Source organism: Nicotiana sylvestris, chromosome 9, assembly GCF_000393655.2.
Source record: "Nicotiana sylvestris chromosome 9, ASM39365v2, whole genome shotgun sequence".
NCBI lineage: Eukaryota > Viridiplantae > Streptophyta > Magnoliopsida > Solanales > Solanaceae > Nicotiana > Nicotiana sylvestris.
In genome coordinates, this window is record NC_091065.1 from 190422299 (window position 1) to 190494387 (window position 72089).

General features: G+C 39.2%; 1 protein-coding gene and 1 long non-coding RNA gene across 4 annotated transcripts; one reads left to right on the forward strand and one right to left on the reverse strand.

The window, feature by feature from the left end:
- Window positions 1-15768: 15768 nt before the first annotated feature.
- Window positions 15769-16464, reverse strand: LOC104245513 (uncharacterized). The gene is made up of 2 exons (XR_011402522.1): window positions 16183-16464; window positions 15769-16094 (listed from the first exon to the last, which is right to left on the reverse strand). It is a non-coding gene; the product is annotated as an uncharacterized lncRNA (long non-coding RNA).
- A 3959-nt stretch (window positions 16465-20423) lies between these two features.
- Window positions 20424-33293, forward strand: LOC104245495 (TNF receptor-associated factor homolog 1a-like). Of its 3 annotated transcripts, none has more exons than XM_009801113.2 (13): window positions 20424-20508; window positions 21327-21544; window positions 22705-22816; window positions 26010-26098; window positions 26191-26259; window positions 26346-26475; window positions 27494-27652; window positions 27921-28269; window positions 29065-29177; window positions 30221-30365; window positions 30479-30951; window positions 31060-31240; window positions 31656-33293. In XM_009801113.2, exons 2-13 carry the CDS (start codon window positions 21367-21369, stop codon window positions 33084-33086), a joined length of 3429 nt encoding a protein of 1142 aa, XP_009799415.1. In that variant the 5' UTR covers window positions 20424-20508; window positions 21327-21366; the 3' UTR covers window positions 33087-33293. The 3 variants fall into 3 exon arrangements, with proteins under 3 accessions (XP_009799415.1, XP_009799419.1, XP_009799424.1); XM_009801117.2 differs by having other exon boundaries at window positions 31060-31231; XM_009801122.2 differs by lacking the exons at window positions 20424-20508; window positions 21327-21544; window positions 22705-22816; window positions 26010-26098 and having other exon boundaries at window positions 26191-26272.
- Window positions 33294-72089: the final 38796 nt, after the last annotated feature.

Here is a 72089-nt window from a genome sequence, read left to right on the forward strand (position 1 = left end):
CATAGTTAAAACAAATTTGAAGGTTTATTAGAAGAAAAAAAGAACACCAAGAAAGAAAGTTGTTGCTAAGTGTTATCTTGGACCAGGTGGGATATATCTAGGTTTTGAAGAAATAGATAAAGGGGAGAAAAATATTTCTGGTAAGCTAGTTGGTGATGGGCCTTTTTATGACAGTTCAGATGCTGGTAGTTTTAAGAGTGACAGTGACAATGAGAGTGGTAGTGAATCAAGAAACAAAAGTGGTAACATGAAAGCAAGAAAGGAGAACAAGAGGGTAATGTATGATCCAAAATGGGAAAGGTGGTTTGACAACTTAACATGGTCTTTGAAAATGCATATAAGTTTAGGGAAACTGTCACCAAGTATGCAATAGAGAGAGGTTGTGAGCACGAAAAGATTACAAATGACAAAAACAGAGTTAGGGTAAAATGCAAAACAAGTAGATGCCCTTGGTTATTGTTTGCAAGCAGAGAGCCCAAATCTGTTGATTTCATTATCAGAACTTATAATCCTAGGCATAACTACAACAAGACCAACACAAATTTAATGTGCAATACCAAGTATCTTGCAAAGTACTATAGAAGTAGGATAATTTCATAGTCGTGCATAAAGGGTTGGGAGATGCAAGATTTGGCAAGGGAGGATTTGGGTTTATACATTAGGAAAAAAATCTATTTGAAGGCTAGAAAAACTGTGATGACCATAAATTCTGTGTTCTGAGGCCTTAAAAACCTCTTTCAACATTACCTCAATTTTCGTGCGCAGTCCGGGCACGTACCGAAAAGTCATTATGTGAAAATCTGTGAAAAATGCATGAATTTTGACTTTAAAATGAATTAAGTTGACTTCGGTCAACATTTTGGGTAAACGGATCCGGACCAGTGATTTGATGGTCCCGAAGGGTCCGTAGGAAAATATGGGACTTGAGCATATGCCCGGAATCGAATTCCGAGGTCCTAAGCCCGAGAAATGAATTTTTTAAAGAAAATTACTTTTTGGAATATTTATGAGTTTTTGAAAGTGAAATATGTTTAAAGTTTTATGGTATCGAGTCCATATTTTGGTTTCGGAGTCCGGTACAGGTCTTATATATGCTTTGAGTTGAACCTGTGAAATTTGGTAAGAAACGGACTTGAAATGATATGAATCAGACCGTATTTGAGAGAAATTGGAAAATTTGAAATTCTTAAAAAATTTCATGATTTTGATGTTAAATTCATAGTTGTTGATGTTATTTTGGTGATTTGAATGCACGAGCGAGTTCGTATGATATTTTTAGGTTGGTGTGCATATTTGGCTTGGAGCTCCGAGGGCTCGGGTGAGTTTTAGATAGGCCACGGGGTGGATTTTGAACTTGGGAAATTGCAGGTTTCAGTTGCTCTATTGCAAGCCTGCAATGCGAAGCCTGGCTCGCAAATGCGAAGGCTATGTCACAAATGCAAAAATAGCCCAGGCTAGCCTACCTCGCAAATGCGAGGAATTTATCGCAAATGCGATGTTTCCCCTTTTGGTCAATCATCGCAAATGCGACATATTGTTCACAAAAGCGATTTCACAAATGCAAAGGTCACTTCGCAAATGCGAGCTTAGCAAAAGTCTGGGTTCGCAATTGCGAGCCCTGGTCGCAATTGCGACATTTGCAACCTGCAATATTATAACTTAGCCGAAAATCTTTCATTTTTCACACTCTTTCAAAACCAAAACACTCTTGGGCGATTTTTCAAAGACAACTTCTATTCCAAATCGATTGTAAGTCGTTTCTAACTAGTTTTTTTCAATCTTGAACATCTTTTCACATGATTTCAACTCAAAATCAATGATTTTTATGGGGAAAATTGGGTGTTTTGGGTAGAACCTAGATTTTTCAAAAATTAGGGATTTGGACCTCGATTTGAAGTTCGATTTCAAAACAAATTATATATTTGGCTTCGTGGGGGAATAGGTAATCAGGTTTTGGTTCGAACCTTGAGTTTTGACCATGTGGGCCCGGGGGGATTTTTGACTTTTTTGGTAAAACTTTGGAAAACTTATTTTCATGCATTAGAATTGATTAATTTAGCGTTTATTGATGTAATTAAGTAACTTGTGGCTAGATACGAGCGAATTGGTGGTGAAATCAAGAGGTAAAGCGATAATAGAGACTTGAATTGTGTTCGTAGCATCGAGGTAAGTGTTTGGTCTAGCCTTAGCTTGAGGGATTAGGAGTCGTGTCTTATTTGCTACGTGGTAACTATGGAGTACGACGTATAGCCATGGTGACGAGTATCTATACGTCGGTGTCAAGCATGCCCGTGAGTCTTGTATTGTAATTGTTATGACACGTGGTTTATTGTGTTTCATATGAGGATTATCATTATTGTTCCCTTGCCGAGATGTTATTATCATTACTGTTCCCTTACAGGATGTTATTGTTATATTATTGTTCCCTTGCCGGGATGTTTGTTTTGATATTATTGTTCCCTTGCTGGGATGTTATTGAAATATTATTGTTCCCTTGTCGGAATGTTGTTATATTACTCTTGTTCCCTTGCCGGGATTCTTTTGTGATTGTTGTTGATTTGTAAATGGGAACGGGTGGCACGCCACCACGAAAATATATGAAATGGGAGCGGGTTGCACGCCTACAACAAGATATATGAAATGAGAGCGGGTTGCACGCCTGCAATGTGATATATAAAATGGGAGCGGGTTGCACGCCTGCAACGAGATATATGAAATGGGAGCGGGTTGCACGCATGCAACGAGATATATGAAATGAGAGCGGGTTGCATGCCTCCAATGAGATATATGAAATGGGAGTGGGTTGCACGCCTGCAACGAGATACATGAAATGGGATCGGGTTGCACGCCTGCAACAAGATGTGAAATGAAAGTGAATTCTGCATTTGTTTTCCTTATCCTTATTAGTAATTGGATTTTGGTTTCTTTATATTCCTCTTGATATTCTGTTGTTATCTGTTATTTCCCGAAGCATGTTTTCCCCCTCCCATCTTTAACTGTAATTATCTGCTTTTATTTTTCCGCTTATATGATTTAATTGCACAGGTTTATTTGGTAGTCTGGTCCTAGCCTCGTCACTACATCACCGGGGTTAGGCTAGGTACTTACTAGCACATGGGATCGGTTGTGCTGATACTATACTCTGCACTATGTGCAGATACTGGTACCAAAGCGTTTAGACCGCAGTGAGGTTGCTGTCTTCAGTACAATAGGCGACCCGAAGTAGTCCTGCAAGCGTCCGTGGGCCTTGGCATCTCCTTCTATCATTTCCTTTCTGTTTCTACTTATTTAGAGACAGATTCGTGTACTTTTATTCGGACTTTATTTGTAGTAATCTTAGACAGTCTATGAACTTGTGACACCAAATTCTGGGTAGAGTTGTATTTAGACTTCCGAGGTTTGTATTAAGATAAATTATTAGATTTTGTCTTCCGCTTAATTATTTCCGCTATTTGTATGATATCTACTCATCACTGATAATGGTTTAAAACTGGAAAAGGTTAAGTAATTAGAATAATTTGGCTTGCCTAGCTTTCACTAGTAGGCGCCATCATGATTCTTGAGGGTAGGAAATCCGGGTCGTGACAAGTTGGTATCAGAGCTCTAGGTTACATAGGTCTCACAATTCACAGACAAGCTTAGAAGAGTCTGAGGGATCGGTACAGAGATGTTTGTATTTATCCCCTAGAGGCTACATAATAAGGAAAAACTTCACATCTATTCCTTCCTGTCGTGCGATTTTGTTCTCTTAAAGCTAAATTGAACTCTCTACTCTTGTCCTTTCACAGAGGGTGAGGTCACTTATTGCTTTTTCAACCGAACAGCAGCATAAATCGGTGATAGATCTACTACATCTTCGGAGGCTTTGTAGAGGTTGGACAGGTTTTACCAAGTTCTTCACTACCACTTTCAGCGGTGCATCTTCTGAGAATCCCCAAGATTATTTGGACAGTTTTCATGAGGTTTTCAGGAATATGGGGATAGTGGAGACCAATAGGGTCGACTTTGCTACTTTTCGCTTATCTGGATCCGCCAAGACTTGGTGGAGGGATTAGTGTTTGGCTAGACCAGTTGGGTCACCAGCTTTGACTTGGGATCAATTTTCTCAGCTATTTTTGGAGAAGTTTCTTCCTGTCACTCAGAGAGAGATCTATCGGAGGCAGTTTGAGCGTCTTCAGCAGGGTTCTATGACTGTTACTTAGTATGAGACCAGATTCATCGACTTGGCCCGTCATGCTCTTATCATACTTCCTACCGAGAGAGAGAAGGTGATGAGGTTCATTGAGGGACTTATTCAGCCTATTCGACTTCAGATGGCTAAGGAGACAAGGAGTGAGATTTCTTTCCAGGAGGCGGCCAATGTGGCCAGGAGAGTTGAGATGGTTCTGTCGCAGGGAGGTGGTCAAGGATCTGACAAGAGGCCTCGTTATTCCGGAAAATTGAGTGGTGCCTCGTCTGGAGGCAGATATTCTTTTGGTAGAGGCCATCCTCCTAGGCCTTTTCAGTCAGCGCTTCAGGATTCTCACGGTGCTTCAGATGACCGTGGTTCCCATATGCAGTATTCTGATCAGCAGTCCTACAGTGCACTACCAGCTTCTATCAGTGCACCGCCGCTTCAGAGTTTTCAGGGTGGTCATTCAGTTCGTCAGGGTCAGCAGTCTCAGTAGCCGAGGGCTTGTTACACTTGTAGTAATATGGGTCACATTGCTAGGTTTTGCCCTGGAGCATTGAGAAGTTCTCAGCATCAGGGTTCTTGTGCCATGGTTCAATCACCGAGTGTTCCATAGCCCGCCCAGCTAGCTAGATGTGGGGGTAAAGGTGCTAGAGGTGGAGATGGAGGTATTAGAGGTAGAGCTCAGGCCGCTAGGGGTGGAGGCCAGCCAGTAACAGGCCATCCCAGAGATGTAGTTCAGGGTGATGGGGCCCAACCCCGATGTTATGCTCTTTCAGCCAGGCCCAAGACTGAGGCTTCCAATGTAGTTATCACAAGTACTGTTTTGGTTTATAGCAGAGATGCTTCGGTTTTATTTGATCCAGTATCTACGTACTCCTATGTGTCATCTTATTTTGTACCGTATCTAGTCATGCCTGGTGATTATTTGAGTGCTCATGTTTATGTGTCTACACTAGTGGGTGATTCTATCGTGGTAGATCGAGTCCATCGTTCGTGTATAGTTGTGATTGGGGGTCTTGAGACTCGTGTAGATTTACTTCTTCTGGACATGGTCGATTTTGATGTTATATTGGGGATGGACTGGTTATCACCTTATCATGCTATCTTGGACTGTCATGCCAAGACTGTGACCTTAGCCTTGCCGGGTCTACCTCGTCTTGAGTGGAGAGGGACTCCTGGTCATTCTACCCATAGTGTTGTCTCATATATGAAGGCTCGGCGTATGGTCGAGAAGGGGTGTTTGGCCTATTTGGCATATGTTCGTGATTCTAGTGCCAAGGTTCCTTCTATTTATTCTGTGCCTGTTGTTCATGTGTTCCCCGAGGTATTTCCTTCAGACCTACTGGGTATACCACCCGACAGGGATATTGACTTCTGCATTGATTTGGCTTTGAGCACTCAACCCATTTCTATTCCGCCGTATCGTATGGCCCTGCCTGAGTTGAAATAGTTGAAGGAGCAGTTGCAAGATTTTCTCGAAAAAGGTTTCATTAAACCTAGTGTCTCGCCTTGGGATACGTCGGTATTGTTTGTTAAGAAGAAGGACAGATCGATGAGAATGTGTATTGATTACCGGCAGTTGAACAAGGTTACAATCAAGAATAAGTATCCATCGCCGAAGACCGATGATTTGTTTGATCAGCTTCAGGGTGCCAAGGTATTTTCGAAGATTGACTTGAGATTTGGCTACCATCAGTTGAGTATTAGGGCATCTGATGTTCCTAAGACCGCTTTCCGCACTCGGTACGGGTATTATGAGTTCTTGGTAATGTCATTCGGGTTGACAAATGCCCCAACAACTTTTATGGATTTGATGAACCGAGTGTTCAGGCCTTACTTGGATTCGTTTGTGATAGTCTTTATTGATGATATTTTGATCTACTCCCGCAGCCGGGAGGAGCATGAGCAGCATCTTAGAGTGGTTCTTCAGACTTTAAAGGACAACAGTTGTATGCCAAATTTTCAAAGTGTGAGTTCTGGTTGAGTTCACTTGCATTCCTAGGTCATGTTGTATCCGCATGGGGTATTCAGGTTGATCTGAAGAAGATTGAGGCGGTCAAGAACTGGCCTAAACCAGCATCAGCTACAGATATCTGGAGTTTCTTGGGATTAATAGGCTACTATCGTAGGTTTGTGGAGGGGTTCTCGTCTATAGCAGCCCCGATGACCAGGTTGACCCAGAAGGGTGCCCAGTTTAGATGGTCATATGAGTGTGAGGCAAGCTTTCAGAAGATCAATACAGCTCTGACTACGACACCGGTGTTGGTTTTGCCCACAGGTTCAAGGCCTTATACAGTTTATTGTGATGCATCTCGTATTGGACTTGGTGCGATGTTGATATAGGATGGAAAGGTCATTACCTATGCTTCGCGGTAGTTGAAAATTCATGAGAAAATTATCCGGTTCATGATTTGGAGTTGGCAGCCATTGTTCACGCGTTGAAGATTTGGAGGCATTATCTGTATGGCGTGGCATGTGAGGTGTTCACGGATCACAAGAGTCTGCAGTATTTGTTCAAGTAGAAGGAGCTAAATTTGAGGCAGAAAAGGTGGTTGGAGCTATTAAAGGACTATGATATCACCATCTTATATCATTCGGGAAAGGCCAATATGGTGGCCGATGCTTTGAGTAGGAAGTCAGCCAGTATGGGCAGTCTTGCTTATATTCCTGTCGGTGAGAGACCGCTTCAGGCTTTGTCCAGTCAGTTTGTGAGGTTGGATGTTTTTGAGCCCAGCCGTGTGTTAGCTTGCACAGTCGCTCGTTCTTCTTTACTAGAGTGTATCCGAGATCGACAGTACGATGATCCTCATTTTTGTGTCCTTAGAGACACGGTGCATCACGGAGGTGCCAAGCAGGTTACCTTATGAGATGATGGAGTTTTGAGATTGCAGGGTCGCGTTTGTGTGCCTAATGTGGATGGTCTTCGAGCGTTGATTTTAGAGGAGGCCCATATCTCCCGGTACTCTATTCATCCGGGCGCCGCTAAGATGTATTAGGATTTATGGCAGTATTATTTGTGGAGGAGAATGAAGAAGGATATCGTTGCATATGTAGCTCGGTGTTTGAATTGTCAGTAGGTTAAGTACGAGCATCAGAGGCCTGGTGGTTTGTTCCAGAAGATTGAGCTTCCCGAGTAGAAGTGGTAGCGGATCACTATGGATTTCGTTGTTGGACTCCCACAGACTCGGAGGAAGTTTGACGCAGTGTGGGTCATTGTTGATAGGCTAACCAAGTTAGCGCATTTCATTCTTGTGGCAGTCTACTATCCATCTGAAAGGTTAGCTGAGATCTATATCCGGGAGATTGTTCATCTTCATGGTGTGCCCATGTCTATCATTTCAGTCCGAGGTATGCAATTTACCTCATGTTTCTGGAGGGCAGTTCAGCGATAGTTGGGTACACAGGTTGAGTTGAGAATAACGTTTCATCCTTAGACAGACGGGAAGTCCGACTGGACTATTTAGATTTTGGAGGATATGCTCCGAGCTTGTGTCATTGAATTTGGAGGCTCGTGGGATCAATTTTTGCCTTTAGCAGAGTTTGCCTACAACAACAGCTACCAGTCGAGTATCTAGATGGCTCCTTATGAGGCTTTGTATGGTAGGCGGTGTCGGTCGCCGGTTGGATGGCTTGAGCTGGGAGAGGCTCGGTTGTTGGGTACGGATCTAGTGCAGGATGCCTTGGACAAGGTCAGGATCATTCAGGATATGCTTCGTACAACTCAGTCCAGGCAAAAGAGTTATACCGACTGCAAGGTTCGTGATTTAGCATTCATGGTCGGTGAGTGGGTATTGCTTCGAGTGTCGCCTATGAAGGGCGTGATGAGATTTGGAAAGAAGGGCAACCTTAGCCCTATGTTCATTGTCCATTTGAGATTCTTGATCGAGCAGGAGAGGTGGCTTATAGACTTGCATTGCCGTCGAGCTTATCAGTCGTACATCCAGTGTTTCATGTGTCCATGCTTCAGAAGTATCACGGCAATCCATCCCACGTGTTAGATTTCAGCACTGTCCAGTTGGATAAGGACTTGTCTTATGAGGAGGAGCCGGTAGCTATTCTAGACCTGTAGGTTCGTCAGTTGAGATCGAAGAGTTTTCCTTTTGTTCATGTTCAGTGGAGAGGTCAGCCTGCTGAGGCATCGACCTGGGAGTCCGAGTCCGATATGCGGAGCCGTTATCCCTAGGGCTGAGCATATATCGAGTATAACCGATAGCCCAAACCGACAAAAGCTTATTGGGATATCGATATCGGGTAATCGAGTTAATGGTTCGGTAATGGTTTTGTATTTTTTCACTATTGGGTTATCGGTTCAGGCCACGGGTTGCCCAATTTCTTAACGGGTTAACCGATAACCCAATAAGATTTAATAAAATTAGTATTTTACCCAATTTCTAGGGCTTCATTCTCTCTTTTTCTCCTAATTTTCCCAGCCACATTCAAGATTGAAGTTTCCATATTCACTCTTCAGACTTTGATTCAATTTTTGAACAGTTCTTCTTCAAATTTCAATGTACAACCACATTCTTAAAATCTTAGCATAAATTTGTATTCCAAAATTACTTCTTTGTTAAGAACAAATTTCGTTCCTTTCTTTTGAATTTTACAGTAGAGTTCGATAATAACAATATAGGATTTTTGATTGTTTTCGATTCTTTATTTTGTGCTCATGTTTTAGTACTATGTTTGTACTTTTTAATTTTAAGGTGAAATTGCTACTACTTTGTATTGTTATTAATGTATTTGGATTGTTGAAAAATTAACACTATTTCAGTTGTGTTTGGACAACTTTTGAATTACTAGTACTCTTATTGCTCTTGATACCATTGGACTCTGGAAAATGATTGATCTCCTGATTATAGTTTGGTAGGAACCCAAAAAATTATAATTTATGTTCCCATTAACTAATATTTCCAATGAAATAGAGATGGAATGCTTGTGGAGTTGTAGTATCAATTTTTGAGATTGCACATGTCATGAATTTGTCAAAATGAAACATTCTTCAAATATTAGTTGTGGCTAGAACGTAGAATTGAGTAGTATACTATATGTGAATTCTTCTCTTTTTTGCTTAACTCGAGTGAATTGTCTTCTCTTTTTTGCTTAACTCTTGATTGAGTTATCTTATCGGGTAAACTGATAACCGAACAGATAATGATCGATAACGGATTAACCGATAACCGATAAGTAATATCTTATTGGTTTGGTTATCGATTTATCATATTTGTAAACCAATAACCGACATGTTAAACTGATAATATTCATAACCGAACCGACCAATGCCCACCCCTAGTTATCCCCATCTTTTCCCCGACACAGGTACATTCTTCTTACGTCCGTTCGAGGACGAACGATTGTTTTAGAGGTGGAGAATGTGATGACCCAAAAGGTCATCACTTATTTTAGAAATAAATTCTGCATTCTGAGGCCTTAAAAACCTCTTTCAGCATCAGCTCGATTTGCGTGCGCAGTCCGGATACGTAGCCGGAAAGCCATTATATGAAAATCTATGAAAATGATGAATTTTGACTTTAAAATGAATTAAGTTGACTTCAGTCAACATTTTGGGTAACGGACCCGGACCCATGATTTGATGGTCCCCGAGGGTCCGTAGAAAAATATGGGACTTGGGCGTATGCCCGGAATCGAATTCCGAGGTCCCAAGCCTGAGAAATAAATTTTTTAAAGAAAAATATTTTCTGGAATAATTATGAATTTGTGAAAGTGAAATGTGTTTAAAGTTTGATGGTATCGGGCCTGTATTTTGGTTCTTGAGCCCGGTACAAGTCTTATATATGATTTGAGTCGAACCTGTGAAATTTGGCAAGAAACGGACTTGAAATGATATGAATCGGACCGTATTTGAGAGAAATTGGAAAATTAGAAGTTCTTAAGAAATTTCATGATTTTGATGCTAGATTCATAGTTGTTGATGTTATTTTGGTAATTTGAATATACAAGTGAGTCTGTATAATATTTTTAGGTTGGTGTTCATGTTTGGTTTGGAGCCCCGAGGGCTCGAGTGAGTTTTGGATAGGCCACGGTGTGGATTTTGGACTTGGGAAATTGCAGGCCTGCAGGCTTCGCATTTGCGAAGCCTAGCTCGCAAATGCGAAGGCTATGTCGCAAATGCGAAAATAGCCCAGGCCAGCCTACCTCGCAAATGCGAGGAATTTATCGCAAAAGCGATGTTTCCCCTTTTGGTCAGTCGTCGCAAATGCGACATATTGTTCGCAAATGCGAAGGTCACTTCGCAAATGCGAAGGTCGCTTCGCAAATGCGAGCTTAGCAGAAGTCTAGGTTCGCAATTGGGAACCCTGGTCGCAATTGCGACATCTGCGACCTGCAATTTTATAACTTAGCCGAAAATCTTTCATTTTTCACACTCTTTTAGAACCAAAACACTCTTGGGCGATTTTTCAAAGACAACTTCTCTTCCAAATCGATTGTAAGTCATTTCTAACTAGTTTTCTTCAATCTCTAACATCTTTTCACATGATTCCAAATCAAAATCAATGATTTTAATGGGGGAAATTGGGTGTTTTGGGTAGAACTTAGGTTTTTCAAAAATTAGGGATTTGGACCTCGATTTGAGGATCAGTTTCAAAACAAATTATATATTTGGGTTCGTGTGGGAATGGGTAATCGGGTTTTGGTTCGAACTTCGGTTTTTGACCATGTGGGGGGGGGGGATTTTTGACTTTTTGGGTAAAAATTTGGAAAACTTATTTTCATGCATTAGAATTGATTCATTTAGCATTTATTGATGTAATTAAGTAACTTGTGGCTAGATACGAGCGAATTGGTAGTAGAATCAAGAGGTAAAGCGATAGTAGAGACTTGAATTGTGTTCGTGGCATTGAGGTAAGTGTTTCGTCTAACCTTAACTTGAGGGATTAAGAGTCGTGTCTTATTTGCTACGTGGTAACTGTGGAGTACGACGTATAGGCATGATGACGAGTATCTTTATGGCGGTGTCAAGCATGCCTGTGAGTCTTGTATTGTAATTGTTATGACACGTGGTTTATTGCTCTTCATATGAGGATTATCATTATTGTTTGCTTGCCGGGATGTTATTATCATTACTGTTCCCTTGTAGGATGTTATTGTCATATTATTGTTCCCTTGCTGAGATGTTGTTGAAATATTATTGTTCCCTTACCAGGATGTTGTTATATTGCTCTTGTTCTCTTGTCGGGATTCTTTTGTGATTGTTGTTGATTTATAAATGGGATCGGGTGGCATGCCGCCACAGAAACATATGAAATGGGAGCGGGTTGCACGCCTGCAATAAGATATATGAAATGAGAGCGAGTTGCACACATGCAACGTAATATATGAAATGGGAGCGGGTTGCACACCTGCAACGAGATATATGAAATAGGAGCGGGTTATACGCCTGAAACAAGATATATGAAATGAGAGCGGGTTGCACACCTGCAACAAGATATATGAAATGGGAGTGGGTTGCACGCCTGCAACGAGATATATAAAATGGGATCGGGTTGCACGCCTGCAATGAGATACATGAAATGGGATCGGGTTACACGCCTGCAATAAGATGTGAAATGAAAGTGAATTCTGCATTTGTTTTCCTTATCCTTGTTAGTGATTGAATTTTGGTTTCTTTATATTCCTCTTGATATTCTGTTGTTATCTGTTATTTCCTGAAGCATGTTTTCCCCCTCCCATCTTTAACTGTAATTATCTGCTTTTATTTTTCCGCTTATATGATTTAACTGCACATGTTTATTTGGTAATCTGGTCCTAGCCTCGTCACCACTTCGCCGAGGTTAGGCTAGGCACTTACCAGCACATGAGGTCGGTTGTGCTGATACTACACTCTGCACTGTGTGCAGATACCGGTACTAGAGTGTTTGGACCGCAGTAAGGTTGCTGACTTCAGTCCAATAGGCGATCCGAGGTAGTCCTGCAGGCGTCCGCGGGCCTTGGCGTCTCCTTCTATAATTTCTTTTCTGTTTCTACTTATTTAGAGACAGATTCGTGTACTTTTATTCGGACTTTATTTGTAGTAATCTTAGACAGTCTGTGAACTTGTGACACCAAATTCTAGGTAGAATTGTATTTAGACTTCCGCGATTTGTATTATGATAAATTATTAGATTTTGTCTTCCGCTTAATTATTTCTACTATTTGTATGATATCTACTCATCACTGATAATGGTTTAAAACTGGAAAAGATTAAGTAATTAGAATAATTTGGCTTGCCTAGCTTTCACCATTAGGCGCCATCACGACTCTCGAGGGTGAAAAATCCGGGTCGTGACAGAAACAAGTATTGAAAGAAGTGATAAGTGATCATGTGAAGGAGTTTGGCAGGATTTATGATTAAAGAGATGTGCTCCTTCAATCAAATCCAGAGAGTACATGTGTGGTAAAAGTGACAGATTCTGAAGATGGGAAAAAATTATTTCACTCCTTCTACATTTGTTTTGCAGCAATGGAAATGAGATATATTGAAGGGTGCAGGAAATGTATTGGGTTAGATGGTTATTTTTTAAGGGAATATCTAAGGAACATCTACTTGTTGTTATTGCAAATGATGGGAACAATTAAAAGTTTCCAATAACATGGGTTGTAGTTGGGATTGAAAGTAAAGATACAAGGTGTTGGTTTATAAGGATATTGAAGTCTGATTTGGAGATCAATGATGAAGGAGCAGAATTGACAATCATTAATGATATGCAAAAGGTACTATCTTATTTAAACTAACAAGATATTTGTTTTTAAGCTAACAATATCTTTTTTTAGACTAACCTTGTCTTATTTTGTAGGGTTTATATTCAACAGTTCAAAAATATCTTCCTGAATGCGAGCATAGAATGTGTGCAAGACCTATTCTAGCTAACTGCAACAAAAATGGAAGGGTATTGAGAGAAGAAATGGGTTTTAGAGTTGTGCAAGGTCAACTTATGAAGCTGAACTTAAAGCAAAGTTGGACAAGTTCAGTAAGCTAGGTCACAAGATCTGTGAAGACTTGGTAAACTACAATTCCGAGAAGGGAAAGCAAGCAATCACAACTAGACAACTTCAACATAGAAGTGCTTTACTACAGTATTTAAGGTCAAAATCACCAAAAGCTAATGAAAAACTGGAGGTGTTTGAGCTTCAACACTACTCTATTGTGAACTGTTGTATGTCGATACTATGATTGTGTTTTGGATAATATTTTTATGGTGCAAGTTATGATGTAAACTATTAAAACTTATTTTACTTCAATAAACCTTATGGGATGTAATGTAAAACTAGTCAATTGTAGTTCTTTTGGGCTCTAATACAATGTGTTATTTCTAGCTTTCCTTGTATTTTTAGTTTTGTGAAAAGATCAAACATATAGCAATGACAGTACACTTTCTAGCATTTGAAACAAAAGCAGCAATCAAGTCTCAGATTATACTTCCCAGCATTTGAAACAAAAGCAACAACCAAGTTTTAGATTACACAACACTTCCTAGCATTTGAACAACCAAAAATACACATTGAAACATATACTAATAATAAGCAGCATCTTCAAATTTTTGGAAAAATACATAAGTACTCCCCTGACCTATACTCGGATTCCTAACTACATACTCTACCTTTGTGGAGTTTTTATTACCCCCCTAAACTATTTTAAAGTAGAATTATTTGCACTTTTAAAACTGACGTGGCAGAGTGTGTGTATTTTACTCCCCTCTAGGAGAGTGAGAAGCATGAAAAAACGAGAACCAATTTGGGTTTATTCTGGTGCGTTCGACTACAGAAGCCATCCACCTTGTTAGGATATTGATGGATCAGTATAGGGAGAGAAAGAATGACTTGCATATGGTGTTCATCGACTTAGAAAAGGCGTACGATAAAGTTCCGAGGGAGGTTTTGTGGAGATGTTTGGAGGTTAGAGGTATTCATGTTGCCTATACTAGATTAATTAAGGATATGTATGATGGAGTAAAGACTCAGTGAGGACGGTTGGGGGGGAGGGGGAGCTCGGACCATTTTCCGATTATGATGGGGTTGCATTAGGGATCAGCACTAAGCCCATTTTTGTTTGCTCTGGTGATGGACGTACTGACGCGCCATATCTAGGGGGTGCCATGGAGCATGATATTTGCAGATGATATTGTATTGACTGACGAGACGTGAGACGGTGTGAACGCGCAATTAGAGGTATGGAGGCAGACCCTGGAATCTAAGGGTTTCAAGTTGAGTAGAGCCAAGACAAAATACTTGGAGTGCAAGTTTAGCAGTGAGACTTTAGGAGGGGAAGGGGAGCTGAGACTGGACTCGCAGGTCATCCCTAGGAGAGGGAGTTTTAAGGACCTCGGGTCTATTATTCAGGGGGATAAGGAGATTGATGAAGATGTCGCACATCGTATTGGGGTGGGATGGATGAAATGGAGACTCGCTTTCGGTATTTTGTATGACAAGAAGGTGCCACCAAAACTTAAGGGTAAGTTCTATAAAGTGGTAGTCAGACCAACGATGTTGTATGGGGTTGAGTGTTGGCCAGTCAAGATTGCTCATGTCCAAAAGATGAAGGTAGCAGAGATGAGGATGCTGAGATGGATGTGCGGGCACACCACGTTAGATTAGATCAGAAATAAGGTTATTCGCGATAAGGTGCGGGAAACACGACTTAGGTGGTTTGGTCATGTGATAAGGAGGAGCACAGATGCTCCGGTAAGGAGGTGTGAGAGGTTGACATTGGAGGACCTACGGAGAGGTAAATGTAGGCCAAAGAAGAGGTGGAGAGAAGTGATTAGGCAAGACATGGTGCAACTTCAGCTGACCGAGGACATGACCCTTGATAGAACGGTATGGAGGTCGAGAATTAAAGTAGTAGAGTAGGTAGTGTAGAGTTTTCATAGCTTTAGTATTGGCAAGCAGTCTCGTTTTCTGTTGGTAGTAGGTTTTTATGACTAACCGTTATTTTCTTTCATTGTTGATCACTTTACTGTCTTGTTGTGTTATTCTGCTTTTATATGGCTTTTTGATACTGTCTCTTCTTGCCTATATTTTTATTAATGTAGTACTTATACTATTTTGAGTTGAGGATCTATTGGAAACAACCTCTCTATCCTCACAAGGTAGGGGTAAGGTCTGCGTACACACTACCCTCCCCAGACCCCATGGTATGGGATAATACTTGTATGTTGTTGTTGTTGTTGTTTTGTTGCTTTTTTACCATTTATTTTTACTTTTTTCCCTTTTCCTTTTCTTTGTCTTTTTCTTTTACTTCTTTTTTCGTTTCTTCTCTAATTCCGGCGGATACTCATTCACCGGCGACTTTATCTTACCATTTTTCTTATATTTATTCTGTTTTTATTTTTTCTCTTTCTATCCTTTTCACACACAAATGAAACTCTCAAAAAGATCTATTTATAAGCAAAGCAAAATATACTCATATCGGAATAAAAATCTGTCACCGGGAAAAAAAATTCGCCGGAAAAAATGGTGTTCTTGAAATTCCGATGACCACCATTTTATGCCGTTGGTGACCAAAATAAAAAGAAAGAGAATGAAATAACCAAAAAAATGAGAATAATGAGAAATAAGAAAAAAAAGATAAGAAAAAGAAGAAAGAATTAAAAAAATACTAAAAATAAATGTGGCAGCGCGTGTACTTCACTACTTGCCAAGAATTTGGTTGTCTAGTTTTAGGGTGGTATTTATTCCACTTAAAAATAGTTTGGGGGGGGGGTAATAGGATTCCCGCAAAGATAAAGTGTGTAGTTGGGAATCCGGGTATAAGTCAAGGGGGTACTTATGTATTTTTCCTTTACTTCTTCTTCTTCTTCTTCTTCTTCAATTCAACCTCAAGTTCCATTTTATCCTTCTGTAAGCCAAGAATTATCTCTTTCGATTGGTCAGGAAATTCCGGATCATACCACTGGAAAAATCCACAAGCCACACGATCCTTATCCTGAAAATTTTAACCAACCCATTATAAATAAAAGCAAAATTTAGCTATATTATATCACATAAAATATGATGATTTGAAAGATGATTACCCCATAGTACTTGCATCCAAAAAAACGTCTTCCTGGGTTAGCATTTGTCGTTGATGTTCTCAAAGAAGCAGACTGCCCACAACCACATAACATATTAAACCTCATGACTCGTCTACAATGGATGTCCTTCTTTCAAATTAATTTGGGTAACAATGAAGGATGGATACAATGGGAAGGATAAAAAATAAACTCAATAAACAAAGAGAGAATTTCAAATGGATTAAGATGAAGAAAGAGATAAAAAGGGTGAAGAAAGGCGAAGAAATGGAGAAGAAAGGTGAAATAATGGAGAAGATGGTGTAATATAAAGAAAAAAGGGATAAAATATAAGTTTTTTTAAATAAATGGGCTAATTAGCCGTTATTCAAGCTGTTAGGTGGACCCCTTTTCATGTTGATTTTCACCGTTCACGTGCTCTTGCGCAACTGATTTACACAATATGCCACATAAGAGACTGGGGGGGGGAGGAGGTTTATTATGAAGGGGGATATAGTTCAGGGGGTTTTCGGGGATACTCGATAGTTTAGGTAGGAAACTGACAAAAATCGTACATTTTAGGCGGGTTTGAGGGTATTAACTCTATTTTTTTTATTGTGCTGCAGAGTGAGCGTAAATAAGAAATTATTCAATTGGAGTCTAGTATAAAGCATAATCACAGTTAAGCCTAAATTAACCATTGCATAAGATACTATTTTGGTCAGAACTCCTAAAATTAATCTGTCATCCGAAAGTAATACAGCATGTGTAAACTACATAAAAAATTTAGTACAAACTATAAGTTAAAATAGTTAGACAACCGCACCTTTAAAAAAATTCAACATGGGGTCTTAATATACATGAGAATATAGTTCGGGATGGAGGGGGAGGGATTGGAGGACACTAGATAGTTTAAGTAGGTAACTGACAAAACAATTATAATTTATAAGGGTTTTAGGCTGGGTTAAATAGCCACGTATAGTGCCATAAGGCACATCTTTTAGATAATTAGAAGTGTGTACTAGACGTACCTCTAAGAATGCAACGAGAGAGTTTTAGTACGAAGAAAAATATAGTTCGGGGGGGGGGGGGGTGGAGACACCGAATAGTTTAAATAGGTACCCAGCAAAAAATGTAGAAATTTAGGAGAATTTAGGTATTAACTCTTAAACAAAAGGACCAAAAGTTTCTCAACACACATGGAATAATTTTTTAGTTTATGACTATAAGAACAAATAGTCTCGGCACACACACTTATTATGAACACTTTTTCCAAAAATAACATAATAAAAAGTGCATTAGAGTTGTCATATAAATTTAAGGAAGAAAGTGTACGTTTCAAAAAATGAGAAATGTTGATTCTATTTAGAGAACTTAATAAAGAAGAAAATGTGCCTCGCATAAGTCTTCGTATAACTTTGCCCATGTGAGCCATGGCCTGTCCTAAGCCTGGAATCTAAATAAAGGAAGAGAATTATAGTAGGCTGACAGTTAGTGTAAAACTTGCCAATTCATGATGAATCTTTATGATAAATAGATGATTTCAAATATTTGCTTTAGAAACTTAGATTGATAGCGATACTTGACTTGCATTCAATAGAATTTTGAATCATTCTATTACATCTTCACTTCTCTGAGGAAACAATTTGAAACTATGAGATTGAATGTCGTAAATCTACACAGTTCTAAAGGGAAACAATGCATAAGTACACCTGCCCTATACCCGGATTTTTAACTACACACTTTTTCTTTACGGGAATCCTATTACCCCCTAAACTTATTTTAAATGGAATTATTTGCACCCTTAACGCTGACAACCAAACTCTTGGCAAGTGGTGAGCTACACGCGCCCCCACATGTATTTTTAGTACTTTTTTTATTCTTTCTTCTTTTTCTTATTTCTTATTATTCTCATTTTTTGGGTTATTTCATTCTCTTTCTTTTTGTTTTGGTCACCGGCGGCATAAAATGGTGGTCGTCGGAATTTCATAAACACCATTTTTTCCAGCGAATTTTTTTTCCAGCGATAGATTTTTATCTCGATCTAAGTGTCTTTAGTTCTCTATATATATATATATATAAATTTTTCTTGAAAGTGTAATTTATGTGTGGGAGGAAGAGCAAAAGAAATAAAAATGAATATAAGCTGAGAAAACGTTTTGCAATTAAAATTTCAATATATCATTTTTTTTCGGCGTGGGAAGGTTTTTCGATGATGAATTCCCCCTCCCCCCCCAAATATGAGTGTATTTTGCTTTGTTTATGAATAGATCTTTTTGATAGTTTAATTTTTATGTGAAAAGAAAAAAAAAGAAGAAAAACGGTTAGACAAAGTCGCTGGTGAATGAATATCCGCAGGAATTAGAGAAAAAACAAAAAAAAGTAAAAGAAAAAAGACAAAAAAAGTAAAAGTAAAAAAAGTAAAAGAGAAAATGGTAAAAAAGAATAAAAAATAATATGAAAATTATTTTTTATTGCTTCTCACTCTCCTAAAGGAGAGTGAAATACACACACTCTGCCACGTTAGCGTAAGGTGCAAATAATTTCATTTAAATAAGTTTAGGGGGTAATAGAATTTCCGCAAAGAAAAAATGTGTAGTTGAGAATACAAGTATAGGTCAGGGGATACTTATCTATTTTCCCTAATGTTTTTACATGAAGAATATTACAATAATGGCAACATAGACCTTTAAGCTAGAGAGATGTCTAGGATTTGAAGAAGATTTACGTACTTTTATGAAGAGGTAGATCTAGAATTTATATTTGATGAGTTTAACCTTTAGGTACTTATGATACACTCATCACACTTTTGAGGTTATAGGTTCAAAATTAGTTTTACGTCACAATTTTAATATACTCCGTACCAAAAATATGTTGGTCATCTGAATCCATTAATTATATACTACGTCCTCTATTTCAGCTAATTCAAAAATAAATATTCAGTTTTATTATTCAAAATTTAACGAAGATGGCAAAGGAGAATAAAGATTTCAAGATGTTTTTTTTTTGGTAATAAAGATAGATATTCTACTAAACAAACATATGCGTACAGAGGTTTTCGTGCTCAGGTTGCACTACATAAAGTTAACCATTACTACTACTAGCTATATTATTTATAGTTTTAGCAAGCAAGTTACTAGTACAACATCTCAAAATATTGTGACTACTGACATAACTTCTAGTTTCACACATGCAGGTTGTACTTGCAAGTCATATGTACAATGTGGTAGCAAGCAGGTAGTAGATACACCAAGCTTGTCCTCATCCCATATCTTACTAAGAAAAAAGTGGTGGTTCAGCAAAAGTCTGCATAGTAGAGTCTCCATTCAAAAAGCTTCCTCCATTTGCTAGTCGATCTGCTAATCTATTTTGCTCTCTGTACGCATGACTTACTGACGGATCATGCAGCTGTCTCAGTAGGTGCCTACAATCATTTAGTAGATTAACATGTAGTATATTACATTTGGGGATTTTAAAAGAAATAAACAATCAAACAAAAATACCTTAATAAAGGTAAGAGGGGACACAACACATGCCCATCCTCCATTTGTAGATCCAATTCTAGAAAAATAAAATAACAACAATAAAGACATGAGATTTGAACCTCCGAGCTTAATTACAAAAAAGAAGAAGAAAAAGACAACAAAATAGATGTGATATTTGAAACCTCGATTTTACTTGTAAAGATGCACTCAATAATTATTATACCATATGACTCATTAAGCTTAGGTATACACATATATCTAAATAATTTTAAGGAAATATAATATTGTTATACATGATTTAGGAAGAGAAGCATGTGTTCACGTAAATCCACACCTCTCTCCTTAAATATGCCCCTACTTTAAGATTCTTTACCATGAAAACGTTAATGTTAACTTCTAAGACGCTCGATCAAATCCGAACTCCAATTATAATCGAGTCAAACTAAAATATAATCAAATTGGTCGAGTCAGAATTAGAGCCGACTACTCTAACTTAGAATTCCCCGTCTTATTTCTTACTAAATAATAAATTCAAATCCAATGATACAAGTAAATTTTTTTTAACGTTATAAGTGTGAATTCAATATTCACATAATCTCAATAAGTGTGAATTTAATTCTCAATATCTTCTTTCTCCTTCTATCCCAAATGTAATAAAAATTAAAAAATATGGCAATTATAGGGCCTCACACGTGCCTTATTACTCACACGGTCACAAGATAAAAATAAAGTAAAAATTTCGTAGCATACTATATATAGTCATATTAATTTCCTCCTTTCGGCTTTCTTCTTCGACCTCTAAAATCTTTTTTTCTCTACAGCTTCCATTCGCCATTGACAAAAAAACTCTAATTCTCTGCTTCAGGTACTGCTTCCTTTTACATCGATCTTCTTTTTTATTAAAATTGTCACTGTTTTCCGATATTCGCTTCTGCTCTCTTAAATCCTTGCTTTGTGTTTTAATTTGCCTTTTTAGGGTTTCTCATGGGTATTTCGGGAAGTTCGTTTTTTCGATCCTTTTCTGAAATTGGTTGTTTTGATTTTTTTTACACTTACTTTATCGATCTTATTTCGATTGGGTTTAATTAATTAATTCTTTACTGGGTTTTTGATAATTAGCTGATATGTTTTCTGTTTTTTTTTTTAAAATTTATTTTTTGATAGACTTTAGACTTCAATTCTTTTTGCTAAATTGTTATTGGAAAGTTTCGTGGAATTAGGGTTTATTGGGAGGCCCAAACACTACAGTCATTAATAAAAAGAATTTACTGATGAGATTTCATTTCCAGACAAGATAATAATTATGCCTCAATAGGAATTTAGTTGAGTTGGTTCTATGATAGTCACTATCTGATTCGCTCCATTTTGCTTGTTATTGATTCTCAATTTCTATTGGAATCTCCCAGTTGGGAATGTGTAAAATTTCGCCAATGTGCTATGCATCGGTCTGAAGTGTTGTCAGTTAGCCACCCCTTGTCGGATAATTATACTGAATATATTGGTAAAATATTACTTTTTTATACATATATATTTAAATCTTGAACACCCTTATCAAAATTCCTGGCTTTGCTATTGGGTCTGAGGATTTTTAAGATACATTAAACGCAGAGTTGGCTGTGTTGCATTGCTTTTAACTTTTTGAATTAAGTCTGTAAAGAAGTGTAATCTGCTTGTACTGGACAGGTGAAGTTGCAGGAGCTTGGTGGGAGTTGTGGAGTGAGAAATGGCGGCTTCAAGTGCACATGAGGAGGCAGGGACAGGAAGGTCTTATGAGGGATTGTCGAGCGGGCAGCAGCAATGCAGTGAAGCGTTGGCGGAATGGAGGTCATCCGAGCAGGTAGAAAATGGAACTCCATCAACTTCGCCTCCTTACTGGGATTGTGATGATGACGACGATGGTGGTATGGTGCTTTCACTGCTTTGGGTCTCCAATTCTTTTTACCAATTCATTCAAATTTATGTTTGATAGTCTATGACTTTGTGATATTTTATTTCTTAGTATTTCCTTCAGTCTTTTAAGGTATTGTGGTTTCTTTATGATGAATACTTGGTACACGATGTTTTCGCTTTCTTTAGGATTTTCTTTCTATGCTAAGAGTGATATGCTGTGTAGGAGTCTCACTGTTGATTATGGAGGGCTGGACTTATCTGCGTATATTTATGTAAAGTTATCTAGATTGCCAGAATTCCTTCTTTTTGGATGAATATTTCTTTCCTCTCTTTGGTGTAGGAGGCTAGTATACCATTTTCTTTGAGAGTTTCTTTTAGAAAGTGTTTTAATTAGTTCTTTGTATTTTCCTTGTCTTTAGTTTCCTTGTAAAATTTCCTTCTCCCTCCCCCCTCCCCCCCAAGTTAATCAGTCAAAGTAGCTTCTAATATTCTCAAATCTTCTTTTACTGTCCCTTTTCTAGTCCCTAATGCAAAAAGTGGACATCATTACTGTATTTCATATACAAGGTCTATGTGATTTTGTAATCATGGACACTATTTCTGCTATCTTACATATAAGCAGTGATGTTAGGTGGATTGTACAATATACATTGATGGGTGATTTCGTCCATGGTAGATCCAGTATACTCTGGTTTTAAAGCTACTTTCTTTCACAATTCTCTGCCTCCGCTCCGTTGTTTTACCCTTTCCTAATTTTTCTAGTTCTTCACTTTTCAGCTCTAGTGAAATTGAGACAACTCTTTTGTCCTAATTACATAGTTGTTGAAAAAAGCTATTGCAGTCTAGTTGTATCTTTTACTTAGAAGATATCATAGTGGCTATTACCTTTTAAATCAATATAACTTAAAGGATATCACAGATTCATAGTGTCTGCTTACTTGCTTAGCACTATCCCAGCTTCCTGATTTTGATAATAAATAAGGATATAAAGTTAGAAGATTTAGTTTAAGTGATAGATCGAAATTGCAAAATAATGCGCCTTTTGCCTATTGGGTTGAGATATGATGCTTGAGTTATAATTGAGAATTTTCTTTTTGCATGGAACTCTGTGTCATTCTTATTCAGTTATACCTTTGGTTTTTATTCAGTTATCCTCTTTTATTGTCTTCAGGCCCTAAACCTTCTGAGCTATATGGGAAATATACATGGAAGATTGATAAGTTTTCGCAAATTAACAAGAGAGAACTTCGCAGTAATGCATTTGATGTTGGCGGCTACAAATGGTATGATGTTCTTGTGAAGAATTGTTTTGTTTAACTTTAAGCTCATTTTAAAACTGCTTTTAGAATCTTAATAGTAAGCCTCCATGTGCAACCCTATATTATTAGTTAGTTCTTGAGATTAGATTAAGAAAGGCGGCTTGTATCTTTATATTGATAGAAGAGTGGTTATTTTATATTAACTAGAATAACAATGCATCCATTTATTTACAATGATAATGACACTAGCTCAGAGGCGGATTTAGGATATGGAGATGGTGGGTGTCATAATTTTCTTTAATATACACCTTGTAATGACTAATATAGAGTTTGTTAGGAACATATATTCGGTTGGGTTCCGTCTCTTTTGAGTTTGTTCGAGTCAACTTAGTAGGTGTTTTTTATTTGCATATATGAAGATTACATCTCAAATGTCTAAGACAAACGTAATTAGAATTTTATGCCGGAATCATACCTTTAATTAACATCACAAGTAAAGTCAACACTTCCACTAATGGAATTTTTTTTTGTATATTTAAAAAATAATTTGCACAAGTAGAATAACATCGTCAATAAGAAAATTACACCAATTAAACAAGAAAAATAAAAGAACATTTTCAATTGGTAAACTACGCCCCCATAAGTAAATGTAGAATTAGATGATATATAAATTTCGTAAAATCAAAATCATAATTTTCATGTTTTTTCTAAGCAATATTTACAAAATTTCATCACAATTTGATAGTAAAGAGATTTAAATTGAACTTAACATCCATAGAATAGCACAATTTTTTATGATATACTCCCTCCGTTTCAATTTATGTGAACCTGTTTGACTGGCACGGAGTTAAGAAAAAAATGAAGACTTTTGGAATTTGTGGTCCTAAACAAGTCCAAATGGGGCCCAAAGTATTTGTATGGTTATAAAAGCTTCTCATTAAGGGTAGAGTTGTAACTTTAAGCTAAATTGTTACCAAATTTAGAAAGGGTTCATTCTTTTTGGAACGGACCAAAAAGGAAATAGGTTCACATAAACTGGAACGGAGGGAGTAATAAATAGAAGAAATTATGAAAAATTAAAACGGATCATAATCTAAAATTTCCATTGAGACCCAAGTCTTTCGATTTTGAAAGAAGAAACTTCGCAAAATTGAGACTAAAATATATGCTTATATTTATGGGATTTTAAAATTTTGGAGTTTCTTTTTGAGTGTTTTCGCTAGAAGTCACAGAAAAACTAATACTAGAATAAAGGAAAGAGAAATATAAAAAAGAATAAAAAGGCAAGCAGGAAATTGGGAGATAACTGAAAAGGGAAACGACTATGACAAAAGGAAATGAAAAGCACAAAAAAGGGAGCCAAATAAAGTTTAACATAAATTCGAACTTGGGTCACACAAGAAAAGCGTTCAAAAAGGTCTCCCAACTATGGCATCTTTGTTTAGTTTGCAACAACGGGTGGCAGAATCATATATTTAACCTAGTTTAAGAAAATTTCAATATAGGTACATAATAATTTTATCAACCTAGCGGGTGCCATACCATCCCCATCCTAAGGGGTGGATCCGCTCCTGCACTACCTGTATCGTATTCTTCCTATTTCTAATGCTATATTAACTTATATTACCATTTGTTAGGCTATGTTGAGTCTTCTTATTTCCAATGCCACATGAATTGCCAATATGCTTTCCACCACCATTCTTCGGATTGGAGCATATAATACAAGCGTTTACTTTTATGCACCAAGCTTGTTATAAATAAATACCGACTTCTAGGATGTCTCATAAGGATGTTTTGCTGTTTGTTCATTTGAACAAACGGACTAAGTGCTAATATGGCACAACCATAAGAGGAGTAGGGGAGACAAGGTTAGGCACTGGGTAGCGCAGTGCATCTGTCTCAGGTACAGAGGTGACGAGGGGTGTTAACCTGGCCACCCAATCCTAACAATATAATAGAGAAGTAAAGATTGTAAATACGGGTTCCGTACTTCAAGTAGGCAATAAAGAATGTCCAATGCATATTTAGCAGACTATAACAGCTGCCTCTCAGCTGCCTCATTGTTTCCGGGAAGTAAACTAGGAATGGTTACCAGTAATATGATTATAAGTACTAGAACCAATTATCCAAAGATTTCTATTACTTTTGTGAGATAAAAATGTAGAGTCACCAATACGTACTGTAGTGGAGGTGAAAGGACTGAGCTTGCTTGGATGCGTTTTGTTTGAAGGTACTCTTGGTAATTTTTGATTAGTCTTTGAGACATTTTGAAGACTGTTAAGATTGTTTAGTTTCTACTAGACTGAGAGGAAACGGGACGTGTTGATAAGGTCAGGATTCTGTTAGACTGGATGACAGACCTGTGATACTCTGATTGACTTGATAATAGACTAAGAGAAAGACTTGAAACAAGAGAATTGGCTAAGAAAATGACTCGTGACTTACTCGAGTGGTTTGTCACCCGGTAACTATAATTTACTTATGTAAAAAGTTATTACAAATTGTATTAACAGGAACAACAATTAATCCTCTTATATCAAATGCTATACTACCTATTTTCATTTTGTGTTATATTTACTTTTCTAACTTATAATGCTACATTAACTCTTCTTATTTTGTAGTTCTTCATTAAGTGCTAGTATCATTTTAACACAAGCTATGTTAGTAGGATGAACATAAGTAAAAGAGGAGAATTGAGAGTTATTTTCGTGGTTTGGTTGGAAAAATAGTTGAGGTGCATGATAACTCCCTACGTCACCTTTCTCCAATTCTTGGGAAACTTAAATGGTAATCACAAAATCGTTTTTACTACGTACTGAACAAAAAGTAAACTCTCTTACTTTCCTCTAGAAATGAATGGTTAATGGGTGACGTAAGGAAAGTAATGATTAAGTCCTATTCCTGTTCCCTTCCTCTTGTCCATTGCTGAACCAAATAAACTTGTAGCTTAGTTCGAGGCAGATGCATGGCTGACTAGCTGGCACAACAGTTATATTCTTGTTGTTTTGATGTAGAGGTTGGTGATAGTAATTGTTAATTTGGAGTTTGGGTTATCAAGGTTGCTACTCTTGTTATCATAGTGGAAGTTCCATGGGGGCATGCATTTGCAGCAACATCTGCTGTATCATCATATGCTCGTTACCTATTGTTGAATGGAAATTACCAGTTGATGAATTAGGAATTGACTGACAAATGTTTGCTCCAACTGTTGCGACAGGTACATTCTGATTTATCCTCAGGGGTGTGATGTTTGCAACCATCTCTCTTTGTTTCTTTGTGTGGCTAATCATGACAAGCTCCTTCCAGGTGTGGTAATGTTGATAGTTCATCACAAGCTATCTAGAAATTGATGTGTTAGCTATGATTATGATGTTTTGTTCCTATTTTGGTAAGAACAGGTTGGGGTCATTTTGCTCAATTCACTATTGCTGTGGTGAACAAAGACCCGAAGAAGTCCAAGTATTCGGGTTGGTTTGTTGGGTCTGTTCTTTTTGCAATGAATTTATTGGTTCCGTTCGTGCTCACATTAATAGACAGTTGCAAATTTTTGCAGATACATTACATCGTTTCTGGAAGAAAGAGCATGATTGGGGGTGGAAAAAATTTATGGAGTTGTCGAAAGTTTTAGATGGTTTTGTTGATGCTGATACGCTCATAATAAAAGCTCAAGTTCAAGTAATCAGGTCTTTTGCAAGCCATTCCTATTTGAGACTTTTTAGATGAACGCTTGCAGAAATGCGTATACCCTTTGTTCAAATGCATATACCCTTTGTTTTACCTTAAAGAGGTTTAGCAGATGCACTAATAGCATGCTTCTTCCGCCTTTTTTGTGGTAAATGTCAAAGTGATATCTGATGTATGCTTGTGTATGGGGTGTAAAAGGGGCAGCTAGTTGACCTTTTCTTTTAACTTTTGCCTAATAAAAGAGCAGCAAATCGGTTAGAGATGTGGACATGCCGAGCATGGCATATGACCTGAGATGGACATACTGACATGAAAACTAAACATCATTGAATTGAGTTTTGCAAAATTTCTATTTTTTATAGCTTATATGGGGATTAATCTAATAAAAAGTTATACATGCACACTATATATATGATACAAATATTAACCAGGCAATTCAGCGATCTTTTTAACTCGACATATCATCCTTGTGTTCTTTTATCCTTGTAATATTTTACTATTATTTATTGACTTGCATATCATAGGGAGAAAATATAGAACAGAAAATTGTAGGAGGAAGTGTCTTCAAATATTGTTGAGGACATTTTGTATGGTGGTCAAACAGTTAATGAAGAATTTTGGAGTATGACAGGAATTTGATGCATTTCTTGAGTGTTTTTAAAAGTGCCTTTCAACATGAACATGAGTGCAGTGCCCTTGTTACATATTGTGAAGTTTGAACCAGTTAGCAACTTAGACCATAATAGACCAAGGCAACAAGATGTCACAATTGGAAGGCTCTATTTACTTTACATAAATCTTCAATCGAACTTTTAGTTTAGCTTGAGGATTGTAGCAGTTCTTTTTTGAATTATTCTTTCTGAGAATAGAAAGTACTGTCCTTTATAGTATTTTCCAGTAAGTTGCTCTTAAGCAGCCCCCTTCATGCTTGAATGGGTCTCAAACAGTGATTGTTGGTTTATACTGCTATGATCCTTGCAATGCTAAACTGCTATGATCTCTGTTTAATGTCTGTAGGGAGAAACCAGAACATCCCTTTCGTTGCCTTGACCGTCAATATCGAAGGGAGCTTGTTAGGGTATATTTGACTAATGTGGAACAAATCTGCCGCCGTTTCGTGGAAGAGCGACGAGTAAAGCTTGGGAAGTTGATAGAGGATAGAGCTCGATGGTCAAGGTAGGGATGACGATATTCTTACTTTTGGCCATGTTTTAGGGGCTTTCAGTTTCCATAGGGCACTATCGTCTACTTTGGTTTGTGCTCTCTTTTGTGTCTAGTCTAGTTGGGTTGTTTGTGGCTTGTGACTCATGGTTAATGGTTTTATGTTGAATAAACTGTGTTCCTCATCTCCTTAGGAGAAATGCTTAAGATTTTGATGTCAGTATTTCATTTGTCAAATTTCTCAGCATTTTCACCTAAAGGACTACTTGTGATGAAATTTCAGCTTCTGTGCTTTTTGGCTGGGAATGGACCAAAATTCTAGGTGCGACATGTCCAAGGAGAGATCAGATTCAATTTTAAAAGTGGTTGTCAAGAACTTTTTCATAGAGAAGGAGGTTACTTCTACTCTTGTTATGGACTCCTTGTACAGCGGGCTTAAGTCTCTTGAAGGCCAGATAATGGGCAAGAAAGGTAAAGCAAAATATTCGGATGCAGATGAACAACTGGTTCCTATTGTTCGTATGGAGAAAAACATGTTTGTGTTGGTGGATGATGTCTTGCTATTGCTTGAGAGTGCTGCATTGGAGCCATTGCCTCCAAAGGATGAGAAAGGCCCTCAAAACAGAACAAAGGTGAGTGACATAATGCCATTGTTGAAGCTATATGCCAGATATATTCTCATGGTTATAGCTTGAGTTGTGCAGGGCTACTGCAAAAACAGACCCCCCCCCCCGCGCGCGCGCGATATTGGCATTCACAATTGATAAGAATGTTACCCAACAATTGACTGGAGGTCAACATTTAAATTTAAGATGTCTCTTTCTGGCAATGTTCAATGCTATCAGACTGCTCGTATTAATCACGCGTGATAGTAGATTAAGATTCTCTTATTTATTGTGTGTTCTTGGATTTGTTTGTTGCTTATTTATGTATTTAGTTTGGCCCTGTTATTTAGGAGTCTATCAAATTCCAATAAGTAACAGTATCATTGTGTGATCGTTGACAAGCAGTTACATGTAGTCCTTGATCTGTTTGGACACATGTTAAGCTCGTTTCCTCGATAAACTTCTGCGTTTCAGCAAGAATAAAAATACACCTTTTGCCAGTGGTAACTGTCAACTGGAGTGCTTTTCTATTTAGGAATTTATATTTGAGAGAATTTTATGGCATTGGGCCAGTGAAGAATTTTATGGTGTCTAAAAGGAGAATTTTAGAATCCTCCTTTTTTTACCTATTATAACACCATCCCCACACCCCCCCCCCAAAAAAAAAAAAAAAAAAAAAAACAACAACACACATTTTGCAAGCTATGTGTGAACTTTGTGGCTCATGTTCTGCATGCTTGCACTTTATCTATCTTTTTAGCAGATAACATGTATCCATACCCCATAGACACTTGCTTATTGTACCATTGTTTTTTGTTTCAGGATGGCACTTCTGGAGATGAGTTTAACAAAGATACAATTGAGCGTGATGAGAGGCGTTTAACTGAATTAGGTCGTCGAACCATTGAAATATTTGTCCTAGCACAGATTTTCAGGTAAAAACTCTTTTGATCAATTATTTGCGCATTTTAGTCACTTAATTGTGATATAATATATAAACTGCTGGTTAGGTATAAAAGTTTCTCTTTGGCCTTGCTATTTAAATGGTTAGAACGTATAGATTCTGTTGCTTTTTGGTTCGTGTTTTTGCATGGAGGCCATTTCATGTTTGGAGGTCTGACCCATCTTCATGATCTAGCTTGGAATACTTCAAGTCTAGGTTGTAATTTTCTCTTGAATCCTATTTGTCTAAACTTGAGATGTATTGAGGAGTTCTCTTAATTCTAGTTTAGCAATTATACATTAATTCCAAGTTTAGTATATTTTGTGACGTTCTGTAATATCATCTCATGCACAACTTATGTAGTGTACACTAGTTGGTTAAATATACTTCTCTTATTTTGTGGCAAAAGTTAATACGTATGTCGTCCAGTCCACCTATTTGTTGGATTGAAGTTAATTTGGTTTGGCCTCACGGTTGGATAAGGTGCGCTTCCAGCAAAACAAAATATCTTTTCCTTTTGGAAGTACAATTTCAGAATCAAATTTGCTCCAAACCAATCCAGACCTTAGTAGCCCTCATACAGTTATCTTTTACTTCAACCACAGGAGGTCCAGGAGTAGACTTCTCTTGAATCCATTCTTACTTCTGTCAGCTGGATCACCTAAGTACAACCTAAAGGTTTTACCTCATGTTTCTATGCATGCTGATGTCACTTGATTGGTAGAAAATAAAGGAAACCAGTAGTTGGTGCTTCGTTTCTATATAGGATCAGGTAAAGGGGAAGCTCATGTTGTATGACACGTCACTCAAACACTCATACGTGCAGGTATTATGCACTTATCTTTAATGACCTTGATTTAATGTTAATTGATTCTTCTGCTATGCTGGAATGTTCGTTAAACTAACATAAATAGTTAAGAGTGGCATCAGTAACTGCATTTTCCTCAATGTGAGGTCTCGTACTTTCTTAAATAGCGGCAGTTTGTTATTCTTGCAATTTTAATTAACAATGACTTTTTCATTTATCTTCTGTAGTAAAATAGAGGTTGCGTATCAGGAGGCTGTTGCTTTAAAGAGGCAAGAAGAGCTCATCCGTGAAGAGGAAGCTGCTTGGCTGGCAGAAACTGAACAGAAAGCTAAACGAGCATCTGGAAAGGAAAAAAAGTCCAAGAAAAAGCAGGTATTGCATTTTTTTTATGTATGCAGGACAAGAAACAAGCTTTGGTATTATCTATGAATTAGGGCCTTTGCTTTGAGGACAGATACATTTATCGTGCTTGCTTTGTATGTCAGGCTAAGCAGAAGCGGAATAATCACAAAGTAAAGGATAAGGGTGTTGATGAAAAACCTGGATCCATGGAGCTATATAAAATTGATCAGGATGGGCCTATTGGTGAAGGAAACGAGTACATAAATGAGGAGCGAGAAGCAGTACTTGGAAAACCAGATATACTGGAAGCTGTATCTGATGTTTCTGATTCAATTGATTGTGTCCCAGAGGTTATTAATCCTGACTCTGAAGACAGAGATGCAAGTCCTGTCAATTGGGATACTGACAGCTCAGAAGTTCATCCTTCCACGGAAACTAGCTGCAGTGGGTTAAGTGACCTTTCAGCTGTGCAAAATGGGTTAGCTGGAAGGAGAAGTCCTTCCGTCATGGATGATAGTTCATCGACGTGTTCCACAGATTCGATTCCTTCCGTGGTTTCGAATGGGCCTTGCAGATGGACTTCGGCTAACCATAAAAATCAGAAATCACCTAGCAGGTAACCTTCTTTATGTTTTTTTTGGGGGGGGGGGGGGAGGGGGAGCATAGTCTAAATATATTTGAAATGTTGGTTGTATTCTAAAATTGTGGTGCTTCAACTATTCAGAGGGAAGAACCAAAGAAACAAGTCAACGTCTAATGCGGCTGATTGGGCTAGTGAAACACTAAGTCAGCCATTAGATGCTGTTTCAGACTTAGGACAGCTAAGTGATAGAAGTTGCGGGGCACCTGGATCTGAGTCGCATTCTACTGTGCTTTCGTCGAATGAGCAGCAAAAGGTGAAGAAGGTTATTATCTTCCCTGCACTCCCTCTTTTCCTTCTGAAGAACCAACTGGAATCGTCATAAAATACTTTTACCTAAGAGAGACCACCTAATGTTGATGAATTTTTTTTTATTTTTGGTTCTTTTCTCTCTCTTTCTTATCCCTCATTATTTCACCACATTGCCATCATAAAACCTCAAGTTCATGGTAAACAAAAAACGAAATGCAGGGAAAGAAAAATCTCACGGAGACTTAGTTTCGTGTTCTTACTGTTCATGTAGGCAATTAGTATTCTCGAAATGCCGGTAAATTGCCTCTATTTGTTAAGATGCGTATGCCTTTCCAATGAGTTTATTGGGAAATGTCTTTTCTTAGACACTGTGATTCTGTTTGTCTCCAGTTAATACCAATTTCATGCTACTTTCTTACTCTGAGCAGGAAGTAGTAGCTTTGCAGCAGAGAAAGGCCGAGACAGAGAGACCTTCAATGGAGAAGCCGAGTGTCAAGTCTTCTCGGAGAAGCCCTCCAAAAGATGCAGGCTCTGCTGTTCAGCAGAAGTCACAGACGAATATCTCTGTCACAAGTGATCCTGCTTTGGTTAAAAGATCCTCTACAGATGGTCCCAAGCTAGCTGATAAATCAGCTCTAGTGTCTAATTCATCTGAAACTGCGGTATTGAAAGCTGATCCGCATAAAGCTGTAGAGCCAAGGGTCAAGGATAAGCCCTCAGTGCAGCCCATTTGTATTATGACTGGGGAGTCCTCGTCTCAACAAGTAACAGTCTCTTCTACAACAGAAAATTTCAAATGGCAACAAGTGCCCGCCGTGTCCAGACCATTGTGTGATCCTTTAGTTCCTGGACCTAGGCCTGCTGCCCCTGTTGTTTCCATGGTTCAGACAACACCATCACTGGCTCGTTCAGTGAGTGCAGCTGGCCGATTGGGTCCCGATCCTTCTCCAGCAACACACAGCTATCTTACTCAGTCCTACCGAAATGCAATTATGGGTGGTCCTGTTTCTGGAAGTCCGGCTAGTTTTAGTCAACCTCATTCTCCAATTTCAGCAGTTAACCTATCACATTCGTACTCTCAACAACAACCTCCACTGGTTTCTGGGGCATCATTTTTACCTCATGGTTTGGAAAGAGCAGAACCTTGCTCGATGAGACCAAGTTTTTCATATGGAATGGTGAATAATGGCAGCTTGCAGAATGGACTGCAATGGGAGTGTCCCCAAAGGGACAGTAACAGGAGTATATCTCAACATCATCCTTCTGCATCAAATGGAATTAGGAACTTTGATATGTTCAAGACTGTAAACAGTAGAACACATGATCACGTTCCTGATTCTCTGGCTTGCACGTCTGGACGCCAGTCCCAGAGTGTATCGCCTGATGAATTTCCTCATCTTGATATTATTAACGACTTACTGAACGATGATCATGGGATTGGAAGGGCTTCTATACCCGACTTGGGCTTTCAAAGTTTTAGCAGCGGATCACAGCATCTAAATCATGTGTTCACATTCCCAGGTGATATTGGCACCCCAACTGACCTAGGTGCCTCATCAAGCTCTTGTAGGTTTGAACGAACACGAAGTCATCATGACATGTTCCAGCATAACTATTCTGGAGGCCTTTTTGATAGTGCTAGTGATATGATTCTGCAGCCCGATCCACGATTTATGAATGGACATCATATTGATGGGTTAGTTCCTAACCAGTGGCAAATGATAGGTTCTGATCCGTCATTTCTTGGGATGAGGAATGTGAATATTGATGGTAGTCACCCGTATCCCCTCCCTGACTATTCAAACATGGCGTGTGGTGTAAATGGGTACGGATTATTTAGGCCTTCGAATGGCCTTTGAAAGCTTCTATGGCGGAGCCTAGCCTTGAATATTTAGGCTGTCTTCCTCTGTAATAACGTATTTGAGAAGAGCATTTTGGTCTTTAAAGGAAACATTTTGTATAGGGTGATTCTGCTTTGTTTCAAATTTTAGCATTGGAAAAGCGTGGCTTTTTGCTATCGCGCCAGATTGAGTATTTAATATTTTAGAAGTTTGGCCTTTTTCTTATTCCTCAAGTCTGATGTATGTTGTTATCTTTGCTGTTTTGAGATAGCATAAGCAGATAACCAATATGTTACCATAAAAATGTACTCCATCACCTAGCATAGTCTCAAGAGCTTTGGTTCAGTGGTGTAAAGTTGGGACGTGTAATGTGTAAGTTAGACGCACGTTGTGGGTTTGAACTGTCGTTGACAAAGCAACAGCAGTAACGACAATATACTTAGTGTGATCTCACAAGTGGGATTTTGGGGAAGGTAAACTGCGTACAGACCTTACCCCTACCTTGTGTGAGGTAGAGAGGATGTTTCCGATAGACTTTCGGCTCAAGAAGCCATAAATTAGGAGGAAGGAAATTGGTATTATGGTCAATTTCAATACCTTTAAAGATACAACATGAAGGCAAGGTAGGTCTGCTTAATGATTTTTGATGTCAATGCTCCTTTGAATACCAAATAGAAAGAAGAAAAAGACCTACGTTTTCAAAGATAGAATTATTTAATCTTTTAAATTTTTATGAAATAAAAAAAAAGTACATGAAAATTACAGTAGAATCTCAGGTTTTCACACCTAAAAAGTATGTAAAATGTAATTTTAAAGTATAGTAATAATAGTTAACATTCTAAAAACATGAAACAAGACATTCAATTTAATGCATAAAGAATTGTTATTAGGTAGAGTTAGGCGAAACCTTTGAAATTATGGTCACTTGATGAGCATAAGAGATTTTTGTTGCATTTTTGTGAAAAAAAAAAGATGTATGCACGAAGCTTTGTGTGTGTGTAAAACTTTTGAACCCGATTTATTTTGCTCGTTATCTTTTTGATTCAATGGTTGATTCAAACGTCTCTTCACATGTGTGTCTGATTCTTTTTCCTGAGCCACTCATGTTGAATTTTTTATTTATTTTTATAATGAGTGAAAACGAGAAAAACCCAAATTTCCTTAATTATGTCCTCAACATGTCGAGTATGTGCGTGACTTATTCTTTTCGGCTAAATACGTGGATGATAATGAGCGGTAATAAAACTCAAATTTAAGACCTCTGTCTGCTCTAATATTATGTTGTAGCGTGTAATTATTTCATTTAAAAGCTTAAATTATTAGAGTAAGGACACTCAATTTTATCATGTTAGCGTGTGAAAGTTTAGAACCACATTTGAGTGTTTCCTCCTAAAGTCCTATCCAATGTTCAAAGCTTCTTCTAATGAAATACGCAATTTTTTTTGTAATTTTCTTTTCATGCGTGACGAAAAACTATATAGAAAGTCATGCGATTTTAATGCCACTAACTGATCACGATTGTTATTTTATTATGCATTTTTATGGTACTAATATATCGGCTCCTGTTGCTTTTTGAGCCGAGGGTCTCCTGGAAACAGCCTCTCTACCCTTCGGGGTAGGGGTAAGGTCTGCGTACATATTACCCTCCCCAGACCCCACTTGTGGGATTATACTGGGTCGTCGTCGTTGTTGTTGTAACTGATCACGATTGTGAATATCTCTTCCTTCATCCAAAATTTATATTTTGAATAATTACGTACATGTTTGAGAAAAATACAATAGTCTGCCTTTACTTTTGAACTTAACTAACTTTTTAATTAGTGGAGTATATATTTTATGAATAAGTTTCACAGTTTTTTCGTGCCGAATGGCACTGTGGAAAAATGGAAAAATCATCAGGAATTGATCAAAATTTATTATTCACAATGAAAAGGAGAAAAAAAAGAGAATAAAGTAATTTACAGCCTTAAGTAAAATTTTCTATATCTATATTTACATCAATTACTTGGACTTACAAACAAATTAAGCTAATCACGCATGGGCCTCCAAAAAGAAAAAAAAAATGCTTTACAAAAACAAAAGAAAATGAAACAAACCAAAGAATTAAAGAATGGTACATTACAATAGCAAAGAATTTACTTAAACTATTTAATGGAAACTTTCTATATTTAGCTTCCTTTGGCACCATGGAAGCTCCTCTAAGATCCATGCCATGCATGCTTGCAGCCTACGTAAACTCTACTATGGTGATGATACTGCAGAGGACTCCTGTGGAAAAATAGCTCGACGCCAGGATGATAAAAAGTTGAAAACCAGTAATAGTAACATCACATGAAAGAACATGAGCGTCCAACTTAAAATCTTTAATCATTGTGTCGTGTCTCAGGATATTATTAACCATTTTGAAAACTCTTACACAACTGATGAGAGACAAGTGCATTCTCTGACAACAACGGATATGGACGGCCAAGGTTTATCGGTTCAAGGGCATGAGCCGCCACCGCCTTGGCCGGGGATGTTGGTGCAAGGAGAAGGACCAGATGGTGGAACTGGACCCCTAGGCAAAGATGTTAGAAGTGTGGCTTCTTGTTTCAACCATTTCTCCATATCTAAGGGCCTTCCTGCTTTTACTGATAATAAAGTATTCGGAGTGGAAAAAATGGAGAAAATGAATAAAAATGTAATAAATCCTCTAAAAAGAATCATGATATTTTATGTAATATTAATATGAAAACCCCTTTTTGGACTTTGTTTTTTTTTTTTTGATGAGGAAGAGAGTTTTGTAGGTAGGAGAAAGTTTATTGAGGTTGTTGAGATTATGGGAATGAAAATACAAGGTAGGTGGATATATTTATAGGCATAGAGATATACTTTAACTAGGGTATTCAAAGACTAAGAAATTCTTTAAATGTTTATTTATTTAAGTTTGACTTGGAAAAATGTGTTTTTTAGATGTTGACTTGGCCATGGTAAGAACTAAGAATGTTGAATTGAAAATTTTAACCTCATTTGTGACATACTCAAAAAGACACGGATTCTTGGGCACCAAACAAATGATAGAAGATTGAAAAAAAAAAACATAAAGATCAATGTTGTTTATTGACTTCTTTACATACATGATGCATTTAACTTGTTTGAATTGTATGCCATTGACGTGGAAAATAAATAGTAGTAAAAGAATTAAAAACAACAAAAGAAGAGAAAAATAAAAATAAAAATAAAAATTCAGGTTAAACAAGGTATCTAAAAATAGTAAAAGAATTAAAAACAACATAAAGAAGACAACGACAACAACAACAACAACAACCACGACCCAGTATAATCCCACAAGTAGGATCTGGGGAGGGTAATATGTACGCAGACCTTACCCCTACACCGAAGAGAAAAATAAAAATAAAAACAACATAAAGAAGAGAAAAATAAAAATAAAAATTTAGGTTAGACAAGGTATCTTCGGGATTGGTTGTTGAAACCACCCGAGCTGATAGTATAAAATTTTTAATTACTTTAACGGTAATTTTTTTTTTTAGAATTTAATAAGTAAGGCTAAGTCAGCTGCTATAACAAATAAAGATAACCTAATAATGTGAAAATTCTTTATCCTCGTCGATAAATATTAGTCAAATTAATTAATTTTGTCAAAATTCGTTTGTTTTTTCCTCTCTTTTGACCAGGAAGGGGTCAAAGACAATACTACGTTGTTCCTCCTCCGTTAGTCTACTCCTTGTGAATATACTATTTTATAGCTTGTAATTTCTTGGCAACTTTTGGAGTTTAACATGATATTAATTATAGCAAATTAAAGTGAAGATGTGTCAATGACGACGGATAATAAATCAAATGTGAAGAATGAAAATAGTATATTCACGTTTGGAATATGTAAAAATGGATAGAAAATTAAAATTTTGAAGCATAAGTCATAAATGTTGGCCAATATTTAAAATCAGAGGCGGAACCATGATTTAAAGCTTATGAGTTCAGAATTCTAATCGTTTTAAGTTACTGAGTTCTAAATTAATAATTTATACATATTCAACGAATTTTTAAGATAAATACAGGGTTCGAACCAAAGCAACTGAGTTCGGCCGAACCCGCTAGCTACACTCTAGCTCCGCCCCTGTTTAAAAGTCAAGCACAACAAGAGAGGGAGATTAAGGAAAGGTTATGAATCGATTAGGAGGCAAGGATTGTAACTATGGTCTTGGTTGCTATACCTTTTTTTCAATTGAGTTTTTAATTAAATCTATATCTAAAATGGAGTGCCAATTTGAGTGGCATCTGCGTTTTTGACATGTATATAAAATTCTAAATTGTTAAAAGTATTACCTTAATTTCTTTTCCATTAACGAAAACTATATATTCCTTTAATTATCCCTCTTCGTATTGTTGTTTATACTTAGATCTTCTGCCTCTATTTGTTTTTTTTTTTTTTTGGTTGTTATTATTATTTAGATAAAAACAAATTACTGTAGAAATGCATATTCCTTTTCTCTTTTTTTTTTCAATCCATTGATACATTCATTTCCATATATAAATAATTTGCACAATAAAGTGGAATTCTTGAGTATAACCTTCTTAAGTAAAGTCCAAAATAAAAAAAATTACTATCTCTTATGGTAAATATTGGAATATAATGAAAACCATCAATTGAAGAATTTCTAATGTTCACACAAAACAAGAAAATACCAAGGAAATAACGTAGGTTTATGTGCTACCGTACCTAAAAAATACTAAATATAATAATGTACGTGAACTACAAGAAAAGTTATTCGTAAAACGTATTTGTGTGTTAGCCCATTGGCTGTTCTAATTAGTTTCCAGTTGCAACACTGCTAATCTAATAAGTTATAAAGGCATAGTTATTAAATGTTACGCATGTTTAAGATTATAAGTTTCAATTTTTTTTGAAAATATTGTATTTAGTCAAATACAATTATATAAAAAGAAATTGAAGGAATATTACAAATACAAGATGTTTTGATATTGCAAAGACTGGAAAATAGGCTGCTAACTCTACAACCATGCAGATGGCGTGATGCAGATGGCGTGAAGTATAGCATGTGAAAATCTGGAAATCATCTTGAATTCCTATTTTATGGTACTAAAATACCCAAAACCGAGTAACAGTCATGGCAAAGCGATGACTACTATTCATTAGGCCTTTTTTTTATGGGATTGAAATTTTTTAGGAGATTAGGGTCGGGGCCGGTCGCCCGAATTTATGCAGATGTCGTAGACTATAGCACACAAAAATCTGAGAACTATCATAAATTCAGTTTTATGGCTCTAAACACCAGATTACGAGGAACGGTCATGGCGAAGCGATGAATATTGTTCATTAGGTCATTTTTGATAGGCGCACAAAATATTAGGAGATTGGGGACAGTCACCCATTTCATGCAAATGGCGTTGATTATACCACATGAAAATCTGGGAATCGTCCTAAATTCCTATTTTATGGCCCTAAAACACCAAAAAACGAGGAACGGTCATGTAAAAGTGATGACTATTGTTCACTAGGTCATTTTTTATGGGCCTGCAAAATATCAGGAGATTTTGGGCCGGTCACCTAAATTCATGCATATGACGTGGACTATAGCACACAAAAATTTGGGAATCATCCTCAATTCTTGTTTTATGGATCTAAAATGCCAAAAAAATGAGGAATGATCATGGCGAAACAATGACTATTGTTCATTAGGTTATTTTTTATGGACCTGCAAAATTTTAGGAGATTTAGGGTCAGTTGCCCGAATTCATGCAGATGGCGTAGACTATAACACACGAAAATCTGGTAATCATTCTAAATTCCTGTTTTATGGTCATAAAACACCAAAAATCGAGGAATGGTCATGGGAAGTGATGACTATTATTCATTAGCGTTTTTATGGACCCGCAAAATTTTAGGAGATTCGAGGCCGGTCGCCCGAATTCATGCAGATGGCGTAGACATAAAACACAAACATTTGGTAATCATTCTAAATTCCTATTTTATAGCCCTAAAACGTCAAAAATCGAGGAACGATCATGGGAAATGATGACTATTATTCATTAGGTCATTTTTTATGGGCTCGCAAAATTTTAGGAGATTCGGTGTCGGTCACCTGAATTCATGCAGATCACGTGGACTATAACACACGAAAATCTGGGAATCGTCCTGAATTCCTATTTTATGGCTCTAAAACACTAAAAAAGTGGAACGGTCCTGACGAAACGACGACTATTGTTGATTAGGTCATTTTTATGGGCCCACAAAATATTAAAAGATTCAGGGCCAGTAGCTCGAATTCATGCAGATGGCGTGGACTATAGCACATGAGAATTTGAGAATCTTCCTGAATTCCTGTTTTATGGTCCTAAAACACCAAAAAATGAGGAACGACTATGGAGAAGTGATGACTATTATTCATTAAGTCGTTTTTTATAGGCCCACAAAATTTTAGGAGATTCGGGGCGGGTCGCCCCAATTCATGCAGATGGCGTGGACTATAGCACACGAAAATCTGGGAATCTTCCTGAATTCAGGTTTAATGGACCACACACGCCAAAAAATAAGGTACAGTCATGGCAAATCGATGACTATTGATTATTAGGTCGTTTTTATGGGCTCGCAAAATTTTAGGAGATTCGGTTGGCTGCCCGAATTCATGCACATGCCGGCACACGAAAATCTCAGAATCGTCTTGAACTTCTATTTTATGGCTTAAAACGCCAAAAAATGAAATGGTCCTGGAAAAGAAATTATTATTGTTTATTAGGTCATTTTTGATGGGCCATAAAATTTTTAGGAGATATACAACCGTCGCCATATTCATACAGATGGCACAGACTATAACACACAAAAATTTGGGAATCGTCTTGAATTCCTTTTTTATGGCCCTAAGGAGCCAATAAACTAGGAAATGTCATGGTGAAATAATGACTATTATTCATTAGGTCGCTTTTGATGGACCCGTAAAATTTTAGGAGATTCGGGACCATCGCCCGAATTTATGCAGATGACTTAGATTATATAGCACACGAAAATCTCGGAATCGTCCTGAATTCCTGTTTAATGGTCCTAAAATGCCAAAAAAGCGGAACGGCCATGACGAAGTGATGACTATTGTTGATTAAATCGTTTTTTTGGGCCCGCAAAATTTTAGGAGATTCTAGGCCGGTCACCTAAATTCATGTAGATGGCGTGGACTATAACACACAATATGAGAATCATCCTGAATTTCTGTCTTTTGATGGTCCCACAAAATTTTAGGCGATTCGAATCCGGTCGCCCAGATGCATCCAAATGGCGTGAGCTATAGCACATGAAAATCTAGGAATCGGGTGGAATTTGAGTTTTATGGTCTTAAAATTCCAAAAACGAGGAACGATCATGGCGAGGCGATGATTATTGTTTCTTAGGTCATTTTTTATGATCCTAAAAAATTTCATGCGATTCGGGTCCGATCGCTCGGATGCAAGCAGATGGTGTGGGCTATAGTACACGAAAATCTGAAAATCGGGCATAATTCTAATTTTATGGCTTTAAAACGTCAAAGAACAAGGAACGATCATGAAGAGGTGATGACTATTGTTCCTCATGTCATTTTCAATGAATATTAGTTTAAAAAAGGTGATTTCTTATATGATGATGAAACTAGTTCGCAAGATCGTATTTAATTTGAAGGATATATGGGAGTTTGAATATTTACTCCTAGAAAAAACCAATACCCTTAATCTAATACACACATAGAGATCGAGATATTACAAGTACATACAAAATACAATATTAAGAAATCTATATATAGGAGACATCATATACTAAAAGACATAGTATAATATCATTAATAGAAATCATTAGGAGTACATGTAGAACATTCCATCATCAACAACAACAACAACAACAACAACCCAGTATAATCCCACTTAGTGGGGTCTGAGGAGGGTAGTGTGTACGCAAACCTTACCCCTACCCTGAGGTAGAGAGGCTGTTTCCAAATAGACCCCCGGCATCCTTCCCTCCAAGAACTTCCCACCTTGCTCTTGGGGAGACTCGAACTCACAACCTCTTGGTTGGAAGTGGAGGTTGCTTACCATCAGAACATTCCATCATTGAAACAAAATACTTTGTAAAAAAAAAATAAAAAAAAAATAAAAAAATAAAGCACATGCCAAGAATATAAATTTAAAATTTCATGTTTTTATGATATCTTGATATGATTCATTCACGGAGCATTAGATGCGTTATTTGTATTCTCTGGGGATACTTGTGACGAGGATGAAGCTTCATTTTCTAACCGTCAATAACTTGTGCACTCTACACTTAATTCATGAAGGCAATTGAATTTCTAACCAAATATTGCAATTGGAAGTAATATTTTCATCATGTTGAAAATTATAGTATAAAATTTAAATTATTGATAGTTATAATATGATCTGCATATCAGTAACATCAATCAAATCTGGAATTTTAAGTTAAAAAGTAAATGGTTTGAATATACTTAATGAAATTTACTAAATAATAATTAACAATTGTGAACATCATTTGATGGAACATATTTACGTACAAAAGTCTTCCTAATCTTTTATAGCAACTAAATCAAATTCTCTAATTGCACAAACAGAAATAAATTTACCATTTAACTTAAAAAGTAGAAATTGTATTAATGTACTTATGGAAATTCATTGAGTGCTCGTAGACCAGAGTCAATATAATTAGGAGAGATATAAATGTCACGACCCGGATTTCCCATTCTCGGGAGTCGTGATGACGCCTACTAATAAGAGCTAGGTAAGCCAACCCTTAACTACCTAATTCGTTACCGAATTACTTCTTTTTAACAAACACAAGCGTTAACATGAATACAACGGAACCTTAAATAATTAAGCGGAAGGAAACGATGAAATATTTGAAATCAGCGTCTATTACAACTTTTAAAACCTCAAGTGCCCAAAATCTGGTGTCACAGTGTCACAGACTGTCTAAGAGTTACTACATACAAGGTCTGAAGGAGATACAATACACTGTTTCTGAGCAAAAGAAAAAGAAACAGGAAATAGAGATAGAGGGAGACGCCAGGGCCTGCGGACGCCTGCAGGTCTACCTTGGGTCTCCAAGTGGACTGAAGGAAGCCCTCCAACTACTGTCCAAAAGCTGCTCCTGGATTTGCACAAAGTGCAGAGTGTAGTATCAGCACAACCGACCCCATGTGCCGGTAAGTGCCTGGCCTAAACCCGGCGAGGTAGTGACAAGGCTAGGACCAGACTCCAGATAAACCTGTGCAATTATATAATATATGGCGGAAAAATAAACAGGAATACGCAGTTTAACATGGGAGGGGGTACATGCTTCGGGGGAAACATATCAAGACCAACAAAAACTTAATAAAATATGAAAGGAAAGCTCAATATCTACAACAATACAATAACAATACTGTTGCGACGCGCAACCCGATCCAATATAATATCTGTTGCGGCGTGCAACCCGATCCAATATAATATCTGTTACGGCGTGCAACCCTATCCAATATAATATCTATTGCGGTGTGCAACCCGATCCAGTCTTGTAACAACATCTAACTACCTCAGCTATAACTAAACTTGTTAGAACATCTAACTACCTCAGCTATAACCAAACTTGTTACAACACCTAACACCAAGAATCATCAACCTAAATATCCGTAATATCAATTAAGAACACAATGCAAGGGAACCACAACTCACAATAGCCCGACAAGAGAGAGACATAATGATCTCTTCTCTTTCTTACTTTTTCTTCACAATTCACTTCACAACTCGAACCAATACTCTAAAGTTTCAATTATCACTTATACTTTCACAATTCGTTATACAACTGGAGCCAATGCTCCTCAATGTTCATAGGTCACAATTCCTTTCCACGACTTTACACAACAAATATAAATCTTCACCAAGGCATGAATAATACAACGAAGTCATGAAAATTACAATATAAGACCCACAGTCATGCTTGATACTAACGTATATATACTCGTCACCATGCCTATACGTCGTACTCAACAAGAAGCAAATAGCAAATAGGACACACCTCCTAATCTCTCAAGCTAGGGTTAGGCCAAACACTTACCTCGATGCCTCGAACACAACTCAATCTTCAATTATAGCTTTACCCCTTGATTCTACCGCCAATTTGCTCGTATCTACTCACGAATTACTCAATTACATCAATAAATGCTAAATGAATCAATTTAAATGCATGAAAATGAGTTTTCTAAAGTTTTACCCAAAAAGTCAAAAATCGCCCCCGGGCCCACATGGTCAAAACCCGATTACCCATTCCCCCTCGAACCCAAATATATAATTTATTTTAAAATCAGACCTCATATCGAGGTCCCAATCTCCATTTTTTGAAAAACCTAGGTTTTACCCAAAACATCCAATTTTCCCCATGAAAATAATTGATTTGAAGTTGAAATCATGTTAAAAGATGTTAATGATTGAAGAAAACTAGTTAAAAACAACTTCATTTGATTTGGAGAAGAAAGTTTGTTGGAAAAATCGCCTCTTAGGTTTTTGGGGTTTTGAAAAATGAAAAATAACTGGAAATCCCGTCTATTTATACCCCTCTCAGACCCTCAGCGCGGACCGCACAAAAAAGGCTGCGACCGCGGAGCTCCACCACGGACCGCACAAATCTCATCGCGGTCGCGGAGTCCCCACCGCGGCTGCGAAACTTCCACCGCGGACCGCGTGACCTGACTTCACAGACCTGCAACTTTTTCCTAAGTTCAAAACTTCCCGAAACACATCCGAAACACACCAGAGCCCTCTGGGCTCCTAACCAAGCACATGTACTAACTCAACAACATCATACGAACTCATCCGTGCGATTAAATCGCCAAAATAACCTCAATAACAATGAATCAAACCTCAAAATCAAGAACTTTTTCTCAAACTTCATCAATAATCAAATTCAGCAATTTAGGTCCGGATCACGTCAAACGACTTCCGTTTTCAACCAAACTTTACAAAAATAACTTAAACCATATGTAACACCTGTACCGAGTGCCGGAACCAAAATACGGGCCTGATACCATCATGTTCTAATCAAATTTGATTTCTAATTTCTTTAAACAATTTCAGAAAATAATTTTCTTTTAAAATTCACTTCTCGGGTTTGGGACCTCGGAATTCGATTCCGAGCATACGCCCAAGTCCCATATTTTCCTACGGACCCTCTAGGACCGTCAAATCATGGGTCCGAGTCCGTTTACCTAAAACATTGATCGAAGTCAATTTAGCTCATTCTATAATCAAAACTTATCGTTTTTCACAGATTATCATATTTAAGCTTTCCGGTTACGTGCCCGGACTGCGCACACAAATCGAGGTGGCTATAAATGAGGTTTTCAAGGCCTCGCAATACGGAGTTTCATTTTAAAAGGGTCATCACATTCTCCACCTTTAAAACAACCGTTCGTCCTCGAATAGACAGAAAAAGGAAGTACCTGAGTCGGGGAAAAGATGGGGATAATGGCTCCATATATCGGACTCGGACTCCCAGGTCGATGCCTCAGGAGGCTGACCTCTCCACTGAACACGAACAGAAGGAAAACTCTTCGATCTCAACCGACGAATCTGCCGGTCTAGAATAGCCACCGGCTCCTCCTCATAAGACAGGTCCTTGTCCAACTGGACAATGCTGAAATATAACACATGGGATGGATCGCCGTGATATTTCTGGAGCATGGACATATGAAACACTGGATGCACGGCTGATAAGCTCAGCGGCAATGCAAGTCTATAAGCCACCTCTCCCACTCGATCAAGAATCTCAAATGGGCCAATAAACCTAGGGCTAAGCTTGCCCTTCTTCCCAAATCTCATCACGCCCTTCATAGGCGACACTCGAAGTAATACCTGCTCACCGACCATAAAAGCCACATCTCGAACCTTGCGGTCTGCATAACTTTTTTGCCTGGACTGAGCCATACGAAGCCTATCTTGAATAATCCTGACCTTGTCCAAGGCCTCCTAAACCAGATCCGTACCCAACAACCGAGCCTCTCCCGGCTCAAACCATCCAACCGGAGATCGACACCGTCTACCATATAAAGCCTCATAAGGAGCCATCTAAATACTCGACTGGTAGCTGTTGTTGTAGGCAAACTCTGCTAAAGGAAAAAATTGATCCCACGAACATCCAAAGTCAATGACACAAGCTCGGAGCATATCCTCCAAAATCTAAATAGTCCGCTCGGACTGCCCGTCCGTCTGAGGATGAAATGCTGTACTCAACTCAACCTGGGTGCCCAACTCTCGCTAAACTGCTCTCCAGAAATGTGAGGTAAACTGCGTACCTCGGTCCAAAATGATAGATACAAGCACACCATGAAGACGAACAATCTCCCGGATATAGATCTCAGCTAACCTCTCAGATGAATATGAGATTGCCACAGGAATGAAATGCGCTGACTTGGTCAGCCTATCAACAATGACCCATACTGCGTCGAACTTCCTTTGAGTCTGCGGGAGTCCAACAACGAAATCCATAGTGATCCGCTCCCACTTCCACTCGGGAAGCTCAATCCTCTGAAATAAGCCACTAAGCCTCTGATGCGTATACTTAACTTGCTGACAATTCAACACTGAGCCACATATGCAACGATATGCTTCTTCATTCTCCGCCACCAATAATATTGCCACAAATCCTGATACATCTTAGCGGTGCCCGGATGAATAGAGTACCGGGAACTATGGGCCTCCTCTAAGATAAATTCTCGAAGTCCATCCACATTAGACACACAAACTCGACCCTGCAATCTCAAAACTCCATCATCATCTAAGGTAACCTGCTTGGCACCTCCGCGCTGCACTGTGTCTCTAAGGACACACAAATGGGGATCATCATACTGCCGATCACGGATACGCTCCAATAAAGAAGAACGAGCGACCGTGCAAGCTAATACACGACTAGGCTCAGAAACATCCAACCTCACGAACTGATTGGCCAAGGCCTGAACATCCAAAGCAAGCGGTCTCTTACCAACCAGAATATAAGCAAGACTGCCCATACTGGCTGACTTCCTACTCAAAGCATCGGCCACCACATTGGCCTTTCCCGGATGATATAAGATGGTGATATCATAATCTTTTAACAACTCCAACCACCTACTCTATCTCAAATTCAACTCCTTTTGCTTGAACAAATACTGAAGACTCTTGTGATCCGTGAACACCTCACATGCCATGCCATACAGATAATTCCTCCAAATCTTCAATGCGAACTATGACTGCCAACTCTAAATCATGAATTGGATAGTTCTTCTCATGAATCTTCAACTGCCGTGAAACATAGGCAATGACCTTGCCATTCTGCATCAACACGGCACCAAGCCCAATACGAGATGCATCACAATAAACTATATAAGGCCCTGAACCTGTGGGCAAAACCAACACTGGTGCCGTAGTCAGAGCTGTCTTGAGCTTCTGAAAGCTCGCCTCACACTCATCCGACCATCTGAACTGGCACCCTTCTGGGTCAATCTGGTCATTGGGGTTGCGATAGATGAAAACCCCTTCACGAACCGAAGATAGTAGCCTGCCAATCCCAAGAAACTCCGAATATCTGTAGCTGATGCTGCTCTAGGCCAGTTCTTGACTGTCTCAATCTTCTTCAGATCAATCTGAATACCCTCTGCTGATACAACATGACCCAGAAATGCAACTGAACTCAACCAGAACTCACACTTGGAGAACTTAGCATATAACTGGCTATCCCTCAAGGTCTGAAGAACCACTCTAAGATGCTGCTCGTGCTCCTCCCGGCTGCGAGAATATATCAAAATATCATCAATGAAGACTATCACGAATGAGTCCAAATAAGGCCTGAACACTCGATTCATCAAATCCATAAAAGCTGTTGGGGCATTGGTCAACCCAAATGACATGACCAGGAACTCATAATGCCTGTACCGAGTGCGGAAAGCTGTCTTAGGGACATCAGATGCCCTAATCCTTAACTGATGATAGACAGATCTTAAATCAATCTTTGAGAACACCTTGGCACCCTGAAGCTAATCAAACAAATCATCGATCCTCAGCAATGGATACTTATTCTTGATTGTAACCTTGTTCAACTGCCGGTAATCAATACACATTCTCATCGATCCGTCCTTCTTCTTAACGAACAACACCGGCGCACCCCAGGGCAAAATACTGGGTCTAATGAAACCCTTCTCAAGCAAGTCTTGCAACTGCTCCTTCAACTCTTTCAACTCAGGCAGAGCCATACGATACGACAGAATAGAAATGGGCTGAGCGCCCGGAGCCAAATCAATGTAAAAGTCAATATCCCTATCGGGTGGCATACACGACAGGTCTGAAGGGAAAAACTTAGGAAACTCACGAACAATGGGCACAGAATCAATAGAGTGAACTTCGGCACTAGAATCACAAACACATGCCAAATAGGCCAAACACCCCTTCTCGACCATACGCCGAGCCTTCACATAAGAGATAACACTTCAGGTAGAATGACTAGGAGTCCCTCTCCACTCTAAACGAGGTAAACCTGGTAAGGCTAAGGTCACAGTCTTGGCATGACAGTCTAAGATAGCGTGGTAAGGTGATAACCAGTCCATCCCCAATATAACATCAAAATCGACCATATCCAGAAGCAACAAATCTACACAAGTCTCAAGACCCCCAATCACAACTATACAAGAGCGATGGACTCGATCTACCACAATAGAATCACCCACCGGTGTAAACACATATACATGATCACTCAAAGAATCACTAGGCATAACCAGATATGGTGCAAAATAAGAGGACACATACGAGTACGTAGACCCTGGATCAAATAACACTGAAGCATTTCTATCACAAACTAGAACCGTACCTGTAATAACTACATCTGAAGCCTCAGCCTCTGGCCTGGCTAAAAGAGCATAACATCGGGGCTGAGCCCCACCACCCTGGTTTATATCTCTAGGACGGCCTGCAGCTGGCTGGCCTCCACCTCTAGCGGTCTGAGTTCCACCTCTAAATCCTCTACCTCCACCTATAGCACCTCTACCCCCACCTCTAACTGGCTGGGCGGTCTGTGGAACACTTGGTGCCTGAACCATAGCACGGGAACCCTGCTGCTACGACTGAGTACCCACTAACCTCGGACAGGTCCTCCTGATATGACCATACTCACCACACTCAAAACATCCACCTGAGTGTTGTGGCTGAGAAAACTGAGACTGACTTTGGCGACCCGAATGACCACCCCGAAAACTTTGGAGCGGCGGTGCACTGATAGGAGCTGGTGGTGCACTGTAGGACTCCTAACCCGAATACTGCATCTGCAGATCACGACTACCTGAAGCACCGTAAGAAACCTGAAGAGCTGACTGAAAGGGCCTAGGATGATGGCCTCTACTATATGAATCCCTACCTCCAAACGAGGCACCACTGAATCGACCTGAATGACGGGGCCTCTTGTCTGACCCATGTCCGCCTCCCTATGACAGAACCATCTCAACTCTACGGGCCATATTGTTCGCCTCCTGAATTAATCTCACTCCCTGCCTCTCTAGCCATCTGAAGATGAATCGGCTGGATAAGACCATCAATAAACCTCCTTACCCTCCCTCTCTCGGTAGGAAGTATGACAAGAGCATGGCGAGCTAAGTCGATGAACTTGGTCTTATACTGGGTAACCGTCATGGAACCCTGCTGGAGGCGCTCAAACTGCCTCCGATAGGGCTCTCTCTGAGTAATGGGGAGAAACTTTCTCCAGGAATAACACTGTAAACTGCTCCCAAGTCAAGGCTGGCGATCCGGCTGGTCTAGCCAAGCATAATCTCTCCACCAAGTCTTGGCGGATCCAGACAGGCAAAATATAGCAAAATCGACCCCATTGGTCTCAACAATCCCCATGTTCCTGAGAACCTCGTGGCAGCTGTCTAGATAATCCAGGGGATCCTTAGTAGATGCACCGCTGAAAGTAGAAGTGAAGAGCTTGGTGAATCTATCCAGCCTCCACAAAGCATCGACGGAAATAGCCGCTCCATTGCCGGTATAAGCTACCACACCCGGCTGAACTGCTCCAACTGGCTGAACCGCTGGAGTCTGAATCTGGGGAGCTACTTGCTCCGGAGTGCGAGTAGCAGGAGTCTGGGCCCCTCCTCCAGCCTGAGAGACGACTGGTACTGCAGGAAGCAAGCCCACTCGGGTGACACTCTCCATGAGGCCCACTAATCGTACAAGAGCATCCTGAAGGACTGGGGTGGAGATAAACCCCTCTGGGACCTGAGCTGGGCCCACCGGAGCTGCTGGAGCCGGAACCTCGTCATCAAAGTCAACCTGAGGCTCCGCTACTAGGGCTACTGCTCGGGGCTGAGCTCTACCCCTACCTCAGCCTCTGGCACGGCCTTGGCCTCGCACTCTGCCCCTCGTAGGAGCTGTTGCTGGGGGCTTGGGCTGCTGAGCGGTAGATGAGGAAGCACGTGTTCTCGCCATCTATGAAAGAACAAAGTAGAAGTTCGATTAGCATTGAGGGACCAAACCGCACGATGGGAAAGAATAAATGTAAAGTTTTCCTAACTTTGTACCCTCTGGGGGATAAATACAGACGTCTCCGTACCGATCCCTCAGACTCTACTAAGCTTGTCTGTGAACCGTGAGACCAATGTAACCTAGAGCTCTGATAACAATTTGTCACGACCCGGATTTTCCACCCTCGAGAGTCGTGATGGCGCCTACTAATGAGAGCTAGGCAAGCCAACCCTTAACTACCTAATTCGTTACCAAATTACTTCTTTTTAACAAATACAAGCATTAACATGAATACAACGGAACCTTAAATAATTAAGCGGAAGGAAACGATGAAATATTTGAAATTAGCGTCTATTACAACTTTTAAAACCTCAAGTGCCCAAAATCTGGTGTCATAGTGTCACAGATTGTTTAAGAGTTACTACATACAAGGTCTGAAGGAAATACAATACACTGTTTCTGAGCAAAAAAAAAAGAAACAGGAAATAGAGATAGAGGGAGACGCCAGGGCCTGCGGACGCCTGCAGGTCTACCTTGGGTCTCCAAGTGGACTGAAGGAAGCCCTCCAACTACTGTCCAAAAGCTGCTCCTGGATCTGCACAAAGTGCAGAGTGTAGTATCAGTACAACTGACCCCATGTGCTGGTAAGTGCCTGGCCTAACCCTGGTGAGGTAGTGACGAGGCTAAGACCAGACTCTAGATAAACCTGTGCAGTTATATAATATATGGCAAAAAAATAAATAGGAATACGCAGTTTAACATGGGAGGGGGTACATGCTTCGGGGGAAACATATCAAGACTAACAGAAGCTTAATAAAATATGAAAAGAAAGCTCAATATCTACAACAATACAATAACAATACTATTGTGGCGCGCAACCCGATCCCTTATCATTTAATATTGTTGCGGCGTGCAACCCGATTCAATATAATATCTGTTGCGACGTGCAACCCGATCCAATATAATATCTGTTGTGGCGTGCAACCCGATCCAATATAATATCTGTTGCGGCGTGCAACCCGATCCAATATAATATCTGTTGCAGCGTGCAACCCGATCCAATATAATATCTATTGCGGCGTGCAACCCGATCCAATATAATATCTGTTGCGGCATGCAACCCGATCCAGTCTTGTAATAACATCTAACTACCTCAACTATAACCAAACTTGTTAGAACATCTAACTACCTCAGCTATAACCAAACTTGTTACAACACCTAACACCAAGAATCATCAACCTAAATATCCGTAATATCAATTAAGAATACAATGCAAGGGAACCACAAATCGCAGTAGCCTCGCAAGAGGGCAACATAATGATCTCTTCTCTTTCTCACTTTTTCTTTACAATTCACTTTACAACTCGAACAAATACTCTAAAGTTTCAATTATCACTTATACTTTCACAATTCGTTATACAACTAGAGCCAACGTTCCTTAATGTTCATAGGTCACAATTCCTTTCCACGACTTGACATAGCAAATTCGCTCGTATCTAATCACGAATTACATCAATAAACGCTAAATAAATCAATTTAAATGCATGAAAATGAGTTTTTTAAAGTTTTACCCAAAAAGTCAAAAATCGCCCCCGGGCCCACATGGTCAAAACCCGAGGTTCGAACCAAAACCCGATTACCCATTCCCCCACGAACCCAAATATGTAATTTGTTTTGAAATCGGACTTCAAATCGAGGTCCAAATCCCCATATTTTGAAAAACCTAGGTTTTACCCAAAACACCTAATTTCCCCATGAAAATAATTGATTTGAAATTGAAATCATGTTAAAAGATGTTAATGATTGAAGAAAACTAGTTAAAAATGACTTACAATTGATTTGGAGAAGAAAGTTTGTTGGAAAAATCGTCTCTTAGGTTTTTGGGGTTTTGAAAAATGAAAAATAACTGGAAATCTCGTCAATTTATACCCCTCTCAGACCCTCAGCGCGGACCGCACAAAAAAGGTTGCGACCGCGGAGCTCCACCACGGAACGCGAGAAATCGAGCGCGGTTGCGAAGGTTGGCCTTGCTCACCGCGGACCGCACAAATCCCACTGCTGTCGCGGAGTCCCCACCGCGGCTGCGAAACTTCCGCCGCGAACCGCGTGACTTGGCTTCACAGACCTGCAACTTTTTCCTAAGTTCAAAACTTCCTGAAACACATCCGAAACACAGCAGAGCCCTCAGGGCTCCTAACCAAGCACACATACTAACTCAACAACATCATACGAACTCATCCGTGCGATCAAATCGCCAAAATAACCTCAATAACAATGAATCAAACCTCAAAATCAAGAACTTTTTCTTAAACTTCATCAATTATCAAATTCAGCAATTTAGGTCCAGATCACGTCAAACGACGTCCGTTTTCAACCAAACTTTACAGAAATGACTTAAACCATATATAAGACCTGTACCGGGCGCCGAAATCAAAATACGGGCCCGATACCATCATGTTCTAATCAAATTTCATTTTAAATTTCTTTAAACAATTTCAGAAAATAATTTTCTTTGAAAATTCATTTCTCGGGTTCGGGACCTCGGAATTCGATTCCGGGCATACGCCCAAGTCCCATATTTTTCTTCGGACCCTACGGGACCGTCAAGTCACCGGTCTGGGTCCGTTTACCCAAAACGTTGACCGAAGTCAAATTAGCTCATTCTATAATCAAAACTTATCGTTTTTTACAGATTATTATATTTAAGTTTTCTGGCTACGCGCCCGGACTGCGTACGCAAATCGAGGTGGCTCTAAATGAGGTTTTCAAGGCCTCAGAACACGAAGTTTCGTTTTAAAACAAGTGATGACCTTTTGGGTCATCACAATAAATTATATCAAAGTTTTTAAAATTTTAAACATAAAGAGATCCTTAACAAGGATTAACATCAATATAATGAAATTACCTTAAATATAATTGTAAATTTAATTTGAATAGTAAATTTTTAATGAATAACAATAATGAAATCAAACTCTCAAGATGCACTAAGTGTAACTAGATTTGATAACTTGTATTAGAAAATATTTCATGTTCTTACCGAAGTAAGCCTGAATGTAACTAAAAGAGAAAAACTTTCAGATTTTATGATTAAATCTTTTTTGGAAATGCATTAACATCTATAGAAAAATGAATCTTAACTTGAGAAGGAAAATGTTAAATATAACAAAGATGGACAGAAATTGCATATATCAAAAAGTTCTTAAATTTATAAAACCAAATTAGTTAAAATATCTCCACCATATATCACGCGAAATGCTAAATTGTTTTTATTACCAGAGAACATAAAATTGGTACTCAACTTTAAAAAAAAATTAAGTAACATTAATATTTAAATTTAGTTGAAGCATCACATTACCAATAATATTGTAAAGAGGTGAATTAATAAGCTATTTCAAATAAAATTATCTAATTAAATTGTGGATTCATTTATTTATACATTAATGGGAACTAAAAAGTTAAAAATTCCATTTATGGTGATTGATTGTAAAGACATCATGTTCCTGTGAATTAATAGATAGACCTAATCTAATTAGAAAGAAAATTGCAAATTCTATGCAAAACTGTTAATTCATTGGATGAATTAAATTACAAAAGAGAATTGAATAAATCATTGTTTAACAAAGAACACAAATTTATTTAAAGTTTTGATGGGACGTCGTAAATTTTTTTTATCTTAGAGGATCCAAGTGCAAAAAAAAAAACTAATATTAAAAAGTAAAGAAGAGACTTGTACATCATGAATATAAGAATAAATAATGACACTATCGCGCAAACAAACCTGAGAAATTAAGAAGACATTTTGATCTTTTAAGCCGCAAAAAATGATAAAATTTATGATAAATATATCTTCTTATCCTCGTTTTCTTGTCTGTAGATATGAATGGCTTCCTGAAATCAAGTAAAAAGATTTAGAATAAGTAAAAATTAAAATTATCTTGAATAATGTGAAGGAAAAGTATAATATCAACTTATTCTCTTGAATAATGCGCATTTTATTCACGCTTAAGGGAAAGAAGTTATTTTTATAGTTACAAATATACAGCTAATCAAGGATTAATTAGCAGACAGCTGTATATATTTACTATTAAAAATTAACACAATGTATCTTACATTGGATTACAAAAGAGTCAACGTATTTATGTCGTTCTTATTGAAATTGATGTTCTTGGTAGGCTCGTGAAGTAACTGCCTATATATAGTTATAATACTAGTGATTTGTCTACACTTAAGCGCAACTGTGAATGACCTTATTAGATTTACCAATTAATTCTTTTCTAATACATGAATGATAATTTTTTTCTAAAGGTTTTCTTTAGTATTCAAATCTTAAATTATTTTCAGGACGAAGATGATGCCAGATGAGTGGAGGTGGAGTATAGTGGTTCCATTGTACAAGAACAAAGGTGATATTCAGTGTTGCAACTATAGGGGTATGAAGTTACTAAGTCATACCATGAAAGTTTGGGAGAGGGTGGTGGAGGCGAGGGTGGGGAAGATAGTGTCTATATCTGACAACCAATTCGGGTTCATGCCGGGACGCTCGACCACGGAAGCTATCCATCTTATTAGGAGGTTGGTGGAACAGTACAGGGATAGGAAGAAAGATCTGCACATGGTGTTTATTGACTTGGAGAAAGCGTATGACAAAGTACCTAGGAAGGTGCTATGAAGGTGTCTGGAGGTAAAAGGTGTGCCGGTAGCTTATGTTAGAGCGATCAAGGACATGTATGATGGAGCTAAGACTAGGGTAAGGACTGTGGGAGGCGACTCAGAGTATTTTTCGGTTGTTATGGGGTTACACCAAGGATCAGCGCTTAGCCCGTTCTTATTTGCCTTAGTAATGGATGCACTAACACACCATATTCAAGGAGAAGTGCCATGGTGTATGTTATTCGCTGATGACATAGTACTGATTGATGAGACGCGAGACGGTGTTAATGAGAGGTTGGAGGTTTGGAGACAAGCTCTCGAGTCTTAGGGTTTCAAATTGCAGGACTAAGACGGAGTACCTGGAGTGCAAGTTCAGCGCCGAGTCGAGGAAAGTAGGCATGGATGTGAGGCTTGGATCACAGGTCATCCCCAAGAGAGGTAGTTTCAAATACCTTGGGTCGGTTATTCAAGTGGATGGAGAGATTGACGAGGACGTCACTCACCGCATAGGAGTGAGGTGGACGAAATGGAGGCTTGTATCTGGAGTCTTATGTGACAAGAAAGTGCCACCGATACTCAAAGGTAAGTTTTATAGGGCGGTGGTTAGACCGGCCATGTTGTATGGGGCAGAGTGTTGGCTAGTTAAGAACTCTCATATCCAGAAGATGAAGGTAGCTGAGATGAGGATGTTAAGGTGGATGTGCGGGCACACTAGGATAGATAAGATTAGGAATGACGATATTCGGGAGAAGGTGGGTGTGGCCTCTGTGGAAGACAAGATGCGGGAAGCGAGGCTCAGATCGTTCGGACACGTGCGGAGGAGAAGCCTGGATGCTCCGGTGAGGAGGTGTGAGTTGCTGGCTTTAGTGGGTTCTAGAATAGGTAAGGACGACTTAAGAAGTATTGGGGAGAGGTGATCAGGCAGGACCTGACACGATTGCAGATTTCCGAGGACATGACCCTTGATAGGAAGGTTTGGAGGTCGAGCATTAGGGTTGTAGGATAGGGTAGTAGTCGAGCTTCTCCTCCTCCATTCCGGGGGTGAAGCGAGTTTGAGTAGGTTGGTCCTAGACAGACTTGTGGTTAATATAGAGTTCACACTAACCTTACTGTTTTCCGTAGCTCTAGACCTTAGTTGTGGGTTATGGTTATTGCATGTCATCTATTTTATAGTTTTTACGATGCTGTCATTATTTCTATGGTTATGTTGACGTTACTGATGAATTGTCTTTTCTTATTTTCTTATTTTATTTTCATCTTCCTGAGCCGAGGGTCTATCGAAAAAAGCCTCTCTGCCCTATCGGGGTAGGGGTAAAGTCTGCGTACACACCACCCTCCCCAGACCCCATTTAGTAGGACTTTACTGGGTCATTGTTGTTGTTGTTGTTGTTGTTGTTGTTGTTGTCGTCAAATCTTAAATTAGATTTTAAGTCATGTTAATCCATTTAATCATTGAGCTACCTTGAAATTTGACATTATAATTTGTGCTACAGTAAGTCGCCCATGGAAACAGCGACTTATTACTTTACAAAATTCAGCTTTTTCCTTTTCTATTTTGAAATGCGGAATATTTTCTTTCAAACCAAATTTTTAACAATAGGTCGCCTGTAATGTGAAGATATATATTTGTAATTTTTTCATAAAAATCATATAAAGAGAATTTTTTTTTAAAAAAAATTGATCTTTTTATGGGTGTCTGATATGAAAGAAAATATATTTTGAAAAATATTTTTAGAAGAAACTTTGTTTCGCTATCCAACACTCCCTAAAATTTAAAAATTACTTCAAATGAACAATCGAAAAAAAAGAAAGCGAAGGCAGTCGTTTTTCCTTTTTAAATATAAAATACTTCTCAAGAAAATTACTTTTTGTTGTTTGGTTGCTAGAAAATAATTTATTTTTTGAATAATATTTTCGTCATACCAATCACATTTTTTGAATAATGGAGCTAGTCAGTTAATTAAATAGACTATCTGTTCGCACGTTATCTGTCACGATCCGGATTTCACACCCTCGGAAATCGTGATGACGCCTACTAGTGAACGCTAGACAAGCCAATTAGTCCAATTATTTAACCATGTTCATTTTTAATTTCTTAGCAATTTCAAAACAACATAACAAAAGCAGCGAAATTAATAATAATAAAAACAGCGCGGAAGACGAAATTTGATAATTTAGATTAATACAAACGGCGAAAGTTTAAGTACAACTCTACCCAGAATTTGGTACCACAATTACACAGACTGTCTAAGAATACTACAAATAGGGGTCTGAAAGATAAATACAAGTTGTTTCAGAAATACATAGAGGAAACAGTATAGAAAGATAGAAGGAAACGCCAGGGCCTGCGAACGCCTGCAAGATTACCTTGGGTCGCCTGAATGGACTGAAGACATCACCCTCACTGCAGTTCGAAAGCTGCGGCACCGGGATCTGCACACAGTGTAGAGTGTAGTATCAGCACAACCGACCCCATGTGCTGGTAAGTGCCTAGCTGTCACGACCCGAAGTTTCCACCCTCGGGAGTCGTGATGGCGCCTACTAGTGAAAGCTAGGCAAGCCAAATTATTCTAATTACTTAACCTTTTCAAGTTTTAAACCAATACTAGTAATGAATAGATATCGTACAAATAGCGGAAAAAATTAAGCGGAAGACAAATTTCTGACAATTTAACTTAATACAACTGCGGAAGTTTAAATACAACTCTATCCAGAATTTGGTGTCACAACTTCACAGATTGTCTAAGATTACTACAAATAAAGTCTGAATAAAAGTACACGAATCTGTCTCTGAATAAGTAAAAACAGAAAAGAAATGATAGAAGGAGATGCCAAGGTCCGCGGACGCCTGCAGGACTACCTCGTGTCGCCTGTTGGACTGAAGGTAGCAACCTCACTGCGGTCCAAACGCTCCGGTACCAGTATCTGCACATAGTGCAGAGTGTAGTATCAGCACAACCGACCCCACGTGCTGGTAAGTGCCTAGCCTAACCTCGACAAAGTAGTGACGAAGCTAGAACCAGACTACCAAATAAACCTGTGCAGTTAAATCATATACAACAAAAAATAAAAGCAGACAATTACAGCTAAAGATGGGAGGGGGAAAACATACTGCGGGAGTAACAGATAACAATAGAATACCAAAGAGGAATGTAAAGAAACCAAAATTCAATTACTAACAAGGATAAGGAAATCAAACACGGAATTCACTTCCATAACATATTTTGTTGCAGGAGTGCAACCCGATCCTATCTCATATATCTCGTTGCAGGAGTGCAACCCGATCCCATTTTATATATCTTGTTGCAGGCGTGCAACCCACTCCCATTTCATATATCTTGTTGCAGGCGTGCAACCCACTTCTATTTTATATATCTTGTTGCAGGCGTGCAACCCGCTCCCATTTCATATATCTTATTGCAGGCGTGCAACCCGATCCCATTTTATATATCTCGTTGCAGGCGTGCAACCCGCTCCCATTTCATATATTTCCGTGGCGGCGTGCCACCCGATCCCATTTACAAATCAACATCAATCACAAAATAATTTTGGCAAGGAAACAAGAGTATAACAACAATATCACGGCAAGGGAGATAATATCGTAAACAATAACATCCCGGCAAGGGAGACAATGTCATAACAATAATATCTTGGCAAGGAAGACAATATCATAAACAGTAACATCCCAGCAAGGGAGACAATATCATAATCAACATATTAAGCATGAATAAATCTCAACGGAGTCACAACAATTACAACACTAGACCCACGAGCATGCTTGACACCGACGTATAAATACTCGTCACCATGCCTATACATCGTACTCTACAATTAACACATAGCAAATAAGACAAAACTCCTAATCCCTCAAGCTAAGGTTAGACCAAACACTTACCTCAAACTTCCACGGCCAACTCAAGCCTCAAACACCGCTTTTCATTTAGAATTCGTCTCTAAATTACTTGTATCTAGCCCAAATTAATTCAACAACTTCAATAAATGCTAAAGAATTCATACACAATGCTTAATTATAGGTTTTCTATCATTTTTCCATAAAAAGCCAAAAATCGGCCCAGGCCCGCTTGGTCGAAACTCGAGGTTCGGACCAAAAATCCGATCACCTAGTCACCCGCGAGCCCAAATATGCAATTAGTTTCGAAGTTCGACCCCAAAATGAGGTCTAAATTCCAATTAATCAAAAAGCCCTAACTCTACCCAAATTCCTAATTTCTACCATAAAACCCTAGATTTTTGGATGAAAATTGATGAAATGCAATGGGAAATCGAAAGAATAAGGTTTAGAATCATATACCAATGCTTTGGGGAAGAACTTGTTCTTAGAAAATCGCCTCAATGCTCTCTAGTTTTGAAAATTTGAAGTTATGGACTAAATCCCGATTTTGCTACTGTTTTTAATTCACTGGACAAGCCTTCTTCGCATTCGCGAAGGGCCTGTCGCGTTCGCGAAGGGCTAGGCTCATTAGCCTTTGCGTTTGCATAGCTTTGACTCCTCAAGCCTTCATGTTCGCGTAGAACAAAATCCCCTTCCCCCTTCCCCAGCCCAAAGGCCTTCGTGTTCGCGATAGCAGGTCCGCATTCGCGAAGGGTAACACCCCCAAAGCTTCGCGTTCGAGACCTGTTTCTCGCGTTCGCGTAGAAGGAAAATTACTTCAGCCTGACTTACCCTTTGCGTTCGCGAGAGTCCTTCCGCGAACGCGAACAACAAAACTTCAGAATATCAGAAACTGAAAACCTGCAACTTTTCTAAGTTTAAAAACCTTCCGAAACCTATCCGAAACTCACCCAAGCCCTCGGTGCTCCAAACTAAACATGCATACTAACTCAAAAATATTATATGGACTTACTCGTGTGATCAAATCACAAAATTAACAGCTTTAACAACAAATTTAGCATCAAAATCAAAGAAAAATCTCAAGAACACTTAAGTTTCAAATCTCACAACCGAGGGTCCGATTCACGTCATTTCAAGTCTGTTTCTTACCAAATTTTACAGGCTCAACTTAAATCATATATAAGACATGTACCGAGCTCCGGAACAAAAGTACGGGCATGATACCATCAAATTCAATTACATTCAAATTTCCAAAAACTCTAAAAAAATTCAGTTAAACAATTTTCTTCAAGAATTCATTTCTCGGGCTTGGGGCCTCGGAATTCGATTTCGAGTATATGCCCAAGTCCCATATTTTCCTACGGACCCTCCGGGATCGTCAAATCATGTGGCTGGGTCCGTTTACCCAAAAAATTTACCGAAGTCAACTTAAATTAAATTTTAAGGCCAAATTAACATTTTCATCAAATTCCCACATAAAAGCGTTCCGGATATACGCCCGGACCGCACACGCAAATCAAGGTGAGAAAAAAAGGAGGTTTTAAGGGCTCAAATCACAGAATTTAGTTCTAAAACAAGTAAGGTCATCACATTCTCCACCTCTAAAACAACCGTTCATCATCGAACAGACGTAAGAAGGAAGTACCTCAGTCGGAGAAAAGATGGGGATAACGGCTCCGCATATCGGACTCGGACTCCCAGGTCGATGCCTCAGCAGGATGACCTCTCTACTGAACACGAACAGAAGGGAAACTCTTCGATCTCAACTGACAAACCTACTGGTCTAGAATAGCTATCGGCTCCTCCTCATAGGACAAGTCCTTGTCCAACTAGACAGTGCTAAAATCTAACACGCGGGATGGATCGTTGTGATACTTTCAAAGCATGGACACATGAAACACTGGATGCACAACTGATAAACTCGGCGGCAACACAAGTCTGTAAGCCACCTCTCACACTCGATCAAGAATCTCAAACGGGCCAATAAACCTAGGGCTAAGCTTGCCCTCTTCCCAAATCTCATCACGTCCTTCATAGGCGACACCCAAAGCAACACCCGCTCACCGATCATGAATGCCAAATCACGAACCTTACGGTCGATATAACTCTTTTGCCTGGACTGAGACTCTCATGGTTCAAACCATCTAACTGGTAACTGGCACCGCCTACCATATAAAGCCTCATAAGGAGCCATCTGGATACTCGACTGGTAGCTGTTGTTGTAGGCAAACTCTGCTAAAGGCAAGAATTGATCCCATGAGCATCCAAAGTCAAAGACACAAGCTCCAAAGTCAAAGACACGAGGATGAAATGTTGTGCTCAATTCGACCCGTGTGCCCAACTCATGCTGAACTGCTCTCCAAAAATGTGAGGTAAACTACGTACCTCGGTTCGAAATGATAGACACAGGCACACCATGAAGACGAACAATCTCCCAGATATACATCTTAGCTAACCTCTCGGAATAATATGAGACTGCCACATGAATGAAATATGCTGACTTGGTCAGACTATAGTGATACGCCCCCACTTCCACTCAGGAATCTCAATCTTCTGGAACAAACCACCAGGTCTCTAATGCTCATACTTAACCTGTTGACAATTCAAATACCGAGACACATATGCAACAATGTCCTTCTTCATCCTCCTCCACCAACAATGCTGCCACAAATCCTAATACATCTTAGCGGTGCCCGGATGAATAGAGTACCGGAAACTATGGGCCTTCTTCTAAAATCAACTCTCAGAGCCCATCCACATTAGGCACACAAACTCTACCCTGCAGTCTCAAAACTCCATCATCTCCTAATGTAACCTGCTTGGCACCACCGTGCTGCACCGTGTCCCTAATGACACACAAATGAGGATCATCATACTGCCGAGCCCGGATACGCTCCAATAAAGAAGAACGAGTGACTGTGCAAGCTAACACACGGTTGGGCTCATAAACATCCAACCTCATGAAATGATTGGCCAAAGCTTGAACATCTAAAGCAAGCGGTATCTCACCGACTGGAATATACACAAGACTGCCCATACTGGCTGACTTCCTACTCAAAGCATCGGCCACCACATTGGCCATTTCCGGATGATATAAGATGGTGATATCATAGTCTTTCAATAGCTCCAACCACTTTCTCTACCTCAAATTTAGCTCCTTCTGCTTGAACAAATACTGAAGACTCTTGTGATCTGTGAACACCTCATATGACATGCCATATAGATAATGCCTCCAAATCTTCAACGCGTGAACAATGGCTGCTAAGTCCAAATCATGGACTGGATAGTTCTTCTCATGAATCTTCAAGTGCCGCAAAGCGTAGGCAATGACCTTTCCATCTTGCATCAACACTTTACCAAGTCCAATACGAGATGCATCACAATAGACTATATATGGCCCTAAACCTGTGGGCAAAACCAACACTGGCGCTGTAGTCAAAGCTGTCTTGAGCTTCTGAAAGCTCGCCTCATACTTGTCCGACAACCTGAACTGGGCACCCTTCTGGGTCAACCTGTTCATCGGGGCTGCAATAGATGAAAACCCCTCCACAAACAAATGATAATAGCCTGCCAAACCCAAGAAACTCCGGATCTCTGTAGCTGATGCGGGTCTAGGCTAGTTCTTGACTGCCTCTATCTTCTTTAGATCTACCTGAATACCCTCTGTTGATACAACATGACCCAAGAATGCAATTGAACTCAACCATAACTCACACTTCGAAAACTTGGCATACAACTAATTGTCTCTCAAAGTCTGAAGAACCACTCTTAGATGTTGCTCGTGTTCCTCCCAGCTGCGGGAATAGATCAAAATATCATCAATGAAGACTATCATGAACGAATCCAAGTAAGGCCTGAACACTCGGTTCATCAAATCCATAAAAGCTGATAGGGCATTTGTCAACCCAAATAATATCACCAAGAACTCATAACGCCCGTACTGAGTGTGGAAAGCTGTCTTAGGGACATCAGATACCCTAATCCTCAACTGATGGTAGCCAGATCTCAAGTCAATATTCAAAAATACCTTGGCACTCTGAAGCTGATCAAACAATTTATCAATCCTCGACAATGGATACTTATTCTTGATTGTAACCTTGTTCAACTGCCGATAATCTATACACATTCTCATCGATCCATCCTTCTTCTTAACAAACAACACCGGCACACCCCAAGGCAAGACACTAGGTCTAATGAAGCCTTTATCAAGCAAGTCTTGCAACTGCTCCTTCAACTCTTTCAACTCAGGCGAGGCCATACAATACGGCAGAATAGAAATAGGCTGAGCGCCCGGAGCCAAATCAATGCAGAAGTCAATATCCCTGTCGAGTGGCATACCCCACAGGTATGAAGGAAATACCTCAGGAAAATCACAAACAACAGGCACAAAATCAATAGAAGGAACCTCAACACTAGAATCACGAACATATGCCAAATAAGCCAAACACCCCTTCTCGACCATACGTCGAGCCTTCATATATGAGATAACACTACGGGTAGAATGACCATGAGTCCCTCTCCACTCTAAATGAGGCAAACCCGACAAGGCTAAGGTCACAATCTTGGTATGACAATCCAAGATAGCGTGTTAAGGTGATAACCAGTCCATCCCCAATATGACATCAAAATCAACCATGTCCAACAGTAATAAGTCTACTCGGGTCTCAAGACCCCCAATCACAACTATACATGAACGACGAACATGATCTACCATAATAGAATCACCCACCGGTGTAGACGCATATACATGAGTACTCAAGGAATCACTAGGCATGACCAGATACGGTGCAAAATAAGATGACACATATGTGTACGTAGATCCTGGATCAAATAGAACTGAAGCATCTCTATTACAAACCACAACAGTACCTGTGATAACTGCATCGGAAGCCTCAGCCTCAAGCATGGCTGGAAGAGCATAACATCAGGGTTGGGCCCCACCATTCTGAACTACATCTCTAGGATGGCCTGCTATTGGCTGGCCTCTACCTCTAGCATCCTGATCTCCACCTCTAATACATTTACCTCCACCTCTAGCACCTCTACCTCTACCTCTAGCTAGTTAAGCGAGTTGTGGAACACTCGGTGCCTGAACCATGGCACGGGAACCCTGGTGTTGAGAATTTCTCGGTGCTCGAGGGCAAAATCTAGCAATATGCCTCGTGTCGCCACAAGTAAAACAAGCCATTGGCTGCTGGGGTTGACGACCCTAAAAACTCTAAAGCGGAGATGTACTGATAGGAGCTGGCGGTGCACTGTAGGACTGCTGATCAGAATACTACATGTGAGAACCACGGCTACCTAAAGCACCGTGAGAAACCTGAAGTGCTGACTGGAAAGGCCTGGGAGGATGGCCCCTACCAAAAGAATCCCTGCCTCCAGATGAGGCACCACTGAACCCGCCCAAATGACGAGGCCTCTTGTCAGACCCCTGACCACCCCCCTGCGATAGAACCATCTCAACTCTCCTGGACACATTGGCTGCTTCTTGAAAAGAAATCTCACTCCCTGTCTCCTTAGCCATCTGCAATCGAATAGACTGAATGAGCCCCTCAATGAATCTCCTCACTCTCTCTCTCTCTTAGTGGGAAGTATAAGAAGAGCATGACGGGCCAAGTCAATAAATCTGGTCTTGTACTGAGTAACAGTCATAGAACCCTGCTGGAGATGCTCAAACGGCCTCCTATAGTTCTCCCTCTGAGTGATAGGAAGAAACTTCTCCAGAAATGGCTAAGAGAACTAACACAAAGTCAAAGCTGGTAACGCAACTGGTCTAGTCAAACAATAATCTCTCCACCACGTCTTGGCGGATCCAGATAAGCGAAAAGTAGCAAATTCGACCCCATTGGTCTCCACTGTCCCTATGTTCTTGAGAATCTCATAATATCTGTTTAAATAATCCTGGGGATCCTCAGAAGATGCACCGCTGAAAGTGGTAGTGAAGAGCTTGGTGAACCTGTCCAATCTCCACAAGGCATCAGCAAACATAACTGATCCATCACCGGATTGAGCTACCACATCTGGCTGAACTGCTCCAACTGGCTGAGCTGCTGGAGTCTAAAACTGGGGAGCTATCTGCTCCAGAGTGCGAGTAGTAGGAGTCTGGGCTCCTCCTCCAGCCTGAGAGACGACTGGTACTAGAGGAAGCAAGCCTACCCGGGTGACACTCTCCATAAGGCCTGTCATACCTCCCTTTTTACCTATACCCCGTAAAGGGCTATAGTATAAGGGAGTTTTTCCAATTAAAGGACAATCAAAATGGGATTTATTGTTAAAAGATTCAGAGTCGCCACTTGGGAGATTTATGGTGTCCCAAGTCACCGGTTGAATCCCAAATCGAGGAAAATATGACTCTGTTTAACAGTCCGCGAACCAAAAATCCGGGTAAGGAATTCTGTTAACCCGAGAGAAGGTGTTAGGCATTCCCGAGTTCCGTGGTTCTAGCACGACCGCTCAACTATTATATTCAGCTTAACTATTTGATTTTAAACAAGTTTTAAACCTATGTGCAAATTCTGATTCTTTAACCGCTTCATTTGATTATTTAAAGAAGATTGCAACGTTATTAAAATATGTCTCGAACCACGTCACATAAATGCACTCGTGGTCCTTGACATACTTTAATATCGTTGAGATTTGGATTTGGGTCACATAAATGCGCACCCAAATTTAGGAAAGTAACTTTATTAAAATATCGCACCTAAAGCAACTATGCGTTTTTAACTTTGCGAGGGCCATGGAAATTTACTAAATGACACGCCTCGAATTCTAAATAATTTTAAAGACATAATTAAAGATGGCCACATGATTTGTCATTTTACTTGGCACGACGCGCCTCGATTCCATTTTTAAGAGGATATTCAAACTATAGCTTGAAGGGCCATGGGTTATGAGTTATCTAATTATGACTCACCTCCAATCTATTTGATGGGCTTAATTAATTAACACTAGACGTAGTTAAAGGTTCCATTAAAACTAACTAGGAATGCTTATGTGAGGGAAACTTAATTCATTACATAAAGGGCTTGGGCCAACCCAATTTGATACAAGAAAACACTTTCCGAACTGGGCCTCAAAGTGAGCCCAAATTCTGAGCCTTGTAGCTGTTGAGTCAAGAACTAATCATCGAATCCCTACCCCGTTTGAGGCTGTCAGTGAATTCAACATGAGCCAAGGAAGGGACTGGTACCTGTACAAGCAAGCTTGGGAGTCGTTTTAACTCATCATTAACCAGTTAGATAACACCCAATAATGATCCGATCATGGAAGCACTTGTGAGTTCCAATTCCAATTATTAACAATAGGCGATGGAATTTAACAACTTCAGTCTCATAACAGCACAATTAATCATATTGCTCCTGTACAAAGGCTACCGTATCTAATGATTTTAGTCATTCAATCATCTAATTAAGCGGGTTGCTACTTAAAGTTATATGCAGAACTTCATCGTTGATTCAACTACACGAACATGATGTTTAAGCTTTCAGGAAGATTCGAAACTAAACGTCATGACAAAGTCTATTTATATATCATTGGTTTTCAAGTTACCGAGCATTCGACCAAAATTGAACCTCATGTCTATTTCAAATTAGACTCACCCTCAAGGAGCATTGTCACTGACCAACACACAAACATGAATATATACAAACTAAAGTTTCTAAATAAAGACAAGATTAAGCTCCTACAATAAGAACAAATGGCCAACATGCTTCAAGTCTTCCAGATTTCCATATCACAAGGTTTTTACATTGAGAAGAGTTAAATAAGTACTTGAGATCACAAATAAGAGAGGGTAAGAATATCAGCAACGCAATAACAAAAAGCAAGGGTCAGCAGCAAAGCAAATCAACAGAACAGACCATCAGCTCCAAAAATCGAATTTCAAACCCAGAAGTTGAAATAAACAACCAGAAACCAATTCGATCCAAACAATGGACCTAGAAAACCTCAACCCAAGCTGATTTTAACCCATTTCTAAGGTCTACTAGTAAGTGATTTGTTGTATAATCAGGAAAACTTCAGAAATTAGCCAAAGAACTCAATGGAACAATACCTTTTCTGAATTTTTCGTCTAGAATTTTCAGAGATTTTTTAGCCCTTCCCAGTTTCTTGGGTCTGTATTTTAGCTCTTAAATCCCTCTAATTTTTCCTTGAATGACAAGGAAGAGATGCCTTTATAGGCAAGCAAATAGGGCAGACCCAAGGAGATACATTTTGTCATTCAGTCCTTTTCTAGTTTCTATTTTGTCATTCAGTCCTGGTTTAAATTCAGATTTTGCAAAGTAGTCCCCTCCCCAGCTTCCTAGAAGCTTCCCAGACAGTTACAAGTAGATTCCCTCACTAAGACTACCCAAACTAACCCCCATACCCCTGTTATTTACCGTAAACCCCAAATAAGACATGGGTCAAATTAACCCACGGATGAATTTACCCCAAGAAACCAAACCAATTTGGACGGACTGCTCTTTGCCAAATGGACCAAAGACAAACCAAAGCCCAGACGAACACTTATCTATTTGAAAAAGAAAAATCTGCAAGCCATGATAACATGAAATGATTTCAAAGCAAACCTACTAACTTACTAATCAATTAACGATGACTAGGCAAGGATTTAACTCAGTTGAAGTAACTTAATTTAAAAAAATAATTTGGATGTCTAAACAGAAAACAAGATCATAGAATTATCCATGTTATTAACACGACGGACTAAAGAAATCAGAAAACAAACTTTCACAAAGAAGAGAAGGACAATGACCGGAAGACCAATCTAAACTCGAGAGATTAGTCGAGTTTCAATCAGACTAATATAAGAAGATTAAGCTAAAGAAAAGGGGAGGAAGAAGAGAATAAGACATTCAAAAAGGAAAAGAAGATAAGAGAAGTAAAGAGCTTACCGATTTAGACTTGGAATCCATCGGAGATGAAAGCCCTAACAAAGCTAAGGTCGAACATTTGAATCCGAACTTTAGACCTCGAAGAATGGTGCCTTTTGCCCATGCATGTACCAGGATTGACGAAAGAGTGGTTTTGAACTTTTGGGGTTGACCTCAGATTCGAGATTCGCGGAGCTCCGGGCCGATTCGAAGGAGAGTAGTTGTGGATTTGGCATGAGGGGATCCTGGGGGTTGTGGGGTGTTAGTTTGGGGTTGAACGGAGGCAGCACCGCCACCAGAGAGCACAAGGGAGGCGCTAGGGTTTTCTTTCAAAACCAGATTCGAGACGTTCTGGGTTGATTCGAGGCAAACAGAGGGGGAATTTGGAATGAGGGGCTCTTGATGGTCATGGGGTGTTATTTTGGGAGTGGTTGGATGTGGCGCCGCCGGTGGATGGTGGCAGAAAAGGGGCGGTTCCGTTAGGGTTAGGTTTGGGCTCTTTGAAGGCGGGGGTGTTGGAACGATGAAATGAGGGGGGTAGGATACGTTCGGACATATATATATTGAAACCCCCCCAGTTCTGATCCGTTGGATCAGGCGATATCAACGGCCCATATCAAGCTTGCTGAAACAACGTCATATGGTACTGGGGGGGGTTTGGACCGGGTTGGACGGTCTGGGCCTGGGTCAAACGGACGGGTACGGGGAAAAATGGCTTTGGGCCCGGGCACTTTTAACTGAAGGCAGCCCAATTCTATCTCTTCAATTCTTTTTCCAATTTTCCATTAATTCTCAATTCCTTTTCTTTTAAAAATCTTTTCCTTTTTTCAAAATTAAAATTAAAACCTAAATTAAATCCTAAACCAAATTATCCTACCAAATTAAATTAATTAACCCTAATAATTGCTACTACAAATAATTAAAAACCAAATTAAAGGAAAAGCTACCAAAATTCAAAATTAAATTAAAAGTGCAAAATAAACTATTTTGTGATTTTTTCCTATTTTTATAAAATAATTTGTCAATTAATCCTAAAAATGTAAAATTAAATCCTAAATGCAAATGCAACACATTTTTTTCGTAATTTTTATTAATTAAATAAAAAACAAAAATGCACAGACAAATGCAAGTAATTACGTGAAAATGCCACGAAAATCCCCCAAATTGCAAACACTGAAAGAAATTGATTTGTTTTGAATTTATGAGAGTAATTCATATAGGGCAAAAATCACGTGCTCACAAGGCCCACTAGCCGGACCAGAGTATCCTGGAGTACTAGGGTAGAAATGAACCCCTCTGGGACCTGAACTGGGCCCACCGAAACTGCCTAGGCTAGAACCTCATCATCAAGCTCAACCTGAGGCTCCGCCGCTGGTGCTGCTGCTCTGGACTGAGCTCTTCCCCTGCCTCGGCCTCTAGCACGGCCTCAGCCTCGCCCTATGCCCCTCGTGAGAGCTGCTGCTGAGGGCTCGGGCTGCTGATCAATGGATGAGGAAGCGCGTGTTCTCTCCATCTACGAAAGAACAGAGTAGAAATTCAATTAGCATTGGAAAACCAAACTGCACGACAAGAAAGAATAGATGTGAAGTTTTTTTCCTAACTTTGTAGCCTCTGGGGGATAAATACAGACGTCTCCGTACTGATCCCCCAGACTCTACTAAGCTTGCCCGTGAATTGTGAGACCTAAGTAACCTAGAGCTTTGATACCAACTTGTCACGACCCGGATTTCCCACCCCCGAGAGTTGTGATGGAGCCTACTGGTGAAAGCTAAGTAAGCCAAATTATTCTAATTACTTAAACTTTTCTAGTTTTAAGCCATTACTAGTAATGAATAAATATCGTACAAATAGCGGAAATAATTAAGCGGAAGACAAATTCTTACAATTTAGCTTAATACAAACTGCGGAAATCTAAATACAACTCTACCCAGAATTTGGTGTCACAACTTCACAGACTGTCTAAGATTACTACAAATAAAGTCTGAATAAAAGTACACGTATCTGTCTCTGAATAAGTAAATACAGAAAAGAAATGATAGAAGGAGACGCCAAGGCCCGTGGACGCCTGCAGGACTACCTCGAGTCACCTGTTGGACTGAAGGCAACAACCTCACTTCGGTCCAAATACTTCGGTACCAGTATCTGCACATAATGCAGAGTGTAGTATCAGCACAACTAATCCCATGTGTTGGTAAGTGCCTAGCCTAACCTCGGCGAAGTAGTGTCTAGGCTACAACCAGACTACCAAATAAACCTGTGCAGTTAAATCATATATAGTGAAAAATAAAAGCAGACAATTATAGCTAAAGATGGGAGGGGGAAAACATGCTGCGGGGAGTAATAGATAACAACAGAATACCAAAGAGGAATGTAAAGAAACCAAAATCCAATTACTGACAAGGATAAGGAAAACAAACACAGAATTCACTTCCATAACATATCTTGTTGCAAGAGTGCAACCCGATCCCATCTCATATATCTCGCTGCAGGCATGCAACCCGATCCCATTTTATAAATCTCGTTGCAGGCATGCAACCCGCTCCCATTTCATATATCTTGTTGCAGGCGTGCAACCCCTTCCCATTTTATATATCTTGTTGCAGGCGTGCAACCCGCTCCCATTTCATATATTTCCGTGGCGGCGTGCCACCAAATCCTATTTACAAATCAACATCAATCACAAAATAATCCCAGCAAGGGAACAAGAGTATAACAACAACATCTCGGCAAGAGAGACAATATCGTAAACAATAACATCCCGGCAAGGGAGACAATGTCATAACAATAACATCCCAGCAAGGGAGACAATATCATAAACAGTAACATCCCGGCAAGGGAGACAATATCAAAATCAACATATTAAGCATGGATAAATCTCAACGGAGTCACAACAATTACAACACCTGACCCACGAACATGCTTGACACCGACGTATAGATACTAGTCACCATGCCTATACGTCGTACTCTACAATTAACATATAGAAAATAAGACACAACTCCTAATCTCTCATGCTAAGGTTAGACCAAACACTTACCTCAAACTTCCACGCCCAACTCAAGCCTCAAACATTGCTTTTCCTTTAGAATTCGCCTCCAAATTACTTGTATCTAGCCCAAATTAATTTAACAACATAAATAAATGCTAAAGAATTCATACCCAATGCTTAATTATAGGTTTCTATCATTTTCCCCCAAAAGTAAAAAATCGGCCCCAGGACCGCTTGGTCGAAACTCGAGATTTGGACCAAAATACGATCACTCATTCACCCACGAGCCCAAATATGCAATTAGTTTCGAAATCCGACCCCAAAATGAGGTCTAAATTCCAATTAATCAAAAATCCCTAACTCTACCCAAATTCCTAATTTCTACCATAAAACACCTAGATTTTTGGATGAAAATTGATGAAAGGTAATGGAAATCGAAAGAATAAGGTTTAGAATCATATACCAACGCTTTGGGGAAGAACTTGTTCTTTGAAAATTGCCTCAATGCTCTCTAGTTTTGTAAATTTGAAGTTATGGACTAAATCCCGATTATGCTACTATTTTTTAATCATTGGACAAGCCTTCTTCGCATTCGCGAAGGGTCAGGCCCATTAGCCTTCGCGTTCTCGTTTAGCGGCTCGCGTTCGCTGAGCTTTGACTCCTCAAGCCTTTGCATTCACAGGCCAATGGCCGCATCCACGTAGAACAAAATCACCTTCCCCCTGCCCCAGCCTAAAGGCCTTCGCGTTCGCGATAGCAGGTCCGCGTTCGCGAAAAGTAGCACCCCCAAGCTTCGCGTTCGCGACCTGTTTCTCGCGTTCGCGTAGAAGGAAAATTCCTTCAGCCTAACTTACCCTTCGCATTCACGAGAGTCCTTCCGCAAACACGAAGAACAAAACTTCAGAATACCAGAAACTGAAAACCTGCAACTTTTCTAAGTTTATAAACCTTCAGAAATCTATCCGAAACTCACTCGAGCCCTCGGGCTCCAAACCAAACATGCATACTAACTCAAAAACATCATATGGACTTACTCGTGCGATCAAATTGCCAAATTAACAGCTTTAACAATGAATTTAGCATCAAAATCAAAGAAAAATCTCAAGAATACTTAAGTTTCAAATTTCACAACCGAGGGTCCGATTCACTTCATTTCAAGTCCGTTTCTTACCAAATTTTACAAGCTCAACTTAAATCATATATAAGACCTGTACCAGGCTCCGGAACCAAAATACGGGCCCGATACCATCAAATTCAATTACATTCAAATTTCCAAAAACTCTAAAATTTTCAGTTAAACAATTTTCTTCAAAAATTCATGCATGGCCGAAGTCAACTTAAATTACGTGTCCGGGTCCGTTTACCCAAAATGTTGACCGAAGTCAACTTAAATTAAATTTTAAAGGCCAAATTAACATTTCCATCAAATTACCCCATAAAAGCATTCCGGATATACGCCCGGACTATGCATGTAAATTGAGGTGAGAAAAAAAGAGGTTTTAAGGACTCAGATCACAGATTTTAGTTCTAAAACAAGTGATAACCTTTTGGATCATCACACTAGACTAACCTCGGCGAAGTGGTGACGAGGCTAGGACCAGAAACCAAATAAACCTATGCAGTTAAATCATATACAACAGAAAATAAAAGTAGGAATGTACAGTTAAGGATGGGAGGGGGAAAACATGATGCGGGGAACCTCAAATAATAACAGAAGGAAAACAAATAACTAAAAGGATCACCAAAGTTCAGTTACCAACAAGAATCAGAAATAAAAGACAAGTGCACGGCATCACCCTTTGTGCTTTTACTCTCGTCCTCACCATAATAATCAATAAAATCTGCACGGCACCATCCTTCGTGCTTTTACTCTCATCCTCACCATATAAATCAATATATTTGACACAGAATTGTACATCGTGCGGCATGGCATCACCCTTTGTGCTTTTACCTCACAATATTGGCACGTCATCACCCTTCGTGCATTAACACTCTAAAAATCATACACGACATCACCCTTCGTGCTTTACACTCTCTCACAAATATCATGCATGGCATCACCCTTCGTGCTTTAACACTCTTCCTCACCCAAGTAACAATAACAAACAATTTGGGCAAGGGAATTAATAATATTTTACATAAAATCCTGG

Coding starts and splice junctions, on each gene's coding strand:
- LOC104245495 (XM_009801113.2), top strand. CDS start 21,367: ATGGCGGCTTCAAGTGCACATGAGGAGGCAGGGACAGGAAGGTCTTAT. Junction 26,476..27,493: donor GCTCAAGTTCAAGTAATCAG/GTCTTTTGCAAG, acceptor TAATGTCTGTAG/GGAGAAACCAGAACATCCCT. Junction 31,241..31,655: donor AGCAGCAAAAGGTGAAGAAG/GTTATTATCTTC, acceptor TACTCTGAGCAG/GAAGTAGTAGCTTTGCAGCA.